The following is a 72,089-nucleotide window of genomic DNA, read 5'->3' as shown; positions in this document are numbered from 1 at the left end:
TTGGTACAACCTTACTTAGATTCTCACCAGCTTTGCCTATGTTAATTTGATGCAATCCAATACTTCATTATTGTTTCCCATGACTTTTGGTACAATCTTACTTAGGTTCTCATCAGCTTTACCCATGTTAATTTGACACAATTCATTACTTCATTGTTGCTTCCCATGACTTTTGATACAACCTTACTTGGATTCTCCTCAGCTTTGCTTATGTTAATTTGATGCAATCCATTACTTCATTGTTGCTTCTCATGATCTTGATACAACCATATTTGGATTCTCATCAGCTTTGTCCATGTTAATTTGACACAATCCATTGCTTCATTATTGCTTCTTATGACTTTTGATACAATCTTATTTGGGTTCACATCAACTTTGCCTATATTAATTTGATGCAATCCATTACTTCATTGTTGCTTCTCATGACTTTTGATACAACCTTACTTGGGTTTTCATCAACTTTGCCCATGTTAAATTGATGCAATCCATTACTTTATTATTGCTTCTCATGACTTTTGATACAACCTTACTTGAATTCTCCTTAGCTTTGTTTATGTTAATTTGATGCAATCAATTACTTCATTGTTGCTTCCCATGAATTTTGATACAAACTTACTTGGGTTCTCATTATCTTTGCTCATATTAATTTGACACAATACATTGCTTCAATGTTGCTTCTCATGAATTTTGATACAACCTTACTTGGGTTCTTATCAGCTTTGTCCATGTTAATTTGACACAATCTATTACTTCATTGTTGCTTCCCATGAATTTTGATACAACCTTACTTGGGTTCTCATCAGCTTTGCCCATATTAATTTGACACAATGCATTGATTGATTGTTGCTTCCCATTACTTTTGGTACAACCTTACTTGGATTCTCACCAGCTTTGCCTATGTTAATTTGATGCAATCCTTTACTTTATTATTGTTTTCCATGACTTTTGGTACAACCTTACTTGGGTTCTCATCAGCTTTGCCCATGTTAATTTGACACAATCCATTGCTTTAATGTTGCTTCCCATGACTTTTGATACAACCTTACTTGGATTCTTATCAGCTTTGCCTATGTTAATTTGATGCAATCCATTACTTCATTGTTGCTTCCCATGACTTTTGATACAACCTTACTTGGATTCTCCTCAGCTTTGTTTATGTTAATTTGATGTAATCCATTACTTTATTGTTGCTTCCCATGAATTTTGATACAACCTTACTTAGGTTCTCATCAACTTTGCTTATATTAATTTGACACAATCCATTGCTTCATTGTTCCATCCCATGTCTTAGTACAATCTTACTTGGATTCTCATCAGCTTTGCCTATATTAATTTGACACAAACTATTGCTTAATTGTTGCTTCTCATGACTTTTGGTACAACCTTACTTGGATTCTTTTCAGCTTACCTATGTTAATTTCATGCAATCCATTACTTCATTATTATTTTCCATGACTTTTGGTACAACCTTATTTGGGTTCTCATCAACTTTGCCCATGTTAATTTGACCAATCCATTGCTTCATAGTTGCTTCCCATGACTTTTGATACAATCTTACTTGGGTTCTCATCAACTTTGTTCATGTTAATTTGATACAATCCATTGCTTCATTGTTGCTTCCATGACTTTTAGTACAACCTTACTTGGATTCTTTTCAGCTTTGCATATGTTAATTTGATGTAATCCATTACTTCATTATTATTTCCCATGACTTTTGGTACAACCTTACTTGGGTTCTAATCAGCTTTGCCTATGTTAATTTGACACAATCCATTGCTTCATTGTTGCTTCTCTTTACTTTTGGTATAACCTTACTTGGATTCTCACGAGCTTTGCCTATGTTAATTTGATGCAATCCATTACTTCATTATTGTTTCCCATGACTTTTTGTACAACCTTACTTAGGTTCTCATCAGCTTTATCCATGTTAATTTGACACGATCTATTGCTTTAATGTTGCTTCCCATGACTTTTGATACAACCTTACTTGGATTCTCGTCAGCTTTGCCTATGTTGATTTGATGCAATCCATTACTTCATTGTTGCTTACCATGACTTTTGATACAATCTTACTTGGATTCTCCTCAGCTTTGTTTATGTTAATTTGATGCAATCCATTACTTCATTATTGTTTCCCATGACTTTTTGTACAACCTTACTTGGGTTCTCATCAGCTTTGCCCATGTAAATTTGACACAATCTATTGCTTTAATGTTGCTTCCCATGAGTTTTGATAAAACCTTAGTTGGATTCTCATCTGCTTTGCTTATGTTAATTTGATGCAGTCCATTACTTCATTGTTGCTTACCATGACTTTTGATACAACTTTACTTGGATTCTCCTCAGCTTTATTTATTTTAATTTGATGCAATCCATTACTTTATTGTTGCTTCCCATGAATTTTGAAAAAACCTTACTTAGGTTCTCATCAACTTTGCCCATATTAATTTGACACAATCCATTGCTTCATTGTTGCTTCAGATGACTTTTGGTACAACCTTACTTGGGTTCTAATCAGCTTTGCCCATGTTAATTTGACACATTTCATTGCTTCATTGTTGCTTCTCATTACTTTTGCTATAACCTTACTTAGATTCTCACCAGCTTTGCCTATGTTAATTTGATGCAATCCATTACTTTATTATTATTTTCCATGACTTTTGGTACAACCTTACTTAGGTTCTCATCAGCTTTATCCATGTTAATTTGACACGATCTATTGCTTTAATGTTGCTTCCCATGACTTTTGATACAACCTTACTTGGATTCTCGTCAGCTTTGCCTATGTTGATTTGATGCAATCCATTACTTCATTGTTGCTTACCATGACTTTTGATACAATCTTACTTGGATTCTCCTCAGCTTTGTTTATGTTAATTTGATGCAATCCATTACTTCATTATTGTTTCCCATGACTTTTTGTACAACCTTACTTGGGTTCTCATCAGCTTTGCCCATGTAAATTTGACACAATCTATTGCTTTAATGTTGCTTCCCATGAGTTTTGATAAAACCTTAGTTGGATTCTCATCTGCTTTGCTTATGTTAATTTGATGCAGTCCATTACTTCATTGTTGCTTACCATGACTTTTGATACAACTTTACTTGGATTCTCCTCAGCTTTATTTATTTTAATTTGATGCAATCCATTACTTTATTGTTGCTTCCCATGAATTTTGAAAAAACCTTACTTAGGTTCTCATCAACTTTGCCCATATTAATTTGACACAATCCATTGCTTCATTGTTGCTTCAGATGACTTTTGGTACAACCTTACTTGGGTTCTAATCAGCTTTGCCCATGTTAATTTGACACATTTCATTGCTTCATTGTTGCTTCTCATTACTTTTGCTATAACCTTACTTAGATTCTCACCAGCTTTGCCTATGTTAATTTGATGCAATCCATTACTTTATTATTATTTTCCATGACTTTTGGTACAACCTTACTTAGGTTCTCATCAGCTTTATCCATGTTAATTTGACACGATCTATTGCTTTAATGTTGCTTCCCATGACTTTTGATACAACCTTACTTGGATTCTCGTCAGCTTTGCCTATGTTGATTTGATGCAATCCATTACTTCATTGTTGCTTACCATGACTTTTGATACAATCTTACTTGGATTCTCCTCAGCTTTGTTTATGTTAATTTGATGCAATCCATTACTTCATTATTGTTTCCCATGACTTTTTGTACAACCTTACTTGGGTTCTCATCAGCTTTGTCTATGTAAATTTGACACAATCTATTGCTTTAATGTTGCTTCCCATGAGTTTTGATAAAACCTTAGTTGGATTCTCATCTGCTTTGCTTATGTTAATTTGATGCAGTCCATTACTTCATTGTTGCTTACCATGACTTTTGATACAACTTTACTTGGATTCTCCTCAGCTTTATTTATTTTAATTTGATGCAATCCATTACTTTATTGTTGCTTCCCATGAATTTTGAAAAAACCTTACTTAGGTTCTCATCAACTTTGCCCATATTAATTTGACACAATCCATTGCTTCATTGTTGCTTCAGATGACTTTTGGTACAACCTTACTTGGGTTCTAATCAGCTTTGCCTATGTTAATTTGACACAATCCATTGCTTCATTGTTGCTTCTCTTTACTTTTGGTATAACCTTACTTGGATTCTCACGAGCTTTGCCTATGTTAATTTGATGCAATCCATTACTTCATTATTGTTTCCCATGACTTTTTGTACAACCTTACTTAGGTTCTCATCAGCTTTATCCATGTTAATTTGACACGATCTATTGCTTTAATGTTGCTTCCCATGACTTTTGATACAACCTTACTTGGATTCTCGTCAGCTTTGCCTATGTTGATTTGATGCAATCCATTACTTCATTGTTGCTTACCATGACTTTTGATACAATCTTACTTGGATTCTCCTCAGCTTTGTTTATGTTAATTTGATGCAATCCATTACTTCATTATTGTTTCCCATGACTTTTTGTACAACCTTACTTGGGTTCTCATCAGCTTTGCCCATGTAAATTTGACACAATCTATTGCTTTAATATTGCTTCCTATGAGTTTTGATAAAACCTTAGTTGGATTCTCATCTGCTTTGCTTATGTTAATTTGATGCAGTCCATTACTTCATTGTTGCTTACCATGACTTTTGATACAACTTTACTTGGATTCTCCTCAGCTTTATTTATTTTAATTTGATGCAATCCATTACTTTATTGTTGCTTCCCATGAATTTTGAAAAAACCTTACTTAGGTTCTCATCAACTTTGCCCATATTAATTTGACACAATCCATTGCTTCATTGTTGCTTCAGATGACTTTTGGTACAACCTTACTTGGGTTCTAATCAGCTTTGCCCATGTTAATTTGACACATTTCATTGCTTCATTGTTGCTTCTCATTACTTTTGCTATAACCTTACTTAGATTCTCACCAGCTTTGCCTATGTTAATTTGATGCAATCCATTACTTTATTATTATTTTCCATGACTTTTGGTACAACCTTACTTAGGTTCTCATCAGCTTTATCCATGTTAATTTGACACGATCTATTGCTTTAATGTTGCTTCCCATGACTTTTGATACAACCTTACTTGGATTCTCGTCAGCTTTGCCTATGTTGATTTGATGCAATCCATTACTTCATTGTTGCTTACCATGACTTTTGATACAACCTTACTTGGATTCTCTTCAGCTTTGTTTATGTTAATTTGATGCAATCCATTACTTCATTATTGTTTCCCATGACTTTTTGTACAACCTTACTTGGGTTCTCATCAGCTTTGTCCATGTAAATTTGACACAATCTATTGCTTTAATGTTGCTTCCCATGAGTTTTGATAAAACCTTAGTTGGATTCTCATCTGCTTTGCTTATGTTAATTTGATGCAGTCCATTACTTCATTGTTGCTTACCATGACTTTTGATACAACTTTACTTGGATTCTCCTCAGCTTTATTTATTTTAATTTGATGCAATCCATTACTTTATTGTTGCTTCCCATGAATTTTGAAAAAACCTTACTTAGGTTCTCATCAACTTTGCCCATATTAATTTGACACAATCCATTGCTTCATTGTTGCTTCAGATGACTTTTGGTACAACCTTACTTGGGTTCTAATCAGCTTTGCCCATGTTAATTTGACACATTTCATTGCTTCATTGTTGCTTCTCATTACTTTTGCTATAACCTTACTTAGATTCTCACCAGCTTTGCCTATGTTAATTTGATGCAATCCATTACTTTATTATTATTTTCCATGACTTTTGGTACAACCTTACTTAGGTTCTCATCAGCTTTATCCATGTTAATTTGACACGATCTATTGCTTTAATGTTGCTTCCCATGACTTTTGATACAACCTTACTTGGATTCTCGTCAGCTTTGCCTATGTTGATTTGATGCAATCCATTACTTCATTGTTGCTTACCATGACTTTTGATACAACCTTACTTGGATTCTCTTCAGCTTTGTTTATGTTAATTTGATGCAATCCATTACTTCATTATTGTTTCCCATGACTTTTTGTACAACCTTACTTGGGTTCTCATCAGCTTTGTCCATGTAAATTTGACACAATCTATTGCTTTAATGTTGCTTCCCATGAGTTTTGATAAAACCTTAGTTGGATTCTCATCTGCTTTGCTTATGTTAATTTGATGCAGTCCATTACTTCATTGTTGCTTACCATGACTTTTGATACAACTTTACTTGGATTCTCCTCAGCTTTATTTATTTTAATTTGATGCAATCCATTACTTTATTGTTGCTTCCCATGAATTTTGAAAAAACCTTACTTAGGTTCTCATCAACTTTGCCCATATTAATTTGACACAATCCATTGCTTCATTGTTGCTTCAGATGACTTTTGGTACAACCTTACTTGGGTTCTAATCAGCTTTGCCCATGTTAATTTGACACATTTCATTGCTTCATTGTTGCTTCTCATTACTTTTGCTATTACCTTACTTAGATTCTCACCAGCTTTGCCTATGTTAATTTGATGCAATCCATTACTTTATTATTATTTTCCATGACTTTTGGTACAACCTTACTTAGGTTCTCATCAGCTTTATCCATGTTAATTTGACACGATCTATTGCTTTAATGTTGCTTCCCATGACTTTTGATACAACCTTACTTGGATTCTCGTCAGCTTTGCCTATGTTGATTTGATGCAATCCATTACTTCATTGTTGCTTACCATGACTTTTGATACAACCTTACTTGGATTCTCTTCAGCTTTGTTTATGTTAATTTGATGAAATCCATTACTTCATTATTGTTTCCCATGACTTTTTGTACAACCTTACTTGGGTTCTCATCAGCTTTGTCCATGTAAATTTGACACAATCTATTGCTTTAATGTTGCTTCCCATGAGTTTTGATAAAACCTTAGTTGGATTCTCATCTGCTTTGCTTATGTTAATTTGATGCAGTCCATTACTTCATTGTTGCTTACCATGACTTTTGATACAACTTTACTTGGATTCTCCTCAGCTTTATTTATTTTAATTTGATGCAATCCATTACTTTATTGTTGCTTCCCATGAATTTTGAAAAAACCTTACTTAGGTTCTCATCAACTTTGCCCATATTAATTTGACACAATCCATTGCTTCATTGTTGCTTCAGATGACTTTTGGTACAACCTTACTTGGGTTCTAATCAGCTTTGCCCATGTTAATTTGACACATTTCATTGCTTCATTGTTGCTTCTCATTACTTTTGCTATAACCTTACTTAGATTCTCACCAGCTTTGCCTATGTTAATTTGATGCAATCCATTACTTCATTATTGTTTCCCATGACTTTTTGTACAACCTTACTTAGGTTCTCATCAGCTTTATCCATGTTAATTTGACACGATCTATTGCTTTAATGTTGCTTCCCATGACTTTTGATACAACCTTACTTGGATTCTCGTCAGCTTTGCCTATGTTGATTTGATGCAATCCATTACTTCATTGTTGCTTACCATGACTTTTGATACAATCTTACTTGGATTCTCCTCAGCTTTGTTTATGTTAATTTGATGCAATCCATTACTTCATTATTGTTTCCCATGACTTTTTGTACAACCTTACTTGGGTTCTCATCAGCTTTGTCTATGTAAATTTGACACAATCTATTGCTTTAATGTTGCTTCCCATGAGTTTTGATAAAACCTTAGTTGGATTCTCATCTGCTTTGCTTATGTTAATTTGATGCAGTCCATTACTTCATTGTTGCTTACCATGACTTTTGATACAACTTTACTTGGATTCTCCTCAGCTTTATTTATTTTAATTTGATGCAATCCATTACTTTATTGTTGCTTCCCATGAATTTTGAAAAAACCTTACTTAGGTTCTCATCAACTTTGCCCATATTAATTTGACACAATCCATTGCTTCATTGTTGCTTCAGATGACTTTTCATACAACCTTACTTGGGTTCTAATCAGCTTTGCCTATGTTAATTTGACACAATCCATTGCTTCATTGTTGCTTCTCTTTACTTTTGGTATAACCTTACTTGGATTCTCACGAGCTTTGCCTATGTTAATTTGATGCAATCCATTACTTCATTATTGTTTCCCATGACTTTTTGTACAACCTTACTTAGGTTCTCATCAGCTTTATCCATGTTAATTTGACACGATCTATTGCTTTAATGTTGCTTCCCATGACTTTTGATACAACCTTACTTGGATTCTCGTCAGCTTTGCCTATGTTGATTTGATGCAATCCATTACTTCATTGTTGCTTACCATGACTTTTGATACAATCTTACTTGGATTCTCCTCAGCTTTGTTTATGTTAATTTGATGCAATCCATTACTTCATTATTGTTTCCCATGACTTTTTGTACAACCTTACTTGGGTTCTCATCAGCTTTGTCCATGTAAATTTGACACAATCTATTGCTTTAATGTTGCTTCCCATGAGTTTTGATAAAACCTTAGTTGGATTCTCATCTGCTTTGCTTATGTTAATTTGATGCAGTCCATTACTTCATTGTTGCTTACCATGACTTTTGATACAACTTTACTTGGATTCTCCTCAGCTTTATTTATTTTAATTTGATGCAATCCATTACTTTATTGTTGCTTCCCATGAATTTTGAAAAAACCTTACTTAGGTTCTCATCAACTTTGCCCATATTAATTTGACACAATCCATTGCTTCATTGTTGCTTCAGATGACTTTTGGTACAACCTTACTTGGGTTCTAATCAGCTTTGCCTATGTTAATTTGACACAATCCATTGCTTCATTGTTGCTTCTCTTTACTTTTGGTATAACCTTACTTGGATTCTCACGAGCTTTGCCTATGTTAATTTGATGCAATCCATTACTTCATTATTGTTTCCCATGACTTTTTGTACAACCTTACTTAGGTTCTCATCAGCTTTATCCATGTTAATTTGACACGATCTATTGCTTTAATGTTGCTTCCCATGACTTTTGATACAACCTTACTTGGATTCTCGTCAGCTTTGCCTATGTTGATTTGATGCAATCCATTACTTCATTGTTGCTTACCATGACTTTTGATACAATCTTACTTGGATTCTCCTCAGCTTTGTTTATGTTAATTTGATGCAATCCATTACTTCATTATTGTTTCCCATGACTTTTTGTACAACCTTACTTGGGTTCTCATCAGCTTTGTCTATGTAAATTTGACACAATCTATTGCTTTAATGTTGCTTCCCATGAGTTTTGATAAAACCTTAGTTGGATTCTCATCTGCTTTGCTTATGTTAATTTGATGCAGTCCATTACTTCATTGTTGCTTACCATGACTTTTGATACAACTTTACTTGGATTCTCCTCAGCTTTATTTATTTTAATTTGATGCAATCCATTACTTTATTGTTGCTTCCCATGAATTTTGAAAAAACCTTACTTAGGTTCTCATCAACTTTGCCCATATTAATTTGACACAATCCATTGCTTCATTGTTGCTTCAGATGACTTTTCATACAACCTTACTTGGGTTCTAATCAGCTTTGCCTATGTTAATTTGACACAATCCATTGCTTCATTGTTGCTTCTCTTTACTTTTGGTATAACCTTACTTGGATTCTCACGAGCTTTGCCTATGTTAATTTGATGCAATCCATTACTTCATTATTGTTTCCCATGACTTTTTGTACAACCTTACTTAGGTTCTCATCAGCTTTATCCATGTTAATTTGACACGATCTATTGCTTTAATGTTGCTTCCCATGACTTTTGATACAACCTTACTTGGATTCTCGTCAGCTTTGCCTATGTTGATTTGATGCAATCCATTACTTCATTGTTGCTTACCATGACTTTTGATACAATCTTACTTGGATTCTCCTCAGCTTTGTTTATGTTAATTTGATGCAATCCATTACTTCATTATTGTTTCCCATGACTTTTTGTACAACCTTACTTGGGTTCTCATCAGCTTTGTCCATGTAAATTTGACACAATCTATTGCTTTAATGTTGCTTCCCATGAGTTTTGATAAAACCTTAGTTGGATTCTCATCTGCTTTGCTTATGTTAATTTGATGCAGTCCATTACTTCATTGTTGCTTACCATGACTTTTGATACAACTTTACTTGGATTCTCCTCAGCTTTATTTATTTTAATTTGATGCAATCCATTACTTTATTGTTGCTTCCCATGAATTTTGAAAAAACCTTACTTAGGTTCTCATCAACTTTGCCCATATTAATTTGACACAATCCATTGCTTCATTGTTGCTTCAGATGACTTTTCATACAACCTTACTTGGGTTCTAATCAGCTTTGCCTATGTTAATTTGACACAATCCATTGCTTCATTGTTGCTTCTCTTTACTTTTGGTATAACCTTACTTGGATTCTCACGAGCTTTGCCTATGTTAATTTGATGCAATCCATTACTTCATTATTGTTTCCCATGACTTTTTGTACAACCTTACTTAGGTTCTCATCAGCTTTATCCATGTTAATTTGACACGATCTATTGCTTTAATGTTGCTTCCCATGACTTTTGATACAACCTTACTTGGATTCTCGTCAGCTTTGCCTATGTTGATTTGATGCAATCCATTACTTCATTGTTGCTTACCATGACTTTTGATACAATCTTACTTGGATTCTCCTCAGCTTTGTTTATGTTAATTTGATGCAATCCATTACTTCATTATTGTTTCCCATGACTTTTTGTACAACCTTACTTGGGTTCTCATCAGCTTTGTCCATGTAAATTTGACACAATCTATTGCTTTAATGTTGCTTCCCATGAGTTTTGATAAAACCTTAGTTGGATTCTCATCTGCTTTGCTTATGTTAATTTGATGCAGTCCATTACTTCATTGTTGCTTACCATGACTTTTGATACAACTTTACTTGGATTCTCCTCAGCTTTATTTATTTTAATTTGATGCAATCCATTACTTTATTGTTGCTTCCCATGAATTTTGAAAAAACCTTACTTAGGTTCTCATCAACTTTGCCCATATTAATTTGACACAATCCATTGCTTCATTGTTGCTTCAGATGACTTTTGGTACAACCTTACTTGGGTTCTAATCAGCTTTGCCCATGTTAATTTGACACATTTCATTGCTTCATTGTTGCTTCTCATTACTTTTGCTATAACCTTACTTAGATTCTCACCAGCTTTGCCTATGTTAATTTGATGCAATCCATTACTTTATTATTATTTTCCATGACTTTTGGTACAACCTTACTTAGGTTCTCATCAGCTTTATCCATGTTAATTTGACACGATCTATTGCTTTAATGTTGCTTCCCATGACTTTTGATACAACCTTACTTGGATTCTCGTCAGCTTTGCCTATGTTGATTTGATGCAATCCATTACTTCATTGTTGCTTACCATGACTTTTGATACAACTTTACTTGGATTCTCCTCAGCTTTATTTATTTTAATTTGATGCAATCCATTACTTTATTGTTGCTTCCCATGAATTTTGAAAAAACCTTACTTAGGTTCTCATCAACTTTGCCCATATTAATTTGACACAATCCATTGCTTCATTGTTGCTTCAGATGACTTTTGGTACAACCTTACTTGGGTTCTAATCAGCTTTGCCCATGTTAATTTGACACATTTCATTGCTTCATTGTTGCTTCTCATTACTTTTGCTATTACCTTACTTAGATTCTCACCAGCTTTGCCTATGTTAATTTGATGCAATCCATTACTTTATTATTATTTTCCATGACTTTTGGTACAACCTTACTTAGGTTCTCATCAGCTTTATCCATGTTAATTTGACACGATCTATTGCTTTAATGTTGCTTCCCATGACTTTTGATACAACCTTACTTGGATTCTCGTCAGCTTTGCCTATGTTGATTTGATGCAATCCATTACTTCATTGTTGCTTACCATGACTTTTGATACAATCTTACTTGGATTCTCCTCAGCTTTGTTTATGTTAATTTGATGCAATCCATTACTTCATTATTGTTTCCCATGACTTTTTGTACAACCTTACTTGGGTTCTCATCAGCTTTGCCCATGTAAATTTGACACAATCTATTGCTTTAATGTTGCTTCCCATGAGTTTTGATAAAACCTTAGTTGGATTCTCATCTACTTTGCTTATGTTAATTTGATGCAGTCCATTACTTCATTGTTGCTTACCATGACTTTTGATACAACTTTACTTGGATTCTCCTCAGCTTTATTTATTTTAATTTGATGCAATCCATTACTTTATTGTTGCTTCCCATGAATTTTGAAAAAACCTTACTTAGGTTCTCATCAACTTTGCCCATATTAATTTGACACAATCCATTGCTTCATTGTTGCTTCAGATGACTTTTCATACAACCTTACTTGGGTTCTAATCAGCTTTGCCTATGTTAATTTGACACAATCCATTGCTTCATTGTTGCTTCTCTTTACTTTTGGTATAACCTTACTTGGATTCTCACGAGCTTTGCCTATGTTAATTTGATGCAATCCATTACTTCATTATTGTTTCCCATGACTTTTTGTACAACCTTACTTAGGTTCTCATCAGCTTTATCCATGTTAATTTGACACGATCTATTGCTTTAATGTTGCTTCCCATGACTTTTGATACAACCTTACTTGGATTCTCGTCAGCTTTGCCTATGTTGATTTGATGCAATCCATTACTTCATTGTTGCTTACCATGACTTTTGATACAACTTTACTTGGATTCTCCTCAGCTTTATTTATTTTAATTTGATGCAATCCATTACTTTATTGTTGCTTCCCATGAATTTTGAAAAAACCTTACTTAGGTTCTCATCAACTTTGCCCATATTAATTTGACACAATCCATTGCTTCATTGTTGCTTCAGATGACTTTTGGTACAACCTTACTTGGGTTCTAATCAGCTTTGCCCATGTTAATTTGACACATTTCATTGCTTCATTGTTGCTTCTCATTACTTTTGCTATAACCTTACTTAGATTCTCACCAGCTTTGCCTATGTTAATTTGATGCAATCCATTACTTTATTATTATTTCCCATGACTTTTGGTACAACCTTACTTAGGTTCTCATCAGCTTTATCCATGTTAATTTGACACGATCTATTGCTTTAATGTTGCTTCCCATGACTTTTGATACAACCTTACTTGGATTCTCGTCAGCTTTGCCTATGTTGATTTGATGCAATCCATTACTTCATTGTTGCTTACCATGACTTTTGATACAACCTTACTTGGATTCTCCTCAGCTTTGTTTATGTTAATTTGATGCAATCCATTACTTCATTATTGTTTCCCATGACTTTTTGTACAACCTTACTTGGGTTCTCATCAGCTTTGCCCATGTAAATTTGACACAATCTATTGCTTTAATGTTGCTTCCCATGAGTTTTGATAAAACCTTAGTTGGATTCTCATCTGCTTTGCTTATGTTAATTTGATGCAGTCCATTACTTCATTGTTGCTTACCATGACTTTTGATACAACTTTACTTGGATTCTCCTCAGCTTTATTTATTTTAATTTGATGCAATCCATTACTTTATTGTTGCTTCCCATGAATTTTGAAAAAACATTACTTAGGTTCTCATCAACTTTGCCCATATTAATTTGACACAATCCATTGCTTCATTGTTGCTTCAGATGACTTTTGGTACAACCTTACTTGGGTTCTAATCAACTTTGCCCATGTTAATTTGACACATTTCATTGCTTCATTGTTGCTTCTCATTACTTTTGCTATAACCTTACTTAGATTCTCACCAGCTTTGCCTATGTTAATTTGATGCAATCCATTACTTTATTATTATTTTCCATGACTTTTGGTACAACCTTACTTAGGTTCTCATCAGCTTTATCCATGTTAATTTGACACGATCTATTGCTTTAATGTTGCTTCCCATGACTTTTGATACAACCTTACTTGGATTCTCGTCAGCTTTGCCTATGTTGATTTGATGCAATCCATTACTTCATTGTTGCTTACCATGACTTTTGATACAACCTTACTTGGATTCTCCTCAGCTTTGTTTATGTTAATTTGATGCAATCCATTACTTCATTATTGTTTCCCATGACTTTTTGTACAACCTTACTTGGGTTCTCATCAGCTTTGCCCATGTAAATTTGACACAATCTATTGCTTTAATGTTGCTTCCCATGAGTTTTGATAAAACCTTAGTTGGATTCTCATCTGCTTTGCTTATGTTAATTTGATGCAGTCCATTACTTCATTGTTGCTTACCATGACTTTTGATACAACTTTACTTGGATTCTCCTCAGCTTTATTTATTTTAATTTGATGCAATCCATTACTTTATTGTTGCTTCCCATGAATTTTGAAAAAACCTTACTTAGGTTCTCATCAACTTCGCCCATATTAATTTGACACAATCCATTGCTTCATTGTTGCTTCAGATGACTTTTGGTACAACCTTACTTGGGTTCTAATCAGCTTTGTCAATGTTAATTTGACACATTCCATTGCTTCATTGTTGCTTCTCATTACTTTTGCTATAACCTTACTTAGATTCTCACCAGCTTTGCCTATGTTAATTTGATGCAATCCATTACTTTATTATTATTTTCCATGACTTTTGGTACAACCTTACTTAGGTTCTCATCAGCTTTATCCATGTTAATTTGATACAATCCATTGCTTTAATGTTGCTTCCCATGACTTTTGATACAACCTTACTTGGATTCTCCTCAGCTTTGCTTATGTTAATTTGATGCAATCTATTATTGCATTGTTGCTTTCCATGACTTTTGATACAACCTTACTTAGGTTTTCATCGGCTTTGCCCATGTTAATTTGATATAATCGATTGCTTCATTGTTGCTAACCATGACTTTTGATACAATCTTACTTGGATTCTCATCAACTTTGTCCATATTAATTTGACACAATCCATTACTTCATTGTTGCTTCCTATGAGTTTGGGTACAACCTTACTTGGATTCTCATCAACTTTGCCCATAATAATTTGATACAATCCATTGCTTTAATGTTGCTTCCTATGACTTTTGGTACAACCTTACTTGGATTCTCCTCAGCTTTGCTTATGTTAATTTGATGCAATCCATTACTTCATTGTTGCTTCTCATGATCTTGATACAACCATACTTGGGTTCTCATCAGCTTTGCCCATGTTAATTTGACACAATCCATTGCTTCATTGTTGCTTCCTATGACTTTTGATACAATCTTATTTGAGTTCACATCAGCTTTGCCCATGTTAATTAGACACAATCCATTGCTTCATTTTTGCTTCCCATGACTTTGAGTACAACCTTACTTAGGTTCTCATCAGCTTTGTCCATATTGATTTGACACAATCTTATGCTTCAATGTTGCTTCTCATGACTTTTGGTACAACCTTACTTAGGTTCTCATCAACTTTGCTCATGTTAATTTGACACAATCCATTACTTTATTGTTGCTTCCTATGAATTTTGATACAACCTTAGTTGGGTTCTCATCAGCTTTGTCCATATTAATTTGATACAATTCATTGCTTTATTGTTGCTTCCCATGACTTTGATACAACCTTACTTGGGTTCTCATCAGCTTTGCCCATAATAATTTGACACAATCCATTGCTTCAATGTTGCTTCTCATGACTTTTGGTACAACCTTACTTGGATTCTCATCAACTTTGCCCATGTTAATTTGATGCAATCTATTACTTCATTGTTGCTTCCCATGACCTTGGATACAACCTTACTTGGATTCTCCTCAACTTTGTTTAAGTTAATTTGATGCAATCCATTACTTCATTGTTGCTTCACATGACTTTTGGTACAACCTTATTTGGGTTTTCATCAACTTTGCCCATGTGAATTTGATGCAATCCATTACTTTATTGTTGCTTCCTATGACTTTTGATACAACCTTACTTAGGTTTTTATCAGCTTTCCCTATATTAATTTGACACAATCCATTGCTTCATTGTTGCTTCCTATGACTTTTGGTACAACCTTACTAAGGTTCTCATCAGCTTTGCTTATGTTATTTTGATGTAATCCATTGCTTCATTGTTGCTTCCCATGACTTTTGGTACAACCTTACTTGGGTTCTCATCAGCTTTGCCCATATTGATTTCACACAATCCTATGCTTCAATGTTGCTTCTCATTATTTTTGGTATAACCTTAATTGGATTCTCACCAGCTTTGCCTATATTTATTTGATGCAATCCATTACTTCATTATTGTTTCTGATGACTTTTGGTACAACCTTACTTAAGTTCTCATCAGCTTTACCCATGTTAATTTGACACAATCCATTGCTTTATTGTTGCTTCCCATGACTTTTGATACAACCTTACTTAGATTCTCCTCAGCTTTGCTTATGTTAATTTGATGCAATCTATTACTTCATTGTTGCTTCCCATGACTTTTGATACAACCTTACTTAGGTTTTCATCGGCTTTGCCCATGTTAATTTGACATAATCGATTGCTTCATTTTTGCTTGCCATGACTTTTGATACAATCTTACTTGGGTTCTCATCAACTTTGTCCATGTTAATTTGACACAATCCATTACTTCATTGTTGCTTCCCATGACTTTGGGTACAACCTTACTTGGATTCTCATCAACTTTGCTTATGTTAATTTGATGCAATCCATTACTTCATTGTTGCTTCTCATGATCTTGATACAACCATACTTGGATTCTCATCAGCTTTGTCCATGTTAATTTGACACAATCCATTGCTTCATTGTTGCTTCCTATGACTTTTGATACAACCTTACTAGGGTTTTCATCAACTTTGCCTATATTTATTTGATACAATCCATTACTTCATTGTTGCTTCTCATGACTTTTGGTACAACCTTACTTGGATTTTCATCAACTTTGCCCATGTTAAATTGATGCAATCCATTACTTTATTGTTGCTTCTCATGACTTTTGATACAACCTTACTTGGATTCTCCTTAGCTTTGTTTATGTTAATTTGATGCAATCAATTACTTCATTGTTGCTTCCCATGAATTTTGATACAAACTTACTTGGGTTCTCATCAACTTTGCTCATATTAATTTGACACAATCCATTGCTTCAATGTTGCTTCTCATGAATTTTGATACAACCTTACTTGGGTTCTCATCAGCTTTGCCCATGTTAATTTGACACAATCTATTACTTCATTGTTGCTTCCCATGAATTTTGATACAACCTTACTTAGGTTCTCATCAGCTTTGTCTATATTAATTAGACACAATGCATTGATTGATTGTTGCTTCCCATTACTTTTGGTACAACCTTACTTGGATTCTCACCAGCTTTGCCTATGTTAATTTGATGCAATCCTTTACTTCATTATTGTTTCCCATGACTTTTGGTACAACCTTACTTGGGTTCTAATCAGCTTTGCCCATGTTAATTTGACACATTTCATTGCTTCATTGTTGCTTCTCTTTACTTTTGCTATAACCTTACTTAGATTCTCACCAGCTTTGCCTATGTTAATTTGATGCAATCCATTACTTCATTATTGTTTCCCATGACTTTTTGTACAACCTTACTTAGGTTCTCATCAGTTTTATCCATGTTAATTTGACACGATCTATTGCTTTAATGTTGCTTCCCATGACTTTTGATACAACCTTACTTGGATTCTCGTCAGCTTTGCCTATGTTGATTTGATGCAATCCATTACTTCATTGTTGCTTACCATGACTTTTGATACAACCTTACTTGGATTCTCCTCAGCTTTGTTTATGTTAATTTGATGCAATCCATTACTTCATTATTGTTTCCCATGACTTTTTGTACAACCTTACTTGGGTTCTCATCAGCTTTGCCCATGTAAATTTGACACAATCTATTGCTTTAATATTGCTTCCTATGAGTTTTGATAAAACCTTAGTTGGATTCTCATCTGCTTTGCTTATGTTAATTTGATGCAGTCCATTACTTCATTGTTGCTTACCATGACTTTTGATACAACTTTACTTGGATTCTCCTCAGCTTTATTTATTTTAATTTGATGCAATCCATTACTTTATTGTTGCTTCCCATGAATTTTGAAAAAACCTTACTTAGGTTCTCATCAACTTTGCCCATATTAATTTGACACAATCCATTACTTCATTGTTGCTTCCTATGAGTTTGGGTACAACCTTACTTGGATTCTCATCAACTTTGCCCATAATAATTTGATACAATCCATTGCTTTAATGTTGCTTCCTATGACTTTTGGTACAACCTTACTTGGATTCTCCTCAGCTTTGCTTATGTTAATTTGATGCAATCCATTACTTCATTGTTGCTTCTCATGATCTTGATACAACCATACTTGGGTTCTCATCAGCTTTGCCCATGTTAATTTGACACAATCCATTGCTTCATTGTTGCTTCCTATGACTTTTGATACAATCTTATTTGAGTTCACATCAGCTTTGCCCATGTTAATTAGACACAATCCATTGCTTCATTTTTGCTTCCCATGACTTTGAGTACAACCTTACTTAGGTTCTCATCAGCTTTGTCTATATTGATTTGACACAATCCTATGCTTTAATGTTGCTTCTCATGACTTTTGGTACAACCTTACTTAGGTTCTCATCAACTTTGCTCATGTTAATTTGACACAATCCATTACTTTATTGTTGCTTCCTATGAATTTTGATACAACCTTAGTTGGGTTCTCATCAGCTTTGTCCATATTAATTTGATACAATTCATTGCTTCATTGTTGCTTCCCATGACTTTGATACAACCTTACTTGGGTTCTCATCAGCTTTGCCCATAATAATTTGACACAATCCATTGCTTCAATGTTGCTTCTCATGACTTTTGGTACAACCTTACTTGGATTCTCATCAACTTTGCCCATGTTAATTTGATGCAATCTATTACTTCATTGTTGCTTCCCATGACCTTGGATACAACCTTACTTGGATTCTCCTCAACTTTGTTTAAGTTAATTTGATGCAATCCATTACTTCATTGTTGCTTCACATGACTTTTGGTACAACCTTATTTGGGTTTTCATCAACTTTGCCCATGTGAATTTGATGCAATCCATTACTTTATTGTTGCTTCCTATGACTTTTGATACAACCTTACTTAGGTTTTTATCAGCTTTCCCTATATTAATTTGACACAATCCATTGCTTCATTGTTGCTTCCTATGACTTTTGGTACAACCTTACTAAGGTTCTCATCAGCTTTGCTTATGTTAATTTGATGTAATCCATTGCTTCATTGTTGCTTCCCATGACTTTTGGTACAACCTTATTTGGGTTCTCATCAGCTTTGCCCATATTGATTTCACACAATCCTATGCTTCAATGTTGCTTCTCATTATTTTTGGTATAACCTTAATTGGATTCTCACCAGCTTTGCCTATGTTAATTTGATGCAATCCATTACTTCATTATTGTTTCTGATGACTTTTGGTACAACCTTACTTAGGTTCTCATCAGCTTTACCCATGTTAATTTGACACAATCCATTGCTTTATTGTTGCTTCCCATGACTTTTGATACAACCTTACTTAGATTCTCCTCAGCTTTGCTTATGTTAATTTGATGCAATCTATTACTTCATTGTTGCTTCCCATGACTTTTGATACAACCTTACTTAGGTTTTCATCGGCTTTGCCCATGTTAATTTGACATAATCGATTGCTTCATTGTTGCTTGCCATGACTTTTGATACAATCTTACTTGGATTCTCATCAACTTTGTCCATGTTAATTTGACACAATCCATTACTTCATTGTTGCTTCCTATGACTTTGGGTACAACCTTACTTGGATTCTCATCAACTTTGCTTATGTTAATTTGATGCAATCCATTACTTCATTGTTGCTTCTCATGATCTTGATACAACCATACTTGGATTCTCATCAGCTTTGTCCATGTTAATTTGACACAATCCATTGCTTCATTGTTGCTTCCTATGACTTTTGATACAACCTTACTAGGGTTTTCATCAACTTTGCCTATATTTATTTGATACAATCCATTACTTCATTGTTGCTTCTCATGACTTTTGGTACAACCTTACTTGGATTTTCATCAACTTTGCCCATGTTAAATTGATGCAATCCATTACTTTATTGTTGCTTCTCATGACTTTTGATACAACCTTACTTGGATTCTCCTTAGCTTTGTTTATGTTAATTTGATGCAATCAATTACTTCATTGTTGCTTCCCATGAATTTTGATACAAACTTACTTGGGTTCTCATCAACTTTGCTCATATTAATTTGACACAATCCATTGCTTCAATGTTGCTTCTCATGAATTTTGATACAACCTTACTTGGGTTCTCATCAGCTTTGCCCATGTTAATTTGACACAATCTATTACTTCATTGTTGCTTCCCATGAATTTTGATACAACCTTACTTAGGTTCTCATCAGCTTTGTCTATATTAATTAGACACAATGCATTGATTGATTGTTGCTTCCCATTACTTTTGGTACAACCTTACTTGGATTCTCACCAGCTTTGCCTATGTTAATTTGATGCAATCCTTTACTTCATTATTGTTTCCCATGACTTTTGGTACAACCTTACTTGGGTTCTAATCAGCTTTGCCTATGTTAATTTGACACATTTCATTGCTTCATTGTTGCTTCTCTTTACTTTTGCTATAACCTTACTTAGATTCTCACCAGCTTTGCCTATGTTAATTTGATGCAATCCATTACTTCATTATTATTTCCCATGACTTTTTGTACAACCTTACTTAGGTTCTCATCAGTTTTATCCATGTTAATTTGACACGATCTATTGCTTTAATGTTGCTTCCCATGACTTTTGATACAACCTTACTTGGATTCTCGTCAGCTTTGCAACATGTCGGAACATCTAATTTTTAGGATCCAAGAGTTATGTGTGGTGACAGAAGTTCACCATTTTGAGTAATCATACCTCAATAAATTGGTGAACTTTGGTGCTTTTAAGAGTTGGAACTTCATCAAGCAAAGGCACCATTTCAAAGTGTATGCATAGCAAAAAGTACATAATGATAAATAGTGAGCTTAAAAGATAATTACCATGCATACCAGGCATACAAGGAGAGGACAAAAAAGTGAACAAACTTGAGCTAAAGCTGTTGAACTTGCTTTACTTCCAAAAAAATATATATATATATATATATATTAAGCATGCTAGGATACAGTAGATGTAGACACCCACAAGCAAATTGTCTCTACAATTTGTACCTTCATTTTGTCAAGAATCTGTATTTCTTAAAAGAAAGTACCAAATGCTAACAAGATAGCAATATCACTTTTTTATTAGATTCTATTACATCACCTTTATAAAATATAAAACTCCATTCAAAAAAATATATATATATATTTGAAGATGTATCAATGGGACCCAACATTGAATACAAATATCCCACCGCAAGTACTTGCATGTCTAATTTTATTTAGACTATAGCAGCTTGCTTATTTGCAAACTCAAGACCATTCTCATTGTTGTCCTTCAACTTTGCCTTCAATGCCTCCACAACCTTCTTCTCATATTTGGTCAAGCCCCTTAAATCCTTGCCAATAATTGCCTTAACTCCCTTCTTTCCAAGTTTTACCATGGTGGCAAAGAAAAGCAGATTTGTAACCTAAAGAAATATCACAGAAGAGAACTAAGAGTATTAATTAACTTTTAATAGAAAAGAAGAATCACTAACTCTCTAATTTATTTACAAAAGAAAAAACCACATAAACTACAAAATAAAAACTAACTTTAAATTTAAAAAGAAGGATTAACATCAAATGTCATCTATATCTTAAGTTGCACATAAGTACACTCATAAACATCAAAGTCGCCATTCAATCCATGCATATAAGATTCATCAAAATTGGCAACATCACATAAGTGCATATACAAATGAACTACATATTCACTGCTTAGGTTGCCAAAAGAATGAGTGAACTCTCACTTAGTCACCACATAGCTAAAAACTCTTCTTACAAAATACAAATATCAGTTGTGACGATTAAGAAGCAAGTTAAAAATGAAGCAAACATATGAGGTCCAGTAATGGAGATGGTTTATAAAGAACTCTTATTGTTTATGACCATATCCAAGTTTAAACAAGTTGAGTTTCATCAAGAGAGTTAATACATTGACACTAATTTGAAGAGAGTTAAGAGTTAACAAAGAAAGTTACTCCATGACTATTAACTAATTCAAAGAGAACTAAGAATTAACAAAGAGAGTTGCCTTGTGACTATTAACTAATTCAAAGAGAACTAAGAATTAACAAAGAGAGTTGTTTTGTGATTATTGACTAATTTGAAGAGAGTTAAGAGTTAACAAAGAGAGTTGCCTTGTGATTATTGACTAATTTGAAGAGAGTTAAGAGTTAACAAAGAGAGTTGTCTTATGACTATTGACTAATTTGAAGAGAGTTAAGAGTTAACAAAGAGAGTTGTCTTATGACTATTGACTAATTTGAAGACAATTAAGAGTTAACAAAGAGAGTTGTCTTATGACTATTGACTAATTTGAAGAGAGTTTAGAGTGAACTCAAGGTTTGATTCACTTTAAGTAAAAACAATGAGACATGTAGCAAATCAAAAGGTTATTTTGTCTCTTCTTGTTTATATTCTATATTTGTCCTCCCTTGAGTTGTTTTAAATAAGAGATGACTACAAACAAATTTAAACATGCCAAGTTTCATAGAGAGAGTTAACACATCGATGCTAACTTGAAAATAGTTAAGAATTAATAAAAAATAGTTGCTCCATGATTGTTGACAAACTTGAAGAGAGTTAAAAATGAACTCAAATTTTGGCTCACTTTTAATAAAAACAATGAGGTATGTAGCAAATCAAAAAGGCTATTTTGTCTCCTCTTGTTTATCCCATGTGCAGAGTTTTACTACAGAACCACTAAAATTGAACCAAAGGATCTTCAACCTAAATTTACAAAGAAAGACATTTTTATGTGCAGTTAATTGAATCTTTTAATTGAAGTAAATCCACAATTGTAAAGCTCTCATTATCTATTTGAGTAGCAGATAGATCTGTACCATATAACTACAGTAATAACATTCAATGTGTGGAGTAGGGTGTGACTCTTATTTCAAGGCAGAGTGAGACTACTCGAAAACAACGCTTTAGAAGATAAAGAAATGTAAAAAAAGAAAATGAGATCTGTGTAATGAAACACTATCTAATGCAGTCCATGATACTGTTTCGAACCCGTTTGACGGCCTGCTCATCGACGGACGAAAACGAGTTCACTCCTCCGTCCGGCCCCCGTACGTTTACTCGTCCAAATGTAGACGAGAAATTCACCTCTTCAACGACCGTCTGCTCCCGTTCCGCCACAGCCACTTTTGTCCATTCCGTCGTCATCGTCGTATGCGCCGCCCCCTTCCTTCGCCACTGTCGGTACCCCTGAAACTTTGCAAACTAAAGAGGCCACCGAAAAGAAACAGGGGGAGGTGGGGGAGGGAAAGCCTATGGTGTTGGGTTGTGTGTATTAGAACTCACGGTGCTCCCAGTTCGCGTTTTCGTTTTGCTGCGTGGTTAGACTTTCCTGAATATATCTACTTTTTTTACTTAGATATTAAATATACACATGTATTGGCGGGATTTCGGCAGTGCTTGTTTAGTAGTAAGTGACCCGCAAGCCTCAATGCAAGGTAGGCAATCCTCCGATCATCAAGCGCGTGGCTGAAGTGGCCTTCTCGTAGAAATTGCTCCTCAAAGGTACTCAAGCATTTCCAAATTGGGTACTGTCGGTGGGCGTTTTGTTGCTCTGTGTGTGGAGAGAATGGGGTCGCAATGGAGTGTTGAGTGGGAATTGGGTTTGCCATGGCCGGCGTTGCTTGAGCCTCGCCCCACGCATGGAATGATAATGAATCAGGGGCTGGATTGTCAGTGGGAGCGTGGGAAGGGAATAAGGTGAGGAGCCGTGAAACTAGATCAGCAAGCTGATCGATTGTGGTGGTTCAATTGTGACACGCTTAGTCGACGAATGTGACATGCGATTTAGTCGACCGAGGCAAGGATCCTGCCGTGCCCTGCTGGCTGATGGCCTTAAGTTTGCTTTAGGGCTTTTGTGATAGGATCCTGTGTGTGCATAGCTTGTCCAGCAATTGGCAGATCCTTGACGTGCTCGTCGCACAATTACAGGTAAACAATGTGTCGGTAGGCTGCTGGCATGGAGGCTGGAGTCTTGATCCCCTGTGGAAACTCTTACCGTAGGGAATCATAAGATGCAATGCAAGGGGATAACAAGGTGTGCTTTGACGTTGTGCGCGTGTGCAGCTGTGACTGAAGTTGAAAGAGGCGAGGCGGAGTCAGCGAGAGATGATCTCTAAACTGGGGCTATGGGAGGGGTTCGCAGTGAAGAATTGGAATTCCAAATCCACAACAATTTTCATCAGAGTAGCTCTTCCTCAATCGTGAAATCACATAACAAGAACCATCAACTACCATCTCTATATGATTTGAGTAAGTTATGACTTGAATCAATTTTCCACATATTACGTATCACATTATCCAGGCTATTTAGAATAAGCATAAAATTAGCCGCAACAGATAAGTTTGCGACACAGCATTACTTTCCAACCGTTCTTGTTATAGGAAACTCTGGAATTTTGTGTGGTTGGTCTCGTCTTTTTAAGGGGCTTCGATACTCACAAAGAGATTTCTAGTTGCCAGATAAAGGGCTTCTTGAAGGCTGGAATGGTTGAGAAAGGGAGAAAGCTAGTCTCACAAGTTCAAAAGACCGTGAATATGTAGACGTCGTAGTCCTAGATGCCGAGCGACGTTCCTTAAGCGTTCCACACAACGCTGTAACCAGCAGTCCACACGCGGTAACACGCAATTGTGAGTATTAATGCGACTTGCTTGTTGGGTAAGTTCGATCTCCAACCATCATCCCACTCTTGTGGAGAAAATGAATGATATTTACCACTGAATATCTTCTGCTCGATCACCTTTCACTTCTTACGATCATCAGTTTTAATCAAAACATCTGCTGAACTTAAACTCACGACGATGTATCCAACTTACCCTAGTCGGCGTAGAAACGTCGAAGTCAAACGAAGTTTTTCATCGCTTGGGTACAAATGAGTTACTATTAATTTTGTTTGTTTGGTCTAGGTGTGCTCGGGGTGCAGTGGAGATTTGTCTCGTCTCGGATGTGACAGTGAATTTTTTTAATTCAAGAAGAACAGTTAAGAGCAAGAGATGGCGGGGATAGAGGAAGAGTACCGCATATGGGCTAGCGACAAGGAAAGCGTACTCAGAGTGCTGTCCGTCGAGCTAAGGGAAGCGTCAGACACTGATCTCACGTTGCTGATAAAGGGGAGAAAAGTCCAGATTCTGATACCATCCACGTATCACAATTTGGGTTTGCCGACCTTGAATGATGATAACTGTAGCGAGGTCTTCTTGCTGTTGCACCACGGGAAGATCAGCGGAAAGATGAAGGAATCTATGTTGGCTCTGAGCGAAAGGTTGGAACAAATAAGCATCCAGCCAAAGGCACTGCACCGAGTATTGGACTTGCTTCTTGCGACTCTGCAAAAGCTGGAAGTCCAGGGTGGATCCAAGGACAGCAATTCCCAACATGTTGAGCACGAGGACATTCGTGACAGGGAAATTTCAGATGAGGAGGAGAGTGATGACCAGAGTGATTACAGCGATTCCAAATGTCGCAAGTTGGAGGAAGGTTGTCTCGGTGATGACGATGGCGACGTCGAGGCATATTGCCACGGCATCGCTATGGATGAGGCTGGGACAGTTTGTCCCAGCGAGTATGAAATTCGGGAACGGTTGTCCTTCCAGGATTTGGTGGAGGATGCCAGAAGACAATGTGAAGCGGTACAAGTTCAGAAATCAAGAGATCTCAAGAATCCATTAATGTGGTTCTGCGTGGGAACCAAACCATCGCTCTTGACAGTACAGCTGCAGTTTGATTTAGTGGGAATGGTGGATGAGAGAATCGCAGCAGGTCTTGGTCTAACGTTAGACGAGCCCGTTTCTTTGAACCTTGAATTCTCCAAGAATATGTGGACGGAGACAACCTTGCGATCAATTAAGATGCTTAAGTATGAGCGCATTTATGCCACTCAGTTCAGCCGAATCAGCGAGGCCCGCATAGCCGAACCAGATGACATTGACAGATTCCTAGAGGCATCGGATGGAGCTGGCCACCGAAGCTACGGCCTCGATGTGCTGCTGCCGGAGCTCACAAGCAGATTCTTTGCTGTCCTGAATCGTCAGGGATCAGAGTCAAGTGGGGATTATGTGCACATGGAGGGGCTTCATGAGAATGTGAACAACAAGAACCCTTTCATAGGCCTTGCGTTGGCCATCTGCCACCAATTGAGATTGCTACCTGGCCGGTGTCTCATCTGTTGGAAGAAGCTGTCGTGCTCTGTCACGCGCATGCGCACTTGTGATGAAGATCTCTGTCTGTACCGCTTTGAGGAACTGGGCTTGGGAGTGTCAGTGCTTGACGAAGTGAAAAGTTCTCCGGAGCTTGTTGAAGTGGAACTCTCCCTTGCTCATACGGCACTGGAGTCGGCTCGAGATGTTTTTGAGCCCTTTCCCGCCTTTTTGTTGCAGGATAAAGAGATCAGAGGACGAAGCGGCTGGTTCAGCAACGACACTGTAAGGGAATCTGCGTCAAAGTTGACGAATCTGACGCAGAAGATGTGGGATGACCTGGAGGACATGGATGAATCTGAGCCGCTGAAGAGTAATAAGAATTCTGAGCTGCTAAGGGAAATTCTGGCGAGCATTCCTCCCATAGATAAGATTCAGAAGTGTGCCGATGAGAGGTCTTTGAAGAAAGTTTTGACTCGTTCCTGGTATTGTTATCTATACGATGGATACAAGAGGGCGCCTCACGGAGGCCCTGTCGTCGCTCAGGTATCGCCCGAGATGGCCGAGGCAAACCCAAGCCCGCGTCCAATGCACAGGTCGCAATTGGGCGGATCCCAGGCAGAGATGGTGGAGGTGTGGAGAAAGGTGGCTAAGATGGCTTACGACGTGATGCGCTTCATCCTCATGACCAACCGGCTGTCTCTTTATCGGCTCAGATCAGAAGAGGAGGTTCTCCAGCCGAAGACGACGCCAAAGAATTTGCACGGAGTAGGGGTGGGTTTCCATCCGATGATGAAGTCCAAGATGAAGCTAAATATGGAGCCAAAGGATTTGCACGCCGAGAATTCGGTGACAATGTATCAGTTCGCTGTACTTCACGACTCACCCGAGAGAGAAGCACGTTTCATCAGGCGGCGGGAGGAGGCGAACGGATCTTTCTTTGCATACCACGGCAGCTCTGCGGAGAATTGGTACTCCATTCTTCGAAACGGGCTTCGGAGTATGAGTGACACTGCGTTCATGTCCACTGGAGCTGCTCACGGCGAGGGCATCTACCTGGCCACCAATCTTAGCACCTCTATCGGCTATGCGAGGAATGGATTATCTAGGGAACAGAGTGTGCTCAAGGACGGGTTTCGTTGTGTTGCAATCTGTGAAGTTGTGAACGGCAGTGCACGATCCAACACCGGGGTCCCGTCTTCGTCGAGACAATTCGAAGGCAAAATTCTTGTGATTCCCCGTGAAAATGAGCGCGATGTAGCGATCAGGTACTTTTTGGTGTTCAAGCCGCGAAGCATGCGAAGCTTTGCATCGTTCGAGATTGATGGATGCATGTTGTCAGGTTCACAAGTTGATCTCCTTCTCCACTATCAGCAGCTTCTGCGGTCTTACGTAGAGACTTGTTCCTTACAACAGGAGGCCCGCATGTGGGCTCGCCGTGGAATCTTACGTGCCATTGCTGCCAAGAGCCAAGGCATTGACATTAATGCACCTCCACCGTCACCTTTCCCGTCGAAGAACAGCTTTGATCTGATACAAAGACGATCAGCGGAGAAATTTGATGCTGCAGCGACCACCATGATGAGGACAAAGAGACCAAAAACCAGCACAGCGCCCAATTCAAGCACCTCGGCGCCTCGGGCAGTGATGCAGGAGTACAAGAACCTTTTGAGTGCCATTGCGATGTCGCCTCCTATCGAATGCTTAATCCATAGGGACGACCCTGCGCCGATGCTCTCTGGAACCACTGTCTCCATCCCCGACGAGAGCAACCTCTGCCTCTGGCGGATTTCCCTCAACCCTTATCTATTCAAAGAAAGCAAAAATCTCTACAATGACTTCAAGGAGCTCAAGAAGCTGCGCAACTCCGTCGAGGATATCACTGTCGAGCTCGAAGTGAAGTTTCATCCCACATTTCCCTTCGACCCGCCGTTTGTTCGTGTCTTGTCCCCCAGATTCAAAACGTACTCAGGGCATGTCACTATCGGTGGGAGTATTTGCATGGAGCTTCTCACGGCTAGCGGATGGAGCCCCGCCTGCAACTTTGAGAGCTTGCTTGTGCAGGTGGTGATGGCGTTTTTAGAGGGCGAGGGGAGACTCGATATGAAGGTGAGGCAGGAGTACCAGGAGAGCGAGGCGAGGGAGGCGTTTCTGCGCGCTGCTCGCTCACACGGGTGGAATACTTCGTAGAAGCACGCCTAACGCTCCACTTGCTTGCATCCATTGCCAGAAATCTTTGTACATTGTAGTCACCGAGAAAAACCATTCAGAGAAGCTCCGCTGTTGTTTACGAAGTTAGCATGAGGGGCTGGGACTGAATGCTGTTCCATTTTAGTGAGGAATGGTATTATTTAGCAGTAAGGAGAGGTTCGGACATGAATTGCAATCTTGCTTATTGTTGAACGCAGAATACTGGCAGCACAGTCTTTTTAATCTCGCGTATAAAGACGGCTTAGTAATAAACATGAATTCGAACTTTGATTTTTTGAATCATAGCTATTTTGCTGCAGTCAGTATGAGTACTTACGAATACTTCTGATTCCTCACCAAGTTTAGAGTTGCTTCCAGATAGAAAACGTTCGGCATCGTTTTCAGTGAGCAGATGTTTTGTTAACGCGGAGTTGTGCCCTGTTATCTGCAAAACATGTGTTTCTTATGGCTTACAATCATTTGAGGAAGTGAACAATCACTACGTCTTCATCGCATGAAGTGATCAAATCGAAGCAAGAGTGGCGTTTTCAGCAATCATATGGAGCAGGAGACTATCTTCAAAGCACCACGATGTATTCATTCGCAAATATTAGTATCAAATACAACTCTATCGAATGGGTGCCAGATCTTCATCTGCGCCCATGGCAGCCCAAAGAGCATGGTAGCTCTCAAGGTATTGACAATTAAATTGACGTGTCTAATTGATGCTCTTTTCACAGTATTCTACAACTTAGGGGCTTCAGTTCACCCCATGACCCATTAAGTATTCGACAAGGGGCAAGGATTAATGGTGCAAAGGTTAGTAGTGCCATTTGAGGATTAGAAGACTGCACTTGAAACCCGCGTGAGACCTGCCTTGGGTTCTCTCTTGGCAGCAATCAGAAGAAATTTTCCAAAGGAGTTGATGTCTTCCAAATTGTCCACTTCCTCCTCTTCACTAACGACCTCATGCTCTTCGGCAATCCCGTGCAAGTGCCCCACCGTGGCTAGATCCTTAACCCACGAATCCGTTCTTCCCAATTGAGTTATTGCAAATGATGAAAACGACAATGAGAGCTGATCCGATTCATTCTGCTTCTTGAGTCGTGACTTGTCTGTATCCTGCTGATAAATCGCAACATAGACAATTGGGTAATCAGAAAGGGATAATTTGCACGTTGTCTTAAGCATTTTTGTTGCCGCTCATTCAATTGCAAAATTCACAGCACTCAGTTCTACATCCCGCAATACCCTAGAATGTGCTGAATAAGACATGTACCTGTAGCCATGAGAATGGAGATCTGCGTCTGGTGGTCCTAGGGCTGGTCTTAGCTTCATTCAGCCAGTGCGGCGACACTTCCGCACCATTAGCGTCTTTGTGACTCCAATCGGAAGAAGCAAATCGCGTAAGCCGTTTCCTGGAGCTCTTTCCTTTGCGAATATCTTCCTTGGATCGGGTCGGGAACACTCGATTTCTCGAAGTTATTGGACTTGCAAGCACCTGCACCCATTTAGGACTATTTTGCCACTTTGGGCTGAAGCAGCCCTGTTCTGCCATATTGCTCTGTAAGCTCCCCATGCCGCCACAACCATCGCCATCGCGGTCTTGCACGGCTTCGATAATAGCGAAATAGTCACGGTCGTCGGAGTAGAGGTTGTCAGCCTGACATTCTCGGATTACACGAAGAGCTGTTTCTTCGGCGCTCCTGTTCTCTAGCGGCATCGACCGGGACCGCATTTTTTGCTCCTTCAAGATAGTTACTCGAGGGTTAGATTCGATTGGCATGCGACGCACATTCTCGCTGGCCATGATTACTTCAACGGAAGGCTTGGGCTCTGCGGAGTCGAAGCTCCTACTCATGGCCTTCAGAGAATCGAACTCCAAACTCAAATTCCTGCGTCGTCTTGCGTGAAACGCTGTCCATTCTACCATGACGGAGTCTATCGAGGAATTCTGCTTATGCAGATTAGGGGCTCCCACATTTTTGAGAGCCACCTCGCTTTTACCACCATCCATAGTGTCGACGTTTAAAGGCATCACTATTGATTGACTCAAAGCTCCAACATCTTTCTGCATGTCGTTTATGATGTCTTTTGAAACCTGTGACAAAATCTCGCTAAATTTCTCCTCTTCATTTGCTTGAAGATCTTTCCTCACACTGCCCGAAGAACCCCCAGTCCTTATTGAAGTAAATTGCTGAGCATCACTCTTCTGTGATTCAGACTGCAGAGACCCTGAGGCGGCAATTGATGGCGCCAGGGATTTGTCCCCAAGACTAAAGCTATCACCTCTCCATAAACATACGAGTCTCTCCTCTAAGCAGCTGGCACAGACTCCACCACCAGGTTGGGATTCCGAGGGATGTCTCTTGCACTCCCACATCGCCACTTGCTCCTCTTAATCACGAAGCCAACGTCCAGTTCGAGATGATGACCATTGAAAATTTGGATGTACATGAACGAGGTTAACTCAAAGGCGATCAACTCAAAGAGAAAAGCGCACACGACGCAAAACGATTAGCCGACTACACATTCTAAGGCAGCTATGAAAGCCCTGAACATCAAAATGAATCTAAACCTGCCCCCAGCATTTTTTCGACGCCAGAACATTGAAACTAAAACTCGAAGACCCTACGATCATACCATATCTCCTCCCATCCCCATCTTAAAGGCACACCTCTATATCCGTCAATGTTCTATCCTTAAGTAGCTGCCTACGCTGATGCTCAGCAAAAATGAAACTCTCTTCTTCACCTCCAACAAGGCCACATCGCGGCTCCCACTTTTTTTCGACTACTGGCTTGCAATGATCATCCTGCTAAAAACGACAATTCTCCAGAGGCTACTGGAATTGAAGAAGTTGCTACAAAATTAGAAACAAAAGCTCACGACCATTTCCGTGATCAGTTCGGAAACATGAAACGACGAATGCATGCCCTCCAGGTTCAGAGTTTTTGTCAGGTTGCAAAGGATCCCGGGAGTACGGCCGGATTCAACATTCAACAAAGAACTAGCACTTGAAGACTGCACTGACACAATAAACAGAGTCATTATCTGCAGGTAAGCTCCATGCTGCTAGAAACTACTCCGACAACTGGTTCCTGACAGCGCCAACGTGCAACCGCTGCCAGCTTTTCCAAGGCGATTGATAAAGCGCGACGTCGTATCCGACACTTCGACCGTAAAGGCCCAGGGAAGCGCTCCAGCTGTGGCTACGATTGGGATTCGAGACAAATGCAAAACTGCTAGTCAATCTGCGGTACTTACATAGTCCCATGTGCGGAGTGCCCGTTGCGAGGACCAAGCGTGCCGCGGGTACTGCTCACGGATGGACTTCAGTCATTTCATCTCCACAGTGGGACCAGTGACGCTTTCTACCACGGGCGCGTCAGAGCTACTGTCGAAGATTAACGAGCATGGGAACCTCGACCAATCCACAGGATTCGTGCGCACAATTGTACGTGAGAGATCGAACAACATCCAGTCAGATATACTGTGAATGTGGAAATTACCACGGTGTGCTACAGATAATGAACCCCGCCCTTCAGGATCATACTCGAACTCTAACATTCGGAAACTCAATGCGAGCCAGCCATGCTTGGAGCATGGTTGCATTCTTCTGTCGCGACGTTAGAGTCCCTGGAGATGCAAACAGTCCAATTAATTCCGGAATTCACTGATTCGTTCCGACCTAAACCTGACTAGACTAGTCCACTGACAAAACCTGCACACAGCTGCGAGGACATCACGTACCTCATCCAGCGAAGGCGGCCACAGCGTCTCGGCAACGGCCATTATCGATGACCGGCACCAACATTCACAGCTATGGAAGGCCAAGTGCAACCAAACTATCTGCATCAGAGTAAATTCGCCATTGATCCAGCGAGTAACTTTGAAAGGGCAGTCCGAGAAGGATGCTTTTCACGATCAGAATCGCAACCACGGTGGCTATGGTGGCCAAAAATCTCCTATAGCCAGTTTGGATTTTCGACTCCGAATTCGAACTCCAATTCCACCGTCGCACCTTCGTTAGAAAGCGATGCCGCATCCCCAGGAATTCGTAACTGTGCAGCCGATGGCGGGTAGCCTGGACCATTCATCCATGAGGCGCCTACGTCTCATGGTCGTGGATGTTTTCCATCCGAACTGTGTCACGAAGAGAGTTTTCTATAAATAGCCATTGAAATGTTATTGAGTTGCATACAGGTTACGCATAAATCTAAAATACCATTTTACTGATATCACAATTGTGGGAAGTTTTTGATAATCTCATTCATGTTTTGATCTATTTGTTAAATTATTTTGAATTGACATCAACATAATTTTAAGAATCTTTCTGACATGCATTTACTCATGGCATTATAAATAGGGAATTGTTAAATTGACCCAAGTATTTACCAATTGATAATGGGTGGGTCATTTTAGTAAATGCGTGGGTCAATTTAACAATTCCCTACAAATATAAAAAAGGGAAATAATAATAGATCATAACAACTATAGGTAAAACATATATATACAACAAAATCATATTGCAAATAATATTGTAGAAAAAATGATATCAAAGCTTTAAGATTATTTTGAATAAAATGTATCAAACATCAAATTATTTATCTTATCAATTTATATATATATATATATATATATATATCTTATCTTCAATTTCAGAACCGAATTATCAAGTTTACAAAACATTATGTTTCTTGTTTTACTAATTTTTTGCAACTTTGCACTTTGTTTTCCGAATTAGAAAAACTAAGATATAATTGTACTCAAAAATTTCTTTAAAATATTAAAGAACAAGATTACAATAACTCAGAACTGTAACTATGGTGCTTTAGACTCTGGGATTAACATCGTCCAAAGAAATACTCATGCAGCAAAAAAATCATTGGATACATTGTTACAGCCTTCCAAGACCTACCAATGAATTACAGTTTTTCTTAAACTCATTAACCATTTCAGACAGACACTATTACAACTTCTTAAAATGGTGAAATAATCACCACTACAATTGCACAAATGATAATTCTAAATAAGTTTTACTTTTAAAATATTCAAGTGTACAAACATTAATTGGCTACGCATATTAAATATAAAATACAGATTCTCACAAATATCAGGTTTAAATAGGAAAGAATATCTTTCAGTCTTACTTTTGGCATGAATTTTTTCTAATTGACTTCTACAAACAAGAAAAGAAGGCATTGAATTCAAAAAAGCTTCGTGATCCCTGTTTTGATTGCTTATTTGGACATTTGAAAGGAGAAGATTGGGAAATATTCCACAAAGCATAGTGAGGTCAAGTTGGGTCATTACTACAAATCCTAGCACATCTTTTAAGGATAATTTTGCTTTGTACATTTCCTCAAAATTGTTCAAATTTGATATAGAATCCAAGCAACTAGATTAATAATCTATTATAAAATAATTGTGATTCAACAATCATTCTATCTACACATAGTATTTAAAATATAACTTACTTTGAATTTTATCACAATATGACTTAATTTGAATCAATTTTCTTAAGGTTATTACTTCAAATACCTTTATTTTTCCTTTTCCTCGGACAAAATAACCATTTATGGTACATAGATGCATATAAGTAATTGCCATAACACAAAGTCGAAAAGTAAAAATGATTCCTTCAAAATTTATTTTCATATATATATTTTGAACATTCACATAGGAACCCTTAGATAAGCATCTACAATTAGTCATTGCCATGGTGTTTTATCACAAGCCCATAAACCAAGAATAATCTTAAAATATTTTCCAAGTCTACATTTTACTAATCATATTTTGTAACTTCATGACAGCATAAACAAGCCAAATTAAAACAGTAAGAACCATTCACCTTTCTGATTGATAAAGGATATAAAATATCCCTTTCACAAGCAAGATTGATTTTTATTTTATGCATTAAAGTACTAAGTCAAGTACATTTGATATGTTCCCTAGATGTTATCTTGGTAGTAGTAGCACCTTGTAAAATATTTCAAAATAAAATGAACTCTTTCCCAACAAAACAGTTGTGAAGTTAATATAAACTACTTTTGCACTCAACACCACAACATTTCTCTCTCTATCTATATATATACATACACATTCATAAATACATATGATGGCATCTAACTTTGCCTACACGCCCAAAACAGTCAACATTCATTAATAGCATGTTATTCCAACTTAATTGTAATGTCTTTCTTGCTCATTAATTGATCATTTTATTTCTCAGTTTTTTGGTCAAACATAAAGGTGCTTGCATGTTGACTTGTGTTGTGGTTTTCATCATTTGGTGGTATGCTACAAAAAGCTTTCTCATGTGCAGCTTAAAAGTTGTGCAAAGGATTTGATAATATCTGCATCTTATATTTGAATAAAAGGGGTTCGGCAGAAAGGTTTTTGATTCTTGCCTACTCTTTAAACTGGAAGTATGGTGTTTAGGAACAAGACCAATGAAAAAGGAATGGGATTTAAAAAAAGTCAAATTGTTATAAATACATAGAAATATGAGCACAAAAAAAAGAAGAATAATATATTAAATAGACCCACTCTTGATGAAGAATATGGTAATTGATGAATGTGGTTGGTTTTTACTGGCTGGAGATCCAACAGTGGAGTAATAAATCTTTAGGACTTTTTTTGCTTTTCATGATGAGTGGATCAATTTTGTAAAAACTAGGGTCTATTTAATATTCCTCCATATGTATATATATATATATATATATATACAATCAAAATTCCTAATTCATAGCAGTAAACCAAAGCCCTGTCTCCACATCTACCAGTCTATTCTGGAGTTTGCCTTGGTATGCAAGGACATGGCACATAATCCAAGCTCAAAAATGCAAAGATTTGGACATTTTGTCTCCTTTTCACACCTGAGCTTCACCCCCCACAATTAAGTTGTGCCTATGTTAAATGAAACTGTGCCATCTTGAGCTCCAAGGCAAGAGACTTTTACTCTTGGATCAGTTGGTACTGATGCAGGTTCCTTGGAATGGTTCCTGTGTCAAGGAGGCACCATGAGAAAATGCAGGCATTGTTATGCAGCTTTCTTCAAAAATAAAGGCAGGAATTCCTGTAAAATTATGCATGACCAATCATATTATGTCCAGAATAACAGCATGGTACATAATTTTCAAATGCCAGCCTGGAAAAAGGATTGGAATAAACTGCAGAGTTTCCATTCAGCAAGCGACTGTCGCAGATTAATTGGACTAAGTACTATTGAAGAATCGAAGGGGGAAATCCCGAAAATGCTTCAAAATCTTGGTCAATGTCCAGTCTAACAACGACTTGCTATTTTTCATGCTTTGAGTAACTCCAATGAAGAGCCGTTCTTCAAGAATCTTATTCGGAGATCCATGACGCGTTATGCCTAGCAGAGATTCCTGGATATGCAAACAGTATTTGGTAGCACTGTTGAAGATCCACAGTATAAAAGGTGTCGAAAGTTCAAAGCAGAGGGTTGGAGCACACAAAGAAAGAGCATGTCAACGGTAAGTTCTAGCCTCGGGGAAAGTGCCAAGCGATATTCTCGGTAGCAGCCATGGCCTTAAAGGAGTTTCCGAGGATCCCAGGTCATGAACTTAAAGAGCACATACACTTCATGAGACGAATGTCAGCCAGCTTAAATCTAAGACAAGGTTATCAAAAAAGTTGAGATGCAAGACGGGACAGAGCTGAGCATTCGAATGTATTGTGAAGATAGGAGAGAAGGCTCGAAAACCCAGGCATACCTTACGAAGACTGGGTTTTAGCATTTCAGAATTCCTTACCAATTTTAAAAATTTGAGGTGTGTTTAAATTAATGAAAGTTGATTTAAAATTCAGATGGGAATAATCAGAACAGTATGTCCAAATTAACTACTCTGAGAAGCAATACCGCCTAACCCACAGGTAACACAGGTATTTCAAGTACAAAGGCTACTAAAAAAGTTTTGTTACTCAGCAAGTAACAAAACTTTCAAAATACATCCATACCCTCTTAATCCTTACAATTGGAGGATGCTTCTCGCACACCATCAGCACGAGCACTCTATAACCTAACAATGTTCAAAGAAGGGATTGCAGACCCCTACACTATCCCACGCCGCGCCTTGTACTGATCCATCGTGAGGAAGGTTTTGCATGCTCTCGACCAGTCCTCTGATGATGGCATCATAATTCCAATGTGGCCCTCTGTGTCCGCCTGAGCAGAGGTCAAGACACAGTTAGGAAAGAAGAGCTAGCCCAAGGTTACAACTGCAGATATCATTCAGTTCCCAGTTGATAGAACTCATTCTCCCGAGTAGGCTGAGGTCCTGTTCTGGTGTTGTCCATTTGAGAACCAGACCAGTTTTCAACACAATCGAATGAGAAAGTTCCCAGAGTTCGTGATAACCCAAACCACTAGCTCTCCCGACAGAAATGGATACAACATCTAAGATTGACAATGAAATGTAAAGAAAGAGCGTTCAGAAATAAGGTTTCTCACCCTCGTGTTTAGCAAAGTAGGTTCCTTGATAAGTCGTTCATTTACTTCCAACATGACCCCTCTGACACAACACCTGCTTTCAATCAATTGACTTCAACCCATGAGAAATGAGAAAAATAACAAATCGCAAAAAGCACAAAGTATTTGTGAAGAGCTTTTTAGGAATAAACCTGATCAAATAAAACACCTCCCCAACCATGACTTTGCAAAGCACCGAGTCCGGGTGTAGCAAAATTGCATTCTGAAAATGAAGCAAAAAAATAGTGAGAATAGAAGGGTTCTTGTTGGGCACCACAATTCATACTAAAAACCTATGATATTCACAAAGCTACTCCAGAACATAACACAAAGAGGAGGAAAAAAACGACGAAAGATTTAGTGAAGATATGCATATCACAAGGCATTTTACCAGTGACACCTGACCAAACACGACTGCTCAGTTTACACACCAAAAACGAAACAAGAAGAAAGAAATAAATAAACAAATTAAGGTCACAACGAAGATGCTTCAAATGTGAAATTACCCGCTTTCGTTTTCCAGATACTTTAGCATCAGCACGGTTCTGCTTGCCGACATTGAAATCAACAGCTGTTACTGCCGGTGTTGGCTTGAAAGCAGCATGGGTTGGCAGTAAACCTATCACACACAACCTGCACATGTTTAAAATCCCGTGTCATTGTTCAAGTTCAAATTTCTCAGGCGGCAATTTATGATCAACTCTCCACTATCAAATTACAGTAGAAATCAATTTGATCCAACGACTGACGCACCTTGATACAAAGATTGATAGACGATCAGAAACCGGTAAGAATGCAAACAAAAACCAATACTACCCTTAATGTAAGCAAAAGAACGAGGGACGTTGCAGCTCACAAGTCAACACAAGCTCATGAAAGGAGCAAGCATTGATTTGGAGCTGAGGTACCCTCACCAAAGGAGTGACTTGTGGATGCGCATTTAACAATCACACACTTCATTGGGACTAAATGGTAACGCTTCTCAGCCAAGGCCTTCACAAACAATTACTCATAATAAATAGTGCTACATTTAAACAAAAGAAGAATCAGAACCAATTAAGAAATAAAGCACATGAGCTAAGCATATATTAAAATGAGGCGCAGGGGAAGGCGGCAATTCAAAAGATTGCATAGAAAAGCGACATTCTCAGCAAAAATCCCACGTATGTCTTCAAATAACTTCAGAGTCGTTTGATTAATTGTTCCCGGTAATCACTAGACAAGCAAACAACAATAGACACGACTTCCTTGGTAAACGTTGCTGTATGTACCCAGCCAACGCACATTCTAAACGGGTAGACAAAGAGAACTACATCCATGAGAGCATACCCATTGCCATGCCTGTAGATGTACTGATCATGAAACTCCTTCCCCACGTCTGCACCATCCACCCATGACCATACCCTTGTAAGCACCATTTAACGGAATCTATACTCGCCCCCATTACAACATACAAATCCTCGAATTCCAGGGCACCTCGATTCATTTACTAGACAGCGATATCCAGAACCCAGTGAATATTTTTTTAAATGAGAATTGCAACGGCATATCTCGAGCATAATACTAATGAATTCATGATGAGAAACAGGTCTGCCGTAGCTTACAGGATCAAGCTGAGAATTCAATTCATATGTACTGAATCCACGAACAAGAAGCAGAAGAAAAATCTTAAGAACTCAAAAATAAAAACAAAAAACAAAAAAAAACAAAAAAACAAAAACAAAAACAGACAAACAAACAAACAAGGAACAGCACCTACCAAGTGCAACCCAATGCGTGAAATTGGACTCAATGGCACGCGGTGGCCGCAACGGCAATTCATTGGCCCGTGGAAACCAACCACTCTCTACGCCACTCTTGCCTTCCATCACATCCACAGTGAGAGGCAGCGACACCCCTTCTGAACCTACAGCAGAGTCTCCTCCAACGCCAGACACCTCTTGCTTGTTGGACTCAACACCGTCGTCTGCGGCCACAGGTTCCTCCCCCTTCATCGTCTCAAATTCCTCAAAAGGCAAGCAACAAATTCGGTGGGAATTTAAGACCCTGCGCCCTACAGCACAAACTGTAAACCCTCTGCGCACATGTTATCTTCCGAGCTTTCGAGAGTGGCGTAGAGAGTGGCGTAGAGAGATACCCAAGAAGTCCTTACGTCTGATCACAGTAACTCTCTCGCTCTCGTGCACACCCTCATCGTTGTGTGAAAATGTGACTGATCGATGTGCTGGTCTTTCGGAGCTCCGAATCGCGACGTTGTCGCTCTCTGTCTCTCCCTCTCTCTTGCTCGCTCCATTTTTAGGGTTAGGGTTAGAGAACATGCTCTCCCGCTTGGGATCAGGGTTTTAGGGCGAGAGTAGTAATGCTTCAAATCTTTGAATGATAATGGGCTTATTCTCGCTTTCTTTTTGATCATGAGTTATATAGAATGACTAGGATTTGAGAAATTAGATGTAATGATGATAACAGCAACAATGATTAGAATATGCAAATTAAATTAAATAATGCTAATAGGTGCTAATTTGTAATGAAGAAAAGCAATACAAGTTAATGTATCATTGATTGTTAACATATTAAAACTTGAAATTTTATCAAATATGTTTTGAAATTAAACTAAAGATATATTTTAAAGCAATTTTTTTAACAATTCAATGGAAACTTGCATTTTTTATTAAGAGCTTTATTTAGTTATTTAAAAAAACAAACAAACAAACAAACAAACAAACAAAACATATTTGGATTTCAAATTAAGTGAAGTGGAAGTAAGACAACAATTATTATTTATATAAAGGTTTTTTTTGTACATTTTTTTTTTATAACAAATATTAGTACTTTTTTAGTACAAATAAATAAATGGTGAATTATAGTTGAATTTGGTTTTGATTTTAAAGACATCTTCTACTTTGAAATTCTATTAGGGCTTCACATAGACTATGGTAATTACTTTCTTACTTTGAAACAACTTCTTTAAACAATTGCTAGTTCTTTCCTTAATAAAAGTAAAGATATAATTTTAGTCAATAAAAAATCTTAATTTTATTAATATTTGTATTGTTTATTGCATCCAAAATTAGCTCTTCTTTACTACATATTTTTTGTTTTTAATTTTTTTTTAAAACTACATTAAAAATATATAGTAACAACATAATAAACTAAAACATTGATATTAAATAATATCAATTATTGTACAAGTAATTTTATGATTCAAAATATATATATGTATATATATATATATATATATATATATATATATTATTGTAGTAGTGTTTACAACATAGTAAATATTATTCTAAAAAATCATGATTGAATATCTATGTGGTTGATATGAAATTTAACATCAAGGTTGAAAATTTGTAGCTAATCTACATACTTTGTTTAGGTATATATTTACAAATTAGTATGGTTGATATATTATGAATAAAATAATATGATGTTTGAGTATTAAAACATCATGTGATCACAATTAATAGCTCCAATGGTTAGTTATAATTTTTTTGTGATTTTAAACATATTTTTATTAATTTTAATGCTAAAATGATTAACTAATGGATCCAAATTAGTTTTTTAATTAATGATTATTTTTATTGTATTTTTAGATTGATAATTAGGTGGATACTTCTAATTATTAGATTGACTAATTATTAAAAATTATAAAAATAGAAAATTTAGAAGGTCTATGATTTTTATTTTATTTTTTTCTTGATTTGTTTTAAATTTCCTTTTAGTGCTAAAACTAATATTTTAGTAGAATTTCTCCTCTAATTCGTAGGAATAATATCTTGAATTAATCAACAATCTTAATGTTCAATCCTAAGGCTAATCTCTAATTTGACTATGGTTAGAAATCCCTCAAACCTAATTACTCTATCTTCTCAATTAATTTCAAGATTTTGAAGTTTAAATTCTATTTTGTAATTTGAAATAGATCAAAAATATAAAATTTAATTATTAAATTAATGATAATCTTTAGAAGATAGAGATGAGCTATTCTTTGTGGTAGAGTTTCCTCTCTTAGTGATTTTAATCACTATCTGAAGTTAAGAAAACAAAAAGAAAGAAAAAAATAAAAATCAACAGCATATTAATTCAAGGCTGAATTGCAATTGGGATTTTAAATTGCCAAGAGTTTGTGCTTAGAGGAGTTTAAATTGAAGAATGGTGATTATGATGGCCTTGATGGTAAGAACCATTGCTGATCTCCCAAGTAGGCTAATTAGAATTAAAATTATGGTTAAAGTTTACAACTAGATTAGCAAATTAATAGATTTTAATGATTTAGAACTCGGATTTGGGCTTGTGAGTAGTCAATCTTAGGATAAAAATGTATTTTGGAGACATTGGTGGTGTTAGTTTTGCCAAAAATGTATTAATTTTTGAGGTATAAGCATTTTCAGCCTTGAAATCGGATTCAGATTTAGGGTTATTGTAAATCCTTGATCTTGGTTAGAGATTTTGGATCTGGATGGTGGAGTTGTGGTTGCCACCTAAGGGCCTTCTCCCACTAGGTTAAAGTGGCATTGGGCAGCCACTTCTCCCTCTCTTTCTTTTTCTTGTAGGATGAAGCCATGCCAATTTTTTTCTCTCCTCCTTGCTTCTAATTCAATAAAAACTCCTCCTATTTTGTAACTGCTTAGATTTCCGCCTCCCAATTGCTTCATTTTATTTATTTATTTATTTATTTTTATCTTTTTCAATATTTCATGGCCACCTTCGTCTACTTACTAGCTTTCTAGGGACATTAAGCACTTATTATTTGGAGCTCTAATGAATTGTTGGCAAATTTTCAAGTGAAGAAGGGTACATTGCCTTGGCTACAAGAAACTACCAACTTCAAAAAATTGGTGCTTGGTGATCTCTATCTTGCTTCCTAAGTGATTTATTGTGTTGTTGCACTTAGAAGTCTAGTTTCTAAGAAAAATTGGAATTTTTGAAGCTTTTATGAATATTTTATGAATTTTTGAGTAAAAAGAGGTCCATTGCCGGATGGTACAAGGGCACTACAATAGAGTTAGCTTGGAATTTCATAGCACAATTCTTGTTAGAGATATTTTGTGAAAATTATTGTAATAGAAACATTTTGAGGTCTAGTTCTAAGAAAAATTTAAGTTGGAATTTTTGAAGCTTTTATGAATTATTAGTGAATTTTTAAGTGCAAGGGGATCTGTTGCCCCAGCAGTTCTGGGAGCCCAACTTTGAAAAATCACATCTCAACCATTACATACTAAAATATTGCAAAATATTAGAGGATAGGAGCTCATCCAAGTGAAGCAAATCTGATAACTCACACACATAGGAGTTAAATAGGATTTTGACAGATTTTCAATTGGTAAGGGTTGCTACTTCAATTTGGCATGATGAAGGTAAGCTTTTCTTCTTTAATCACGTCTTAATTACACTTTTTAGTATATGAATTGCTGGATTAATTCTTCACTTATCTTATTACCTTAAATTAATACTACATTAATTGAATCTTTTACCTTATCTTGGTAATTATTGTTAATTTTTAACTTCCAATTACCTTTCTACTTTCAATTTTTAAACTTTTTTTATTTCAATTTTTACTTCATTTTAACTTTAATTTTATCTTTTTATTTTCATCTTTTAACTTTTATGTTATTTTATTTTTAATTTAACCTTTACTTTGATTTTATTTTTTACCTTCAACTTTTAATCCTTATGTTACTTCATATTTAATTTAATTTTTATTTTTTTTATCCTTGCCTTAATTATTGATCTTTAACTTTTAATGTTGTTTTATCATTTTAGAAATAAGTCAATTAGATGTTTGGACTGAAAAAAAAAAAAAAAAAAAAAAAAAACGCATGGATATTTATCATTCAACTTAAGAAATTTAATTTAATTAACTTGTGAGAGGAATTTAAGCCACCTCATCTAAGGGGGTTTATTTTGGCTCACATATTACTTTATTTTTATAATCTTTGCTTTAATGATTGTGCTTTTATAGAAATAAATATTTTAATATTAAGTACAAGTATACTAAAAGCTATATTAAGACCAAAAAAATGTAATGTTTCAACTTCAATAATTTTAATAGAAAAATAAAATAACAAATATTTCTTTAAATACTATCTTTAAAAGAAAAGAAATAAAAAATATATTATAATTATATCAAAAATTTATTAATACAAGTGAGTTTAGAAAATTATAAATAGTTTAACAAGTTTTTTAACTAAAATATTGAAAATACAAAATATATAGACATATTAGCATTGGACTCTCTTGCTTTCTTTAAAAGTAATATGTCATAGAAATGGATCTTATATTCTCATATAAGAAGTAAAAATTAAATTTTATAATAACACACATTTTAAATAGTATCACAATAATACAATTGAAATAAAAAAATATCTTAAGTCTCTTACAAAGTACCAAACACATAATTTAATCAAAGTTAATAGACTATGGTTTGTGGTATCAAATATCAATGTTGAGTTTCTTCCTACATTTTTTATTTATTGAGATACTTTAAAACAAAAATAGTTAATGAATAAGAGAAAAGATAGAGCAATTATATGCAATGGAGGTTGTGATAAGGTATAAAATATTGAAGTACTAATGAATTGCTACAAGGTCTAAACCGTTATAAAATATTGAAGCACTAATGAATTTGCTAGTCCATTCATTTATATTAAACATTAAAAAATTGAAGTTGACCAAAAACTTTTAAGATAGGAATTTAAAAGAAATTGATGTAAAACCATTATCACATGCTTTGCAAGTAGTAAGACTACCAATGTTTGTTTCAAGATCTAGAAAGCAAGCTAGGAACAAGAAATCAAAAGCACACTCTCTTTTAAAAAAATATTAGATTAAAAATATATTAATTTAAAAATAATCTAAAAAAAAGTGTGTTAAAGGATTTTTATCTTTTTTCCATAGAATTCTAAGCTTGAATAATCATGAGATCTATACTTTGATCTAAGAGCCATGTAGAGCCTAAAATGATTTTTTTATTTGAGCTTATTTAAGATCTTTTATCTGGATTGTATTAAAAAATATTCTAAAAGAATTTCTTTCCATAGTTTCAAAAATTGTTGTCAAACTAGGAAATATTCTAGGTTATAGCTCCAACAACATCAAGTCCTTTGAACTTCATTTTTGTATTGCTTTAGATTCAAGAGCTAGTTGAGACTTAAAAATTCAAGTGATTAAACTTATAATAAACAATAAAAAATTTGTAATGATTGACTATCTCAACTTATATATACTCTCCAATTTTTGCTTTTGTATTGATTATTGGATACAAGAATATAATGTTCTTTCTAAAACCAAGGTATGTCAAAAGGCTAATTTTACTAGCATCAATATGGCAAAAATTCTAAACAACATTTGCAGTAGAAGATAGTCGGATAGCTCACATCCTTCTCAAGGTATGTTACCTTCTACTCCTTTTGAATTGCAATTGATTAGAGCTAATCATATAGATTTTTAGAATGTTAAAGAAGTTGATCTTGATGGATTTACAAAAAATTAATAAAAATTTAAGCAAAAAAAAACTAGAAAGGAATTGACTATGTCTCAAAATTTTGCAAAAGACATCTCTATTTATCATACAAACATGGTTTTGGCAATTTCCTTGACCATCATCAAGCTGAGTCTTAGTCCTTTATTATCACTCAATTATATTGATCATGTTTTAATAACTCAAGACGAGACTATAATTGATATGACAGTAACAACAATGATTATTAAACCTAATTATATTAAAATAATTATGCTAACCTTAGATAGTCCTATGCTTGCTAATTAGATGATAAGCAATCTTGAATATGCCACATCTCCAAATCTATTGCTGAGGGCTTCAATTATGGCAAAGAAAAGAGGCTAATTATGCATCTTTCGACTTCATCTTGTCTTAGCTGCTAGTAGAGATGAATTGGTAGTATTGTTGATAGCTACTAATACAGACTTATTTTTTTGTCATCCAATTTCTCCTGGAAGGAGAAGAGATACTTTTAACATCTCAAAAAACAAAAAGATGCATGAAAATATACTGTAACATAGTTCAGGGCTTTAAGGCATTTGCTTAGTAATAAGTTCTATTTTACAAATAGGATATAACTTTGGAGACATCTATACTATGTCAAGTTTAGAGACCAAATGCCTCAAAAATAGGTGTAGATGTCTAGAAGAGTACAACAACTTGATTGTAAAGTAATTGTCACGGCCATAATCATGTAAGCTAATAATTACATATAGAAATAGGTAGAAGTAAGTAAAAGTAGATAAAAGTAAGTTAATTCTATAATATTTAATATGAAAGCTTCTTAGAAACTTCCTAGATACTACTTTGACTTCATAGGTGTCTTTAATTGACTTTTTGGATTAGAAACGTGGTCAACAAGTTGGCCATGTGCCACACATGTTGTTAGCTTGAAGATCAAGCTAACTATGTGGCCCACACGTAGAAAAACTTGCCTTGTAAGTCAAGGCATGTGTCCTACAAAGTCAACACATATTGGAGGTCCTATAGAACGTCGCCACGTAGCCCCTAATTAGATAGTATATATAGAGACAAGAGTGAAGGCTTCTTCACTCTTGTCAACTCCTTTCTTGCTTCTAGTCTAGTTTCAAGGGTCTCTAGTTTTCTTGTCTTTTGGCAATAGCCATTCCAGTTTCTCTTTTCAATATACATACTTATTATTCATATTTTGTTACTTTTCTTTGAGTGAAGGCTTACTTGTCTGAATTGTTTTTTCATCGAGTTCTTGTCCTTGACAGATTGACAAGAGTGTACTTACAATATCAGAGCTTTGTTTTTCTTGAGTAAGAGTGGATTACCCCTTTCTCTTGACAAGGCATAAGCGTATTAGAAGTTTGCGGATTACCCACTTCTAAACTGATATTGTTCTTAGTATCTTTTTTGTTATCAAGTCTTTCTTTTCTTTTGTCTTGAGCAGTATCAAACAAATTTTTCTTCTTAGTGTCATTATGGCAGAGCTTGTTGAAATGAAGAGTGCAATGGCACAAATGTAAGAGCAAATGAGGGAGTTAATGCTTGCGATGCATCAACTCAATTCACCAACACATGAAAGAACAAGAATAGCAGAAAGTGGGGATATAGAGATGATCGGAGCTGCTTCAACATCTACAACAAATCACATTCCTTCTCCAATTGTACAACACCCTATAAGCACTAGAGAACCAAGAATTGCCTTACCTGAGAAATTTGATGGTACGAGATCAAAGTTTCGAGGATTCATCAATCAAGTACAATTGGCAATTGAACTTCAACCGCAAAGCTATCCAACTCCAAGATCACAAGTCAGGTTTATTGGCACTCTACTTTCTGGTTCTGCATTATCATGGTTTTCATCTTTTCTTGAACAACGAAATCCAATATTGGATAATTTGGAAGCTTTTTTGGCGGAGTTTTGATCTATGTATGGTGAACACAATGCAACTCGTGTTGCAACAAATAAGATCCAAATTCTGCGACAAAAAAATCGCTCAGTAACAGTGTATGCTTCACAATTTCGACAACTTGCAATTGACATCAAGTGGGATGATGCTGCACTCATCAGTCAATTTCTTTATGGATTGCAATATGAAGTAAAGAAATTGATGCTCAACTTACCTGATCCTCAAACTTTGAGTCAAGCAATCGATTTTGCGATAAAATGTGATAATCGACTTTTCGAATTTCGATCCGAGAATCATTCACGGGAACCTCAACGCTATTACTCAATGGCAACATCAACATCTTTGCCAAACGTACATTCGAAAGTAGAAGACATGTAAATTGACGCGGTACGTTTTAAACCCCTAACTGAGCAAGAAAAGATTCATCGTCGTTAAGAAGGATTATGTTTATATTGCAGAGAACCTAAGCACACTGCTCAACATTGTCCAAAGAAACGACGCAACTATAAAATGAGGGGTACGACGGTCAAAGAAGACAACATGTCGGAAAACGGATTCGTCCAACTACAATAGGGACCGTGCAGCTGGAACCTTATACAATTCCTAATGAAGGTCCTATCCTCTCCTCAGAATCCTCTCCTTGTTTTATAATAGACTTATATTTAGGACCTAAGAATTACAAAGCCTCTGCTTTATTAGATTCGGGAGCCTCAGCATGTTTTTTAGATGAACAATTTGTTAAAAGTCGTAAAATACCCTTTGTACAGAAACCTAAACCAGTACATGTAGAAGTCATAGATGGTCGTCCCTTGTCTTCTGGAGATGTCACTCATGAAACTCATCCTATAAAAGTAACAATAGACGGTCATAATAGCTACATAGCTTTTAACATAATTAAATCCCCGTCCAATCCAGTTATTTTAGGTTTATCCTGGCTAGAAAAATATAACCCTCGATTAGATTGGAATTTGCGTAAACTTGACTTTTCCCAGAGCGTTATTAATAGCTCTATCAACCAAGTAAAAAATTATAAGTCTAGTATAGTAAAACCCGTACTGATAGGTGCAAAAGCATTTATACACGCAGCAAAAGAAGGATCAACTTTTGCTATTTATGCTGCACCTATTTCTGAAAACGTAAAGACTTCAAGTGGCATTCCAAGTCAATATTAGGAGTATCAAGACGTTTTTGAGAAAAAGAATGCAGATATTCTTCTTGAGCATCACCCATATGATTGTTCAATCGACCTCAAGGAAGGAACTCAGCCACCATTTGGACCAATTTACAGTTTATCGCAAGATGAGATGGCTGAACTCAAGACATATATTGACGAGAATTTAGCGAAGAATTTCATACGCCATTCAAAATCTCCAGCAGGAGCTCCAATTCTATTCGTAAAGAAAAAAGATGGATCTTTACGAATGTGTGTTGATTATCGAGGACTCAACAAGATCACAATCAAGAACAGGTATCCATTACCTTTGATATCAGGACTCCTTGACCAGTTGAATCAAGCTAAGATCTATACAAAAATAGATCTAAGAGGAGCATATAATCTAGTACGGATCAAAGAAGGAGATGAATGGAAGACTGCGTTTCGAACCAGGTATGGACATTTTGAATATAATGTCATGCCCTTTGGACTCACAAATGCACCAGCTGCTTTTCAACATCTCATGAATGATGTATTTCGTGAATTCTTAGACAATTTTGTCATCTGCTATCTAGACGATATCTTGATCTATTCTAAGAACGTCGAAGAACATGAAATACATGTTCGTTAAGTATTACAAAAACTTAGAGATGCAGGATTGTACGCCAAGATGGAAAAGTGTGTATTTCACACTACTCAAGTTGACGTTTTAGGATACATCATTTCAAATGATGGTCTCATGATGGATTCTAAGAAAGTCCAAACAATCATGGATTGGAAGATTCCAAGGATAGTAAGAGATGTCCAATGTTTCTTGGGATTTGCCAATTACTATTGGATCTTCATCAAAGATTTCTCACGAGTTGCAGCTCCACTTACACGCTTGACTAGTAAAGATAAATTCCAATGGAATCAAGAAGCCGAAGCAGCATTTGAAGCCTTGAAGACATCGTTTGTCTCTGCACCAGTCTTATATCGTGTTGACTTTTCCAAGGCATTTTTTATGGAAACAGATGCATCAGATTTTGCCTTGGGTGCAGTTTTATCACAAATGGGAACAGATGACAAACTTCATCCGATAGCTTTTTATTCAAGAAAATTCTCAGCAGCCGAGATCAATTATGAGATCCACGATAAAGAACTTCTTGCGATCGTGGATTCCTTTCAAGAATGGCATCATTATCTAGAAGGCGCTTCTAGTCCAGTCATTGTATATACAGATCACAAGAACCTCGAGTATTTTATGTCAGCACGCGTGTTGAATCATCATCAAGCTCATTGGAGTATGTCTTTATCAAGATTCGAGTTCATTATCACTTATCGATCAAGAAAACAATAAGGTTTGCCTGATGCCCTATCTAGACGTTCTTATTTTGCACCAAAAGAAGGAGATGCAGCTTTTGAGCAACAAAGAACGGTCCTCTTGAAACCGGAGCAATTTCCTCTCCGAGCAATGAAATCAACATTGACTGTTGATTCAACTTTTTTCAAGCAAATCCAGTCCAGTATGTCCTTAGACCCTCTTGTTTATGATATCGAGAATAATTCTTCTAAGTCTCATGATCCTTCTAAGTTCGAGTTCAAGAATAATCTATTATATTTTGAAGGACGCCTATATGTTCCAGAAGGAGAAGCACGTTTACGTGTTCTTCAAGCACGTCATGACTTTCCAACAGCAGGGCACTTTGGATATAATAAGACTTTGGAACTCATATCAAGAGATTTTTGGTGGCCACAAATGTGGAAGTCAGTCAAAGACTTTGTACAATCATGTGATATTTGTTCAAGATCAAAAATTCCTCGTCATCGACCTTACGGACTTCTTCAGCCATTACCTATACCAGAACAACCATGGTCTTCTGTTTCTATGGATTTCATCACAGATCTTCCAAACTCAAGATCTTATGATTCTATATTTGTGATAGTAGATCGTTTCACCAAGATGGCACATTTTGTGCTATGTACAAAATCTATCACAGGTGAAGAAACAGCTAAGCTTTTCATTGATAATATCTATCGCTATCATGGATTACCTAAAGATATCATATCAGATAGGGGAACTCAATTTGTGTCAAGATTTTGGAGGACCCTTTTCAAGATTTTAAAAGTGGACATAAGCTATCTTTGGCTTTTCATCCTCAAACTGATGGACAAACAGAGCGCATAAACCAAGTCTTGGAGCAATATTTAAGGTGTACTATCAACTACCAACAAGATGATTGGACAACCCTTCTGCCATTGGCAGAGTTTGCTTATAATAATACGGTAGATTCTTCCACGCAACAAACACCTTTCTTTGCCAATTATGGCTATCATCCACGACTTTATACTTTTGATTTTTCAAAAGTTGATAATCCTGCAGCAGAAGATATGGCAAATCGGTTGTCAGAGTTACATGCAATAATGAAGACGCAATTGAAGGAAGCTCAAGAACGACAAAAGATAAACGTAGATCTATATCGTAAAGAGCAACCACAAATCAATGTGGGTGATAAGGTATGGCTACTTCGTCGCAGTATCAAGACTACTCGACCTTGTGACAAGTTGGACTATCGTAGGCTTAGCCCCTTTTATGTTTCTGAACAGATCAACCCAGTTGCATATCGGTTACATCTATCGGAGTCAATGAAGATCCATCCTGTATTCCACGTGTCTCTTCTTGAACCATATAAGATAGTGGATATACAAGGAAGAAGACAAATGCCACCGCCTCCTATAGAAGTAGATAATAATGAAGAATTTGAAGTGGAAGAGATATTAGACTCAAGGCGGCGCCGAAATAAGCTGGAATATCTTGTTCATTGGCGCGGATATGATATCAGTGAATGCACATGGGAGCCATCCAGGAATCTAGCAAATGCATCAGCTAAAGTCAAAATTTTTCATCAATGACATCCATCAAAACCAAGATGAAAATCTCTCTTATAAAAGAGACAAGATTGAGGCAAGATAACATTTAATTTCTTATCCTTGTTTGTAACTTCTTTGCATTTGTGACGCTAATTAGATGGAGAGCCAACAACCAGCAGATTCAACTCAAGAACCTTCGTTTGCTGACCTGTCGGACAAGACATTACGATTGTCACAACCTTCAAGAAGACGCAATCGAGATGAAGATCTTCAAGAACGACATGTTCTTCCTCGAATAGATGGTGAGATACAACGCGTTTGGTATCATGATTTGGGAAGGGACTCTCGATGTTTGGTGATTTTGCTAGAGGTAGGAACAACTCCTGATGGTGTTCCAAATATTCTATTCGAAGGAAGTTACGAAGGCCTCAACAATGATCAAATAACTGGGTGGTCTTCCCGCCCTGGTATGGGACACTACCGATGGTTGAGAGGCCCTATCAATCATCTTCGAAGAGAAGAGAGATCAGAGTATGTGGCGAATACAATTCATCGCATCATAGATTTTCTCAACATATGATGACCGCTCCTCGTGGAACTCGTCTCTAGAAGGGGGGGTAATGTCACGGCCATAATCATGTAAGCTAATAATTACATATAGAAATAGGTAGAAGTAAGTAAAAGTTGATAAAAGTAAGTTAATTCTATAATATTTAATATGGAAGCTTCCTAGAAACTTCCTAGATGCTACTTTGACTTCATAGGTGTCTTTAATTGACTTTTTGGATTAGAAACGTGGTCAACAAGTTGGCCATGTGCCACACATGTTGTTAGCTTGAAGATCAAGCTAACTATGTGGCCCACACGTAGAAAAACTTGCCTTGTAAGTCAAGGCATGTGTCCTACAAAGTCAACACATATTGGAGGTCCTATAGAACGTCGCCACGTAGCCCCTAATTAGATAGTATATATAGAGACAAGAGTGGAGGCTTCTTCACTCTTGTCAACTCCTTTCTTGCTTCTAGTCTAGTTTCAAGGGTCTCTAGTTTTCTTGTCTTTTGGCAATAGCCATTCTAGTTTCTCTTTTCAATATACATACTTATTATTCATATTTTGTTACTTTTCTTTGAGTGAAGGCTTACTTGTCTGAATTGTTTTTTCATCGAGTTCTTGTCCTTGACAGTGACACAAGTAGCATCTCAATCTACGCTCCTTTAGATTAATAAGAAAACTTTGTAAATTTAAATTTAGATCTTAGCCTAACTGAAATTGTAGAAACTCGAGAGCAATAGCAAATTATTACACTTGCAATAATATCATTCTTCTAGATGCACGATTTGAAGAAGTACTATTTTTTTAATAGAAGATCTTGATATCTTTCCTTGAAAGCTTCAAAATAATCCAAATCAATTTTATTTGTTAATACAAAGCTTTCATAACCTTAAGAATCCATTGGCAATCAAAAAATAATTTAAACCATGTGCCACATTAAAATAGTATCTCACTTTATCACAATAACAATGCTTCAATTGACAATGTATCTTCAAACGTCATGTAAGGTATCTTATATCAACACCAAGGTAGTCTAGAATTGATAGTTTTGGATTATAGTAGCTCTTTTATTAGTCATCACTAATTACAAAATTATAGAATCTCGATTAGATTATTGGTTTATTTTAAATTTCTACCAAACTTCCAATCTAAGGTCTTTATGAGGCTATTTACACTTTATTTTGTCCTCTTCACATGGTCGCAAATCTAGTAGCCAATGTAACATCTCTAGGAGTGGAAAATTTGCAAAGCCTAATTGCATAGCCTGCTAAGCTTTACAGACCACTTCTTTGAGGTCCAAGTGAGGCATAATATTTACATTGGAATTAATGTTTTGAATATAGCAACAGTGTTGTAACAAGTGTCGTCCTATTTATGAATGCATTGGACATCTGATTATAGAAGGTGAGGTTGTTTTTTACAAGTATCAAAGAATCCTAATATATTTCATCTTTATAAGAAGAATGAAATTTGAATTTTAATTCAAAGTACTCAAAAACACTCTTCTTAGTAATCTCAACCATACATAAACTCCAATTGCCTTATTCCTTTCATAATTAGGCAATTTTGATTTTTCTTTGCAAGTCCTAATTTTAATCAATAAACTTTAGTAAGTTGTAGCTCATAATTTAATTGTCTACTTAGAACAAAGTTTTTCTCACAAATTCCACTATAAATATTTTATATTTTCTAAAATAATTTACCTCAATCCAACTTATAGATTGTGAGAAAACATCCAAAAACCACATTAATGTTATTTGGCCGCCAACTTGAAAGCTGATGCAAATGCTCTAGTAGTGATTTCTCCTTCTTCAATCATTAATTTCAATTCAAATTTTGTGTGTAGCTTGATCTTTAAGTCTTCTAATATTATACCAAATTTTTCTTTGATCCAACTAGTAGAACTTTAGATATCATAGAAACCCTATTCAACTTCAAACTGCCAACTTTTGATATCTTTTTGTATCAAAATCCAGACATCTTTCAACCACATTGTTAGTTTATTACAAAATTTTACATACACTTAGTATACCAAATTAACCAAGTATTATCAAATTTTGAACTATAGATGTGCTACCAATTTTACAAACTAGTAAAGAGTGCTAGTCCTAATCATATTGCATAAATCTCAAGTTACAAATATAAACCTTGGCTTTGAACAACAATTACAAAGTCAAACCAAATCCTATGAAAACAAGCCTTATGTCTTTGAAACAATCTCTAAGCTAGCTCTCTGATTCTAATCGTCGATCTTCAAATATCCTCCTATTTTGTCCTAGGCCATCATTTTAGTGGCTAAAGGTCTAATTTTGACTCTATCTCACAAATGGTGAATCCATAGGTATCAATTTAATATATCTTAGGGATTTTTTAGTTCAACCCTACCTTCAACTTAATTCTAGTATCAACTATATTAATTATTTATCTCTTTTAATTTGATTTTTTTTTTTTTATGGTCTTTCTAAGGCAATAAAAGTGTCTCTACAGCCCAAAAAGAAAAATTTCTAATCAATCTTTAACCTACTAACTATTAAGAAAAGAAAAGAAAATAAGAAGCTTTTATAAAAGTCATTTTTAAATATCTTGAATTATTATTAAACCAAGATAATTATATATTAATTAAAAATTTATTTTTGATTATATTTTCATTATATAATTGTGCTACAATACGACAATGGAGACTTCAAGGTGGATGCCAATAATATACACCTCTATGATGAGATTGATACCTTGGAACAATCCTTAATGAAGGAACTTCTCTCCACTTAAGGCATTGATAGGAACTTAATTAGAATCTAAAATCTCAAAGTTATTTTTTCTCTTTTTGATGCTACTTCTCTAAAATGGTGACTCATTCAGTTTATCTTCAAATATTGATTTTCAAAAAAAATTGACTTTGGAACCTCAAGATGATTAAGGTGCTCAACTTGATCTAGATAGTGCCACACAAAGAGACATTGTATAGTATGATTTACAATCTTGAAATATATTAGGTATCTAATTGTAGAGAATTTAGTTTTAACTTATTATCTATACTCTAATAAGTATTTTATTCCACTTTTAACTTACATGCAAATTCTTGGATTCCAAAACCTTTTCACTTTATATAAAATGTTCAAATTGTAGCAAAATCCCTCAAAACATATTTTTTTTACAAAAGATTTTTACTTTCTAAACTTTAGAAATTTATATCTCTTCATCCAACCATTCATTTTCTTTTACATTTCTAGATGTTATATTCCTTACTCTTAAGCTTTACTACAAAAAAATTGAATTATAAATTCACTACCAATCTTCTGGCATCTTAAAAATCTTAGCACATACTCTAAATCCTAATCTATAAGCATCTAAATAATATTTTATTTATATCTTGAAAACACAAAATTTAAATACCACAAAATTTAAGTATAAAGTTTAACAACATGATTATACATATTTTTAAAAATTTTAAGCCAGAATCTCATCAAATTGCTCAAGATATAGCTCAAAATACAACCACTAGTGAATCAAGTCATTTATTACCCTTAGATTTAAAGCATTGACTTCAACTTCTAATATCTCTTTTATTTCAACCTGAAATTTATTAACTAGTATATAAAAAGTATAATTAAGAAAGTTTTCTTTTTAACTCCAGTTGCCCATCCTTCATTGCTTTTTGTATGTCTGCGTAATGTTTATAAAAGTGATAGTAGGTACAAAATCATCACCTTAACTTTGAGCTTTCATATCTCTTTCATATAAACTCCAAATTATACAAAATTTATAATCAACACAACCTTTTAGTTCTTTGAGGTTCATGTCCTTGATAGTTTGACAAAAGTACAAACTTTTTGTTTTTAACTTGTTTTAGAAATGAATGGATTATTTTTCTTTGATTTTTGTATTTTGAAGGTTACAAAATATCCACCTTTAAATAAACAATTTGGTTTTTTAACCTTGATTTTTTCCTTAAAGAGAGTGGATTATCTTTCTTTGTAGAAATTTTTATTCAATATTAGAGGTTGTAGATTTCTCTCCTTTAATTTAATTTTTTGAATTTATTTGAATTGTCTATAGAAAGAAAGATTATGGATGCTACTTCAACAGAAGTGAGGATAAACTTACAACTATTGAAGATCTTTATAAGCTTGTCAACACTTTAAGAGTAGAAATCTCATGTATTTCTAATATGAATTATGGAGGTATTATTCTTACACATATGAAAGAAGTCTAGAGTTTATGCCAAAAAATTGCAAAATCAAAAGAAGCAAGTAGATTAGCCTCACCACCAAATTCAAAAAGTCTTGCTTTTATAAGCACAAAGAAAACAAGGATTAGTATGCACAAGAATGAATTCCAAAATCTTACTTTGTGATGTGGATTGGAATGATAGAGCCCTTATGAATCAATTTTGATATGAATTAAAAGATAATATCAAAGATTTATTATTGATAATACCAAGAATAGTTTTACTAGAGTAATTTATTGCTCAAGCCATTACATGTGACAATCGACTCTTTAAAAGATGCCAATAATAAATATTTGATTAAAAAATTATAAATTAAGTCATAGTGACATCTTCAAAAATTTTAGAAGCTTACTTGTTTATGCTAGAATCTATGAAAATTAATACAATACATTTTAAATCTCTTACTAAGGAAAAAAAAGACTTATCTTTATTAAGAAGATTTGTGCCTATATTTTGGAGAATCCAAGAATACTACTCAATATTGTACAAAGAAGCAACACAATTACAAATAAGAAGCATAGTTGCCAATAAAGATGATGTATCAAAAAAAAAAAAAATTTAGCTACAATAGGGATTGTATAGCTGAAATCTTGTATAACACCTAATAAAGATTATATTCTCTTCTTAAATCCCTCTGTGAGTGGTTTTTTCTTCCCTCACTTAAATTTGATTTAATTACATTATAACATAGATTAGAGTCTAATATTAATTGATAGAGAGATGAAAATCATATATAAGATAGAAAAAAATGATTTAATAATCAAAATTAATATAAAAACACAAAAAAGTTAATTATATATTTTTTATAATTTAATTTTTAGCGTTTGTAGTTCATTTGGTTAAGTATCTTTTAAGACTTATTTCATCAAACTTAAACTCTAAAAATTACGAATTAGTATAAAAAAAAGATAGAAAAAAAATTAATATTATACTAAAGTATTAATTTGGGCTTTCCATAAGGATATTAAACCATGTGAATTGGAGATATATATAAGAAGTTATCCATGGATGAAGTTTTTATGACCAAACTTCATCCAAAATTGAAAATCCTATTGTAAATAGCCCTAAACATTTAAGTTCGGCATTAACATGAAGTTAAGATTTTTAAGATAAAAGATGAAAGTTTGGAGATTACAAAAAATTTAAATTAAATTAAATTAAATTAAAAAATTAAAAATTAAAAATTAAAGTTAAAATTAATAACTAAAAGCTAAGTGAAAAGATCAAAAGTAATGGAAGTAAAACTTAAAAATTAAAAGTAAAATTTTAAAGGTTAAGGTTAAAAGGAAAAAAAAAAATTTAAAAGATCAGATTAATATATATATATATATATATATATATATATATATATATATTATCCTTAAAAGGTAAGATTCATTTCTAGAGTGAGATAAAAAGTTTTTTAAAATTATTAAATAACATTATTTAATAATAATAAGATGAATGAATGATAATATAGTTATTTAGGTGCTAAACAATGTGTTCAAAGGGTGATTAGGGAAGGAATACTTACTTAGAGTATGTCGAGTCGAGGCAACAGATCCCTTATTGTTCAAAATGTTTTCAAGATTCTTCTACAGCTCTTATGTACTTGAAATGTTTTTTGGTTGAACTCGAGTTAGGATTTTTTTTTTCTTCTAAATTTCGTGGTGATCCAATTCTTGACAATTGAGAAAATAATTTTCAAAATAATGGGACTTGAGCTACCTAAGCAACAGACTCCCTTCTATTAAAAATTTACTAAAAATTGGTTAATGATTCAAAGTTCACAATTCTATTTTTTTCTAAAACTATACTATATAGCACTTCTTCTTTTATAAAATTTAGAATAGAAGACATAAGTAAATATTGAGGCATAATTTTTTAAAGACAATTATTCTAACTACCAAAAAAGCAAAATCCTTCTCACTTAATAGTTTATTACGAATTTGTTATAGCTTAAAAGTTAGTGATTTAAACTTTTTAGTAAACTAAACTTCAAAGTACACTCATTCCAATATTTCACATCAAAGTTGAGGTAGGGATCACTAAGTAATGGATTTTTGAACTTGATGCTTTTACGCTACTAAAGGTAGTAGACTCCCACTACTTTAAAAATTTGCCAAAAATCCGTCACAACTCCAAATCAATTGTGCCTTATGCTGTTATAAAGCTAAGAGTGAGTAGAATTTGGCTACAAAATTTCATGAGAAGAAAACGAAAATAGATAGATTGAGCAAAAACAAACCGAGGCAATACAAGGTTAAGGAATAAGATTTTTATTCACAAAATGAGAAAATATTTTTACCATGGCTTCGCCACAAGAAAAAAACGGAGAAAGAGAGAGAGCTTGGCCACCCAAGCCCTCTTAACTAGGTGGAAGGAGGCCCAAAAGTGGCGGACACATCTCCACCATCAAGATCAAAAATCTCCAACCAAGATCAAGGATCTATAGTGATCCTAAGCCTAAATCCGATTTTAAGTTTAGAAATGCCTATATCACAAAAAATAATACCTTTTTGGTAAAACTAACACCACCAATGTATCCAAAACATATTTTTATTTCAAGATCAACTATTCACAAGCCCAAATCTAAATTCTAAATCATTAAAATTAATTAATTTGCTAATCTAGTTATAAATTTCAACTAGAATTCTAATTCTAATTATCCTAATTAAGAGATCAGCAAGGATTCTTGCCATTAAAGCCTTCATAATCACTATTCTTCAATTTTAACTCCCTTAAGTACAAACTCTTGACAAATCACAATCCCTAATTTTAATTTGGCCTTGAATTAATATACTTTTGATTTTTTAATTTATTATTATTTTTTTCTATTCTTAAATTTCAAATAGTAATGAAAATCACTATGAAAGTAAATTCCACCATAAAAATTACCTCACCTCCATTTTCTAGAAATTATCATTATTTTAACAACTAGACTTTATATTTTTAATCCATTTAAATTGTGGCATGAAATTTAATCTTAAAAATTAAATATGAAGATAGAACAATTAGACTTAAGGAATTATCTAACCATCATCAAATTAGGAATTAGCCTTGGGGTTGAAAACTAAGTTTGTAGATTAATTCAAGATATAATATCTAGGATTTAGAAGAGAAATTCTATTAAAATCCTAATTTTAATACCAAAAGAGGATTTAAACCAAATAAAACAAAAGAAATCATAGACCTTCTAAACTTACTATTTTAGAATTTTTAATAATTATTCAATCTAATATTTAGAAGTATCTACCTAATTAATAACTTAAAATTATGAATTAAGTCATAATTAACTAAAAAACTAATTTGGATCCATAAACTAATCATATTAGCATTAAAATTAATAAAAATATGTTAAAAATCACAAAATTGATTATAACTAACTATTAGAGCTATTAATTGTGCTCACTTTATTTTATAATAGAAGTTTATTCAGGACCAAAACATCACAAAGTCTTAGCTTTGTTAAATTTAAGAGCCTCAATTTATTTTATAGACGAAGATTTTGTCAAATAATAAGAATTATTGTTTATCAAGAAAACTAAATTTGTATATGTAGAAGTCATAGATAATCATTAATTGTCTTTAGAAGAAATTATTCATGACATTGTTTCTTTAGATGTAGCAATTAAAGATTATAATAGCATAGTAATATTTAATGTAATAAGATCTCTATTTAATTTTATTATTTTAGAATTATATTGATTAAAAAAATATAACCTTTTAATAGATTGGATTTCTTGTAATCTTAATTTTTTGTCAAATTATATTTTTGATCAAAAAAATTATTAGTCAAGTAAAAATATATAAGTTTAGTATATTTAAATCCTTATTGGTAGGTGAAAAAGCTTTTATTACTTTAGAAAAAGAATAATCATTTTTTTCTATATATGTTATATCTATTTTTAATAGTAGAAGTTGTCAAGTCATATTCCTAATTAATATTAAGATTTTTAGGATGTTTTTGAAAAAAATATAGATATTCTTTCAGAGCATTGATTCTATGATTGTTCAATTGATTTGTAAGAAAGAATTCAACCATCATTTGGACCAATCTACAGCATATTTCAAAATAAGTTGCTATACTAAAATAATATATTAACAATAACTTGATTGAAAATTTCATATGCCATTTTGAATCTTAAGTAGGAGCTCTCATCTTATTTGTAAAGAAAAAAGATGGATCTTTGAAGATGTGCATAGACTATTGAGGGCTTAATAAGATCACCATTAAGAATAGGTATCTTCTACCTTTGATTTTACGACTTTTTGACCAACTCAATTAAACAAAGATTTATATAAAAATAGATCTACAAGGAGCATACAACCTAATTTACATCAAATAAAGAGATGAATAGAAGATAGCTTTTAAAATTAGGTATAGATATTTTGAATATAATATCATGCCTTTTGGACTCACAAATATATCAATTGCTTTTTAACATCTTATAAATGATATTTTTTGTGAATTTATTAATGATTTTTTTGTATATTATTTAAATAATATTTTAATCTTTTCTAAGATTATAAAAGAACATAAAATTCATGTTTATTGTATTTGATAAAAATTTAAAGATATAAGATTCTATGTCAAGATAGAAAAGTATATATTTTACATTATTTAAGTTCAAAGTGTATATGCTATACTATATCATTTCCAACAAAAGACTAATGATGGATCTAAAGAGAGTCCAAGCTATCAAAAATAGATTAGAAGATTTCAAAAATAATTAGATATGTACAATGTTTTTTGAGATTTACTAATTATTATAAGATCTTCATTAAGAAATTTTTTCAAGTTGCAGCTCTTCTTACACACCTAACATATAAAGATAAACTTGAATAGAATAAAGAAGTTGAAGTGCCTTTTAAAGCCTTGAAGATAACATTTATTTTTGCACCAATTTTATATTATGTTAATTTTTTTAAGGCATTCTTTATAGAAATAGATGCATCGAACTTTACTATAGGTATTGTTTTGTTACAAAAAGAAACAAAAGATAAGCTCTACTTAGTAGCTTTCAATTTTACAAAGTTTTTAGCATCCTTAATTAACTATGAGATCTACAACAAAGAGTTTCTTGCAATCATGGATTCATTTCAAAAATAGCATCATTATTTAGAAGGTATTTTTAATCTATTTACTATATATAGATCATAAGAATCTTGAATACTTTATATTAATACATATTTTGAATCATTGCCAAGTCCATTGGAGCATGTTTCTATCAAAATTTGATTTTAAGATCACTTATCAATCCAATGTTGTAGTAGTATGAGTTGCCTTTAGAAAGTATTGGGCCTTTGGATGCCATTAATTATTCAAACAAGCTGTAAGATTATGAAATACAAATATGATTCATATCTTGTCTTTAAAAAAATAATTACATCAAATACACAAGGCTGGGATATAGAAGAATACCTAAGATGTGATTGGATATCTTAAAATCACTTCCACTCCTATAAAGATCCCTTTGTATATGTATCATTTAATAACTTTCAATCTAATCATTTAATTAAGTTCAAATTTTTTAATAAGTTAATATATATTCTTGACTACATCCACACAAAAATTCAACCATAAATTTATTATAAGTCTTTGGATATTACCTTATTTCTAATAGATACTAAACATATCAATTTTTAGACACCTATGTACTAATTCCTTCATATCTCAAAAATCTAATGTTTAAATACCATAAAATTTATATATATATATATATATATATATATATATATATATATATATATATATATATAACTTTTTAACATAATTATCTACATTCGTAAAAATTTTGAACCAAAAATTCGTCTAAAAACTCAAGATATGGCAAAAATTAAAACCTCTATTAAAAACAACTCACTTACAAATCCTAGTTTTAGGTACTAACTTCGAATAGTTCTTTTTCCTTTAATCTAGATTGAAATATATTGACTTTTTATACAAAATTTAGTTCTTTAAGTTTTCTTTTGAAATTCACTTTTTGATTCTTCAAAGCTTTTTTATAAACCTCTATATGCTTAAAAGAGTAATAATAGGTACCAAAATCACACCTTAACTTCAAAAAATCATATCTTTTTTATTTCAATTCCAAATTAACTATTTCTTTCATCCAAATTCTAGTCCAAAATACAAAAATTTTGAATCCAATCTCTATACTTTTAAAGCATTGTCTTTCCTCGAATGGTTTGTCTTGCCTCAAATAGATTGTCCTAAAGTGGTTCCAAACACTAATGTACTTCCAGATAACATCTTGAAGCCTATTGGATATAACTTTTAATCAATAAAAATGAAATCCTCTATTATTCATCTTATACTTTTGACTCCAAAGCATATTTAAATTTCTTACTAATAAATCCTACATCTTCTATCTTTAATTACAAAACTTATATTATAAACTTAAATAAATTAGATAAATATTTTATTATATTTATTTATTTTATTTTTATTATAATTCAAAATTTCATAATATTTTATATTATTTTTACATATTATGCTACTTTCTAATACAACAACAAAAAATAATAAGGTTTATTAAAGGCCCTTTCTAATAGTTATTAACTTATATTAAAAGAAGAAGATGGAGCTTTTAATCAACAATGAAAAAATTTCTTGAAGCCAAAGCAATTTCATCTTTGAATAATAAATTCAATATTGATTGTTGATTCAATCTTTGTCAAGCAAATTCAATCAAGTATATCCTATGATCCTCTTATTTATGATATTAAAAATATATTTTTTATTTTATGATACTTCTAAGTTTGAGTTCAAGAATAATCTATTATATTTTAAAAGATGATTATATATTTTAGAAGGTAAGTACAATTATATTTTTTAACAGTTTGTTGTGATTTTTTAGTAGTAATTTTTTTTGGATATAATAAGAATTTGGAGCTAATATCAAGAGATTTTTGGTGGCCTCAAATAAAGAAGGTAGTTAAAGACCTTGTAAAATCATGTGATATTTATTTAAGATCAAAAACTCCTTGTTACAAATCTTATGGACTTCTTCAACTATTACCTATTTTGAAACAATCATGATTTTTTATTTCTATGGATTTTATCATGGATCTTCTAGTCTCATGTTTGTATGATTGTTTTATTAAGATTGAATATTATGTATTATATACAAAATTTATCACAAGTAAAGAAATGACAATTTTTTTTTTTTTTTTGACAATATCTTTTGCTATGATAGATTTTCTAAGGATATTATATTAGATAGGGAGATTTAATTTGTATCAAGATTTTGAAGAATCCTTTTTTAGATTTTAAAAGTAGATATAAAGCTTTCTATGAATTTTCATCGTCAAATTGATGGACAAAAAAAATAAGTGAATCAAGTTTTGAAATAATATTTGAGGTGTATTATCAATTATTATGAAGATAATAGAACTCTTTTGCCATTAGGAGAGTTTATATATAATAATTTAATATGTTTTTTAAATCAACAAACACTTTTTTTTACCAATCATGTTTATCATCTACAACTTAATACTTTTGACTTTTAAAAAATTGATAATCCTATGGAAAAAGATTTAAAATTTTTTTTATCAAATTTACATACAAAAATAAAGGCACATTTAAAAGAAACTTAAGAATAATAAAAAATCTATGCAGATACCTATCATAAAGAGCAACTACTATTTAATATGGGTGATAAGCTATAGTTACTTTGTCACAATATTAAGACTACTCGTCCTTGTGATAAGTTGAACTATCATAAGCTTATACTTTTTTTTATTTGTAAATAAGTTATTCCTATTTTTTATTCATTATATCTATCAGAGTCTATGAAGATCCATCTCATAGTTCACATATCTCTTCTTGAATCAAATAAGATAATGAATATGTCAAGAAGAAGACAAATGCCACCTCCTCCTATGAAATTAGATAATAATCAAAAGTTCAAGGTAGAAGAAGTCTTAGATTCAAAGCAACACCAAAATAGATTTGAATATCTTAATTATTGATACAAATATGATATTAGTAAATGTACATGGGAGTTATAAAAAAATCTTACAAATACTACAAACAAGATTGAGGCTTTTTATTGACAACATCGATCAAAACTTAGATGAAGAATTACAAGATCTATGAAAGATGATAATTACTTCTTGTGGAATTCATCTCTAGAAGGATGGATAATATCACAAATATATATGTTTGTTTTAATATTTATATATATGATTAAGTAATATTAGATAAAAATATATTTCTTTTATAATATCTTTTAGAAAAGCTTTTTAGAAGCTTCACACATATTACTTCAACTTCACATGTATTTGTAATTGATTGATAGGTTAAAAACTTAGATAATAAATTAACCGCATTCTATATGTGTTGATAGCTTCTATAATAAGTTAATAATATAGCACTATCATGTAGTAACATGAATATATGGTGAAAAATAAAAACATGGATGATATTGAAGATATTAGTAGGAAGATGTAGTAAAAAAATAAGATTAAATGATAGGAAGGTAATAAAAAGTTTAGTCTTAATTTTGTCTTTTAAAGAAGAAACTTCTATTCATTTATAAGAGTATAAATGCCTCCAATTAAAGTAATTGAGATAAGTTATTAATATAGACATGTTTAGAAAGAAGTTATCAATAGGTTAAAGTAAAAATTATCTCAAATTATCAAATATTGATATCCAAAGAGGACGAGTTGTCAATTTAGATCAAAATCAAACCCCGAGGTACAAAACTATATATCTATAGTGACTCTAGGATTCTTTGATAGATTGGAAAGTGGAATTTGAAAGCAAACTAATAAAAATATTTTTGAGCATTGATTTTATATCAATCAAATTAATATTCAATTTTTGGAAAATTTTCATAGTAATATTCTTTGTTAGATTAGATTTTAAAAAATAAAATTATATTTATAAAATTGAGGATTTCTTTAGTTTTGTATTATATATATAAGCGAATTTTGGAAAATATCTTGGTATTCTAGTTATTAGTATGTATGAAAATTTTGAGGTCAATCAAATAGTCAAATCAAAAAATATAAAGATTTTTGTAGATTGAGATCTCAAAAATTGGAATTTGAGGATCAATGAATATTTTTAAGATCTTTAGCAATTTATTGATTGGATTGAAGTGAATTTTTTTGTGTAGAGACTAAACTTGATTTTCTATAGTATAAATATATTTTGGAGGTAATTCATTAATTCAAAAAGGAGGTATTGGTATTAGAAGTTTAACATTCAAATTAGAGTAGAAGACCAGCTAGACCTAAGTGGAATTTAGGATTGAGCTTCTATTTGGTAAGTTTGATCTTCTTCAAATTTTGTGTACTTATTTTCAACCTAGTTGTTGAAAGGTGTGTGAAATATTAAGTACGATCAATAGTATAATTGATAGATATTGAGGTTTTTAATTATTCCAAGGTTAGATTAATTTGATTAGGGTTTGATTTAGGATTTAGGAATTTTTTAGGATTTAAGAATTTTTTTGAGATTTATTTAGGATTTGACTCAAGATTTAAGTAAGATTTGGTTAGAATTTATTCAAGATATATTTTGGATTTTATTTTGATACTTCTTTTGAATTTCTTTAGGATTTCTTTATATTTCTTTTATACCTTCTTTGAGGTTTTTTTGGGTTGATTAAAGCTTAATTAGCATTATTAAGGTTTAATTGGAGTTATTTAAGATTTTATTAGAATTAGAATCTCGTTTTTATTATACTCCTTCTACCTTCCACAATCATGTGTTTGATACATTCTCAAACAAGATTTTACATAATACAACAATGCACATATATAAGACTTTCTTGTAAGTTAAGATATGTGTCTTATAAAGTCAATACATTTTGGAGGTCCTATAGAACATTGCCATATAGCTATTAATCAAATAGTATATAAAGAGGCAAGAATGAAGCATTTTTTATTCTTATGAATGCCTTTCTTATCCTTAGTCTTATTTCAAGACTTTTTAGTCTTCTTTTCTTTGGCTATAGCTATTTTAATTCAATACTATATCATTTTTAAGTGATTTTTTTAGTATTTTTGAATAAAATAAGAGTGTATTAATCTTTTAGTTTTTTGAGATTCATGTCTTTGATAATATCAATATATGTATTATTAATTATGCATGTAAGAAAAATTAGGTAGAAATAAAATTAAATAAAATAAATAATATCTTATTAAAAAGCTTTATAGATATTAATTTAAATTTATAAGTATTTGTAGGTAATTGATAGGTTAAAAATTTGGCCAATAAGTTAAACACATGTTGGACATATTGGCAATTTGTAATATAAGTTGGTCATGTAATTCTTATATAGAAAACTTAGCTTGTAAGTTCCATACATATCTTGTAAACTAGATAAATATTAAATGTTCTATAGAATATTTATGGATAGGTCATTTTTTGGATATTATATATAGAAAAAAAAAATGAGAATTTTTTCATTTTTATCAATACTTTTTTTATATTTTTATTTAAATTTAAGAATATCTATTTTTATTTAGAAATTATTATTATAATTTTTATCTTATATATATAATTTATATATTTTTAAGTACCAAAATAGTGTATTATTTTTTTAGAATTTTATTATAAAGCTTAGGAATAATTCAAAATACATATTCATATAAAATACTTATGATTCTTGTAATCTACAAAAATAGTCACTAGGCTAAAAGTTTCTTCTAGATAATAGTAACATTCTTAAACTAAATCCATAATTATAATAATTTCTTTATTTTGGATCTTGTAATTGATCTTGACTATTGAAAATTTTATTGAATGAAAAACTATTGAATAAATTTTATCATTTGTTCTCATTTATGGCAAAACACTATCAAAGACAAAGTCCAATATAATTATTTCTATTAAAAATATCTTAAAAATATTAATGCAATATAATATCTTTCTTAAATAAGTTCAATAAAATATATCCTAAAATTTTCTTATTTATACTATTTAAAATAATCTTTTTCAATCTCATAATAATTTATTGTAGATATACAAATATTTATGTAAATGAAAAGTGCTAGGTAGAAGATAAATGTACATAGATTTGATATTATTTTATGGTGTAGCTTCTTAGAAGCTTCATAGATGCATATCTGATTTTATATATATTTGCAATTGATTGATAGGTTACAAAGTTGGCCAACAACTTTGCTACATGTTGCATGAATTAGTAGCTTTTTTTTAAAGAAATATAATAAGAAAACTTAAAAATAATAACTACCACCACTATTTTTATTCTTGTCTTGCATTAAATGTAAATATACTACTCTACTTTTATTGTTATATTTTGAAGCTTGTGGGCTATTTATTTTTAAATTAACATTGATTGTTTTTCTTAAAGAGAGTGGTTTATTCTTCTTTGTGAAAACTTTCATTTGGTATTAGAAATTGTAGATTACTCTCTTTTAATTTGACTTTTAGATTTGTTTTAGTTGTCTATAAAAGAAAAAATTATGGATGCTACTTTTGGTAGAAGTGAGAATAGATATACAACTATTACAAATCTTTATGAATTTTCCAATAGTCATAGGATAGAAATATCATGTATTTCTAATGTCAACTATAGAATTAGTACTCTAGCGCCTGTAGAAGACATCAACAATAAGTTGAAAGTCTACTCCAAGAAGTTGTGCAATTAAGAAAAGCAAGTAGATTAAGTTTACAACTAAATTCAAAGAGTCTTGCTATTACTAGTATGAAAGAAAAAAAGATAACTATACTAGAATAGTTTGATAGAATAAGTTCAAAGTTTAAAGGATTTTTATAACATATAAAGCTCTATCTAAGGTTGTATCTTTTTTTAAAATCTTGAAGGATTTATTCAAATTTAATTCATAAATATGTATTTTTTTGGAAGTATTTTTTATTTATTTATAACTTTTATGGAAAAAGATTCAAATATTTTTTAAGATTTTAATTCATTCTTAGAAGCATTTATAATTAATTTTAGAAAAAGTGATTAAAAAAATAATAGAGACTAAATTTATATCTTTATAACAAAAATTACATTCAACCACCACATATATTATTGTATTTAAAAACCTTGCTTGGAATGTAGATTGGAATGAAAAAGCCTTTATTAATCAATTTTAATATGGATTAAAAGATAATGTCAAGATCCATGCATATTGACATAGTATGTTTCAAGCTTCTTAAGAAGTAAAAATAAATGTAATGCAATCAAAAAGGTTTATGCTTATATTTTGGAGAATCTAAGCAAACTACTCAACATTAGTTAAAGAAGCAACTTAATCAAAAAATAAAGAGCATGGTTGCCAAAAATAATGATATGTTGGAAAATAAATTTTTCTAGCTTTAATAGAGATCTTGCAGTAGGAATCTTATATAATATCTTGTAAAGGTCATATTTTTTTCTCTAATTATTTTTTTTTATGATAGAATTTTATTTAAGATCAAAAAACCACAAAGTCTTTGACTTTTTAGATTTAAGAGCCTCAACTTGTTTTATAAACAAAGACTATGTTAAAAAATAAAAAATACTTTTAGTTAAGAAAATCAAATTTAATCATATATAAGCCATAGATGGTCCTTTGTTATCTTTTAGAGATTTTATCTATAAAATTATTCTTTAAGATATAACATCTAATAGTTATAATAGCTTACTAATATTTAATGTAATTAGATCTCTTTTCAATCTACTCATTTCACGATTATTATGGCTAAAAAAGTATAATTGTCAAATAGACCAAATTTTTTATTATATTAATTTTTTCATAGTTTAGTCTAATATTGTGCTAGTTGAATAAAAATCTATAAGTTCAATACAACCAAACTCTTATTGGTAGGTGTAAGAGTTTTTATATATATTACAAAGAAAATGTCATCTTTTCTTATATATACCACATCTATTTTTGATGGTAGAAAGACTACAACCAATATTCCAAGTCAATACTAAGATTATCAAGATATTTTTGAAAAGAAAAATAAAAATGTCCTTCTAAAACATCATCCATATGATTCTTCAATTGATCTTAAAGAAAAAACTCAACCACTATTTAGATCAATGTATAGCTTATTGCAAAATAAATTGGCTACACTCAAAGAATATATTGATAAAAACTTAGCTAAGAAATTCATAGGCCATTCAAAATCTCCATCAAATACTCTTATCTTATTTTTAATAAAAAAAAAGTTGAATCATTGCGGATATGTGTAGACTATCAAAGACTCAATAAGATCACCATCAAGAATGGATATCCTTTGTGTTTGATTTCAAGACTTTTTAATCAACTTAATTACTAAAAAACTTATATAAAAATTAATATAAAAAGAGTATACAACCTAATATTTATAAAAAAAAATAAACAAAATATTATATTTCAAATTGTCTATAGGTATTTTAAATATAATGTCATGCCTTTTGGACTCATAGATGTACTAATTATTTTTCAATATCTAATAAATGATGTTTTTTGGGAGTTTCTTGATGATTTTATTATTTGTTATATAAACAACATTCTAATTTACTCTAAGAATAAGTAAGAGCATGGACTTCATGTTTGTTGTGTATTATAAAAATTTAGAGATGCAAGACACTATACCAAGATAAAAATAAAAAAAAAAAAAAAAAAAAAAAAAAATGTGTATTTTATACTATTGAAGTTGACTTCTTAAGATACATCATTTCAAATGATAGCCTTATGATGGATCCTAAACAGGTCCAAACTATCATGGATTGGAAGGTTCCAAAAATAATCAAAGATGTCTAATGTTTTATAAGATTTACTAATTAATTTTGGATCTTCATCAAGATTTTTTTTCAAATTGTGGCTTTTCTTACATGACTTATATGTAAAGATAAATTTGAATGGAACAAAAAAATTGAAGTATCTTTTGAAGCTTTGAAGACATTATTTATTTTTGCACTAATCTTATATCATGTCAACTTTTCTTAGTCATTTTTATAGAAACAAATACATCATATCTTATTTTAAAAGTTGTATTATCACAAATAGAAATAGATAAAAAAAAAAAAAAAAAAAAAAAAAAAAAAACTCCATCCAATAGCTTTATATTCTAAAAACATTTCAGCAATCAAGATCAAATGTAAGATCCATGATAAAGATTTTCTTACAATTATAGATTCATTTCAAGAATGGTGTCATTATTTAGAAGGCACTTATAATTTATTTATTATGTATAGAAATCATAAGAACTTCAAATATTTCATATTAGCACTTGTTTTAAATCCTCACCAAGTATGCTAGAGCATGTCTTTATTAAATTTTGATTTTAATATGACTTATTGACCAAAATAGTAATAATATTTATCAAATTTTTTTATATATATTTTTATCTTATATCAAAAGAAAGGGATATAGCTTTGGATCAACAACAAATAATTTTTTTTAAAACCATACCAATTTCATCTTTAAGCAAGAAAATCAACATTAACTATTGATTCAATTTTTTTCAAGCAAGTTCAATTGAGTATGTCCTCTAATCCTATTATTCATGATATTAAGAATTATTCTTCTATGTTTTATAATACTTCAAATTTTAATTTCAAAAATAATCTAATTTATTTTGAAGATCCTTTATATATTCCAAAAAATAAAGTATAATTATGTATTATTCAAGCTTATCATAAATTTTTAATAATTAGACATTTTGGATGCAATAACTTTTAGGAGGTAATATCTTAAAATTTTTAGTAGTTTCAAATATAGAAGGTAGTCAAAGTTTTTGTGCAATCATATGACATTTTTTAAGATCAAAAATTCCTTCCTATCAACTTTAAAAACTTCTTCAATCATTATCTATTCTAAAACAACTACAATATTTTATTTTTATGGATTTTATTATGGATCTTTCAATCTCACATTCTCATGATTTTGTATTTGTAATTGTAGATTATTTTATTAAGATGGCATATTTCGTACCATAAATAAAATCTATTTTGAGTCATCAAATTCACTCATTAATTATTTTAAAACAAAAATATACATTTAGAATGCTTAAAATCATAATATATAGTAAGTAGTGTAGAAATCCTTAGACAAATAAAAAATTAGAATGTTAGTTGTAGAAATAGAATCTTAATAAGTCTTAGAGGTAATTATCTTAGTTGATTTAGTATTTTTACTTATTATTAAGTATTAAAGGTTATTTATTCATATTAATATTTACATTGGCCTTATATCTATATGTATCACTAATAAATAAAAACTATAAATATTAGTTAGTAGTTAAAAGAAGCATGAAAGAAAACTTCATATCTTTCTATTTAATTATATAGAAAATATTATTTTTAATGGATATAAATTAATTTTAAAGATTTAAAAAATTATCTTTTAAAAATTAGTTTTTTTACTTTTATTTTTTATATTTTATTAGATGAAAATTCAATAAACAAATTGTGACTAGTTTTCTAGTATTCATGTAATCAAGAAATCCGAATTGCCACAATTTTTGAATTAAGTATAGTTTAAATCGGTTCAAACACAAGGGAAAGAACTGTCGCATGAGTTAATTGTTAAGGTCACCATTAATTGAATATAATCATTTGATATTCAATAAGTTAATTCCCAATCACTGAATTGTATAATATTAATTCTTCAGTACCATGTCTAATTTAATAACTTCAATTACAACATTCTCAATTTCTTATCAATTCTCTGTAATTCTAACTTCATTTATATTTTCCAACTCAATGGTCATTCAATCATTTTCAAACTATCATCTCTCAATCTATAACACTATTTCATGTGCAATGTATAGAATCAATTCTGGTCCAATACAGCATTCACTATAACACTGTGATCAACACACAATTCTCATAAACTTCTCTTTATAAACACAACGAAACATCAAAATACAAAAAGAAAGAAATAGAAAAAATAGAGGTAGCACCCAAGCATACCCCGGCTCTAAGACTCACAAGTGTGGCCCTAAGCTAATCAATCTTTCTCCTACTATACCCTTTTTCAGATTCCAACCGGTTTTTGTCAGTTAACTGTATCTTGGAACCTTTCACATGACTATTGGTTTCCTGATTTCATTAATACCGGTTCTAATCTACTAAAGTCAAAATTTTAGCACTAACTAATTTACCCGTTCTACATAGCCCCACTCCTAACTGTGCCGCGTCCTCACAAACATCCAATTCTAGAACCAATTCTCCTAATATTATTAGTTGTCAGCATTGGTTGGCTCCGATAATTCATCCAATAAGATCGTTTCAACTGGTGCTTGCGCCTGAAAATTGGATTCTTCGATTTCCTCTTCTTCTTCGTCTTCTTCTGTCTTTTCCAATTGCTCAGTTAAGTCTTCATTGGCAAATCCCAACACTCGCACTTGCTCTTCCAACCTTGCAATATACTTCTGATGGTCATCAAGCTTGGTCTTCAATTCTGCAACTTCTTCAGAATTGGAAGTACTCACCGGTTGTCTTGTTAAATCCAATTCTGCTTCCAAATTTCTAATGTGATCCCGTATTGTAGCAACTTCTAACAACATCTGTTGATGGTCTTTCTCCAATTTCGCACATTTCTCTAGGGATTCCTGCAATTGTGTCCTTGTTAGATCTCGTTCCTGCTTCGAAAGATCTTCTGCAGCTTGATGAAGCATTCTATCCATCCGCCAATCCTTGTCCATTTTGTTTAACCTAACCTCCAATTCTGTATACTTCGTCACTTTCTCAGCCAACTTCTCTTCCAATTCTGCAATTGTCTTCTGTTGAGTTGCAACCAATTTTTTCTGATTCTCCAAATCTTTACTCAGCTCATCACTATCTTGTAATTCAAGTACCATTCTATGCAACCTGTTGAATTGGGGTAAGAGTGTCTCCACTTGATATAACAGCATCTCTTTAGCACTTCCCCATTTATCACCAGAACTATGTTGACCCTCGAATTGGGTAGATGTCTCTCCAGTCAACCGGTTTGGTAAAACCAAAGCTAAAGATGGTTCTGGTCTTTGATCCAATTTTTCCTTGCCCTTAGAACTGGTACCCACCGCGATTGATGGTTGATTGGTTTGCTCCTGCTG

The 72,089-nt window shown here is 33.2% G+C and overlaps 3 protein-coding genes across 7 annotated transcripts; 1 reads left to right on the top strand and 2 right to left on the bottom strand.

Annotated features, from left to right (window-relative positions):
* The first annotated feature begins 23,385 nt into the window (after positions 1-23,385).
* LOC112273383 (uncharacterized) lies at positions 23,386-28,747 on the top strand. 4 transcript variants are annotated; one of them, XM_090245072.1, is made up of 4 exons: positions 23,386-23,623; positions 24,185-24,370; positions 24,581-24,776; positions 25,025-28,747. In XM_090245072.1, the coding sequence occupies exon 4, from the start codon at positions 25,112-25,114 to the stop codon at positions 28,442-28,444; it is 3,333 nt and encodes a 1,110-aa protein (XP_090101198.1). In that variant the 5' UTR covers positions 23,386-23,623; positions 24,185-24,370; positions 24,581-24,776; positions 25,025-25,111; the 3' UTR covers positions 28,445-28,747. The 4 variants fall into 4 exon arrangements, with proteins under 4 accessions (XP_090101198.1, XP_090101200.1, XP_090101199.1 ...); XM_090245074.1 differs by having other exon boundaries at positions 23,408-23,623; positions 24,574-24,776; XM_090245073.1 differs by lacking the exon at positions 23,386-23,623 and adding an exon at positions 23,679-23,818.
* Positions 28,748-29,017: 270 nt separating this feature from the next.
* Positions 29,018-31,464, bottom strand: LOC112273384 (uncharacterized). 2 transcript variants are annotated; one of them, XM_024502088.3, is made up of 2 exons: positions 29,724-31,464; positions 29,018-29,569 (listed from the first exon to the last, which is right to left on the bottom strand). In XM_024502088.3, the coding sequence occupies exons 1-2, from the start codon at positions 30,825-30,827 to the stop codon at positions 29,285-29,287; spliced, it is 1,389 nt and encodes a 462-aa protein (XP_024357856.1). In that variant the 5' UTR covers positions 30,828-31,464; the 3' UTR covers positions 29,018-29,284. The 2 variants fall into 2 exon arrangements, with proteins under 2 accessions (XP_024357856.1, XP_024357859.1); XM_024502091.3 differs by having other exon boundaries at positions 29,018-29,566; positions 29,724-30,975.
* A 4,764-nt stretch (positions 31,465-36,228) lies between these two features.
* On the bottom strand, positions 36,229-39,129 carry LOC112272998 (uncharacterized). Its single transcript, XM_024501277.3, has 6 exons — positions 38,701-39,129; positions 38,271-38,319; positions 37,448-37,574; positions 37,094-37,164; positions 36,924-36,996; positions 36,229-36,638 (listed from the first exon to the last, which is right to left on the bottom strand). Exons 1-6 carry the CDS (start codon positions 38,933-38,935, stop codon positions 36,525-36,527), a joined length of 669 nt encoding a protein of 222 aa, XP_024357045.1. The 5' UTR covers positions 38,936-39,129; the 3' UTR covers positions 36,229-36,524.
* Positions 39,130-72,089: the final 32,960 nt, after the last annotated feature.

The sequence above is a fragment of the Physcomitrium patens genome, chromosome 20 (genome assembly GCF_059467195.1).
Source record: "Physcomitrium patens ecotype Gransden chromosome 20, ASM5946719v1, whole genome shotgun sequence".
Classification (NCBI taxonomy): Eukaryota; Viridiplantae; Streptophyta; class Bryopsida; order Funariales; family Funariaceae; genus Physcomitrium; species Physcomitrium patens.
The sequence above is the reverse complement of the archived record's forward strand: the minus strand, read 5'-3'. Positions and strand labels throughout refer to the sequence as shown.

Coding starts and splice junctions, on each gene's coding strand:
- LOC112273383 (XM_090245072.1), top strand. CDS start 25,112: ATGGCGGGGATAGAGGAAGAGTACCGCATATGGGCTAGCGACAAGGAA.
- LOC112273384 (XM_024502088.3), bottom strand. CDS start 30,827: ATGTGGGAGTGCAAGAGACATCCCTCGGAATCCCAACCTGGTGGTGGA. Junction 29,570..29,723: donor CTCCATTCTCATGGCTACAG/GTACATGTCTTA, acceptor GCGATTTATCAG/CAGGATACAGACAAGTCACG.
- LOC112272998 (XM_024501277.3), bottom strand. CDS start 38,935: ATGAAGGGGGAGGAACCTGTGGCCGCAGACGACGGTGTTGAGTCCAAC. Junction 38,320..38,700: donor CACGCATTGGGTTGCACTTG/GTAGGTGCTGTT, acceptor TGGATGGTGCAG/ACGTGGGGAAGGAGTTTCAT. Junction 36,639..36,923: donor CTACTTTGCTAAACACGAGG/GTGAGAAACCTT, acceptor ACCTCTGCTCAG/GCGGACACAGAGGGCCACAT.